General features: G+C 32.0%; 5 protein-coding genes and 1 pseudogene across 5 annotated transcripts; 4 read left to right on the top strand and 2 right to left on the bottom strand.

Annotated features, from left to right (window-relative positions):
- Positions 1-6,894: 6,894 nt before the first annotated feature.
- Positions 6,895-12,733, bottom strand: LOC114717628 (WD-40 repeat-containing protein MSI1). Its single transcript, XM_028902838.1, has 7 exons — positions 12,542-12,733; positions 12,001-12,396; positions 11,543-11,869; positions 10,033-10,185; positions 8,916-9,040; positions 8,734-8,829; positions 6,895-7,396 (listed from the first exon to the last, which is right to left on the bottom strand). The coding sequence occupies exons 2-7, from the start codon at positions 12,343-12,345 to the stop codon at positions 7,171-7,173; spliced, it is 1,272 nt and encodes a 423-aa protein (XP_028758671.1). The 5' UTR covers positions 12,346-12,396; positions 12,542-12,733; the 3' UTR covers positions 6,895-7,170.
- A 4,622-nt stretch (positions 12,734-17,355) lies between these two features.
- LOC114717615 (uncharacterized) lies at positions 17,356-20,241 on the top strand. Its single transcript, XM_028902824.1, has 3 exons — positions 17,356-17,430; positions 17,574-18,015; positions 19,251-20,241. Exons 1-3 carry the CDS (start codon positions 17,356-17,358, stop codon positions 19,931-19,933), a joined length of 1,200 nt encoding a protein of 399 aa, XP_028758657.1. The 3' UTR covers positions 19,934-20,241.
- A 9,389-nt stretch (positions 20,242-29,630) lies between these two features.
- On the top strand, positions 29,631-36,663 carry LOC114717585 (potassium transporter 10-like; annotated as a pseudogene).
- A 1,441-nt stretch (positions 36,664-38,104) lies between these two features.
- On the bottom strand, positions 38,105-38,563 carry LOC114717614 (E3 ubiquitin-protein ligase CIP8-like). The gene has a single exon (XM_028902823.1). The coding sequence runs from the start codon at positions 38,561-38,563 to the stop codon at positions 38,105-38,107; it is 459 nt and encodes a 152-aa protein (XP_028758656.1).
- Positions 38,564-50,310: 11,747 nt separating this feature from the next.
- Positions 50,311-50,871, top strand: LOC114717613 (uncharacterized). Its single transcript, XM_028902822.1, has one exon. It carries the CDS (start codon positions 50,311-50,313, stop codon positions 50,869-50,871), a length of 561 nt encoding a protein of 186 aa, XP_028758655.1.
- Positions 50,872-52,136: 1,265 nt separating this feature from the next.
- Positions 52,137-53,320, top strand: LOC114717611 (uncharacterized). Its single transcript, XM_028902821.1, has 3 exons — positions 52,137-52,391; positions 52,479-52,550; positions 52,985-53,320. Exons 1-3 carry the CDS (start codon positions 52,137-52,139, stop codon positions 53,318-53,320), a joined length of 663 nt encoding a protein of 220 aa, XP_028758654.1.
- The last annotated feature ends 2,187 nt before the right edge of the window (positions 53,321-55,507 follow it).

Genomic DNA, 55,507 nt, shown 5'->3' with positions numbered 1-55,507 from the left:
AATCCACAACACTACTTTTGAGACATTTACAACACTTCAATATATTTTAACACCGTTACACCTCAAAAGGCTAACGTTTTAAAAAGGACTAAATTTTAGGGAGTAAAACCGTGAGTTTGAAATTTAAGAGACCAAAACCAAAATATGTTTAAATTTCAAAAACCAAAATTTATATTAACCCCAAATATTTTGGCGGATTGGAATTGGTTTTCTTTGATTGAATAGTTGAATTAATTATCACCTAAATCTTACATGCCAAATTCTAGAAAAATTAGAGAACAATAAATTTGTAATAAAATAGTTTATAGTTTCCCATTGAATGGCAATTTTATTGGAAAACTCATCTATCCAACATTTACTTATTCATTGATTTATGGATGATTTTAATTTAGTTGACATCAGTGTCAGTTGATTATCCCTAAAAGAATGTGTATGACATTCTTTCTAAAACAATCTCACCGGTAAAAGATTAGCATAAAAATATTTAAATTAAACAAAATATGCTTCCAAACTGCTTTTTTTGTTTTTTGGGAGCAAATATAACATGGTAATACCCTTGAAAAACCAACGTCATACCAATGACAAGGTGCACCATTAATGATGAAACTTCTCTCTCCAATCCAGGAGACCTTAACACTGAAAATTCCACACCTTAGCAAGTGGATCCAATTCTTTTGTTTTTTTGCCATGTTTGAGTAATGTTAAGGTGGTTTGCCCCCTATTTGAAACTGTAAATCAACTTCTTCAATATCAATGTCATTTAGTGCCATCCATGTTGTTTAGTGTATTGTAGCAGCAAAGTCCTACCTTTTCCCGTCTGTTAGTTGTGTGTTGGGGTCTTAGAATATTTGTACAAATATTTTTCATTCTTTAAATGAGTTGCATTCATGTTTGAAAATTTTTTATGTGCATCATAATCATGCTTATTACTCAAAATATTAGGAGTTTATCTTGGAGTCATAGTTTTTATTAGTCTGGGAGTCATAATTATCATCTATCATCATCTTCAGGAATTTCTCTTGTAGTTGATATAATAATGAGTGTTATAAAAAAGAAAAGAGGGCCTTCCATGATATTTGCAATAGTTTTGTGTATGAGCAATATAATTCAGCAATTAATGCATCACTTTTTAAGATGTACATATTGTGAGGGACGCTTCAAATGCCAAACCAGTGAAGTTAGAGCTCTTGGCATGCAATTGCTGGTGTAGTACTCCAGAAGTTTGTAAGGCTTTCACTATTCTATAACTTGATTTTTTGGCAATTTATTCATCACTTTTTTCTTTCTTAAGGTGAACTACTCTAGGATACTCACAAAACAAAACTAACATATATTTGATTTATGCAAATATCAATTATAAACATTCTCTTAAAGTAAATACTCCTCTGGTCCTATTTATAAGCATTTCTAGCATATTTCACACAGATCAAGAAAAACCTAAAACTTTATTAACTCTCATTTAAAATTTAATGATTTTCCAACTTTATCCTTATTTAATATATATTATACCTTATATAAACAAAGTCAACACAATAATAAATGAGGGGTAATATTATACATCCATACAAAAAATTTCTCTCAGTGCCCTATAAATAAGACCAAAAAATACCTTCTCTATCTGTCCTAAAAGTATATCTTTATCTCTTTTGACACATTCATATGTAGTATTTTATGTATATCATGTTAGTAATAGAGAGACCACATTCCAAAAAAAAAAGAAGTTCATTCACAGGACAGAAGCAGGGTGCTAGTCATGTATGGGAATGTGATATATTCATCGAATACTAAAAAATATTGCTATATTAGTAATCAATGCTAGTTAAAATATGCTTAGGTATACCCTCGTATCTGGACAGCAGGACTTATAAGTAAAACAATTTTCTTGTCATTTAGATTTAAGAAATTCAATTACAAGTCTCTAATAGTCAAACTACCGTAAAGCAATAACGAATTGTAACAAAATAGGCATAAAGTTATGTGATATTCTACTGGTTTTTATATGCTCTTATACTTTTTAGTTCATCATTATTATTATCTTGTTTCATCTTCTTTATTCATATATCATCCTCCTTTAATTTTTCTTTAAATATATTATGATGTAGATTTTGCTTCGATATCTTTTATCAACTTTAATTTCTAAATCAAATAAGGAATGGTACTTACAAAGAGTTCTAAAAAATTAAAACTTCCAACCTTTACAATATTAAATGTTACATGTGGAGTGCTGGTAAAAAAAAATGTTACATGGGGAGATTTCTTGGGTTACCATTATATAAAAATCTTACTATTTTATGTTATTAAGTTTACTTCAGACCTAAAATATAAGTTGAGAACTTTAAAAATAAAATATAAGCTCATTAAATGGTATCAGAAGGCCTAACAAATAGTATTAGAATCAAATTTTGATAGCTCATATCCTATAGGATTGTGTGCACCCAATAAGTTAATTTTGAGTTATGCTTAATATACCCAAAATAAAAGATATTTAATTTTGAGTGTTTGTTGGCATGTATCCTGACATGGTAACACTTTTTGTGTTTAAAATATCAAGAATAAAACTTTATCTTATAAAAACTTCATGTCCATGCTAGTATAGGTATAGGATATAAAACTTAGTGCTATTTTATTAAATTGTTCAGGAATTTGTCACATATAGTCTTTCATTTTTCTTCTTTGTACAACTATTTATATTATGAAAACATTTTAGTTATTAGTCAATATAACTAAATGTGTAAAAAAAAATTACTCTATTAAACTGATTTGATTTATAGTAACTTAACGACTTGTTAAAATCGCATATTTTGATAACAAAAGTTTTACCATCTAATTTCATTATAGTAATATTCTATGAATTATGTTTAAGTTTTGTATTTGGAATACATCAAGAATTATTCTTCTACAAAATGAGAAAGAAAAAAGAAAATATTAATAATTCAAATTAAATAAAAACACGTAAAATAAAACTTTCAAATAATCAAAGAAAAATTTTACATATCTTATCAATTTTTTAAAAAATTTGTATGGTAATCTTTCTTACTCAAAAGTTTACTTTGATTTTTTTAGTTAACAGGAATGCTTGTAATATTTGGATAAATAGTTCAATGACCAAATACTAAGTTAAAGCAATATAGGCATACAGTTATATAATAATTTGTTGGTCTTCACTTGCATTTATACTTTTTAATTCACCATCTTTATTATCTTCTTTCATCTTCTTTATGCATATATTATCCTTCATTAATTTGCCTTTAAATATATTAGAATGTAGATTTTGCTTCGATGTCTTTTATCAACTTCCCATATCAAATATAGATAGTTACTTTTAAGTAGTTTTAGAAGCTTAAAATTTTCAACCTTTATAATATTAAATGTTACATGCAGAGGTTTCATTATATTTTTTGGGTTACCATTGTACAAACATCTTATTATTTTATGTTGCTGAATTTGTTTTAGGCCCAGAAAATATAATTTAAAAACTTGAAAAATAAAGCTTGAGCTCATTAAACGGTATCAGAAGGCCTAAAAAATAGTATCAGAGTCAAGTTTTGATATTCTTGTACCCGAGAGGATTGGATACACCCAATAAGTTAATCTTGAATATGCGTAATATATCCAAAATAAAAAAAATTAATTTAGAGTATTTGTTAGTATGCATCTTCATTTCAAAACATTTGTTATGTTTAAATATATCAAAAGTAAAATTTTATCTTATAAAAACTCCATCTCCATTCAAGTACAGGTACGAAATGTAGAACCTAGCGTTAATTTATTAAATTACTTATAAGCTTGATACGTATAGTTTCCCTTTCCCTTCTTTATACAACTATTTATATCATGAAAACGTTTTAGCTATTAGTTAATATAAATATTTTTTTAAAAAATAAATTATTGTTATTCTACTTACAACTATGTTTCTTGACATCAGCTCTATCAAGCTCATTTAGTTCAGAGTGTCTTTAACGACTTGCTAAAATCACAGATTTTGACAACATATGTCGCATCTAATTTCTTTATAAGAATATTCAATAGACCTAAATTTTCATGAATTATTTTTGTATTTTGCATTTAGAATACACCAAGAATTATTCCTCTACACAATAATAAGAAAAAAAAAATGAATATAAAAAATTCAAAACAATTCAAATACATAAAATAAAATTTTCAAATGATTAAAGAAAAATTTTACATATCTCATTGGGTGCCCTCTTGTTCAAAAGTTTATTTTGATTTTATATGTTAGATAAGAATGTTTGCTTGGGTAAATGGTTCAATAACCAAATATCAAGTTGCAGCAAAATAGGTATATAGTTGTATCATATTTTGTGGCCTTTACATGCTTGCGTACTTTTTAATTTATCTTCATCATTATCTTCTTTCATCTTTTGTATGCATATATCATCCTTCCTAAATTTGTCTTTAAATATTTTGAGTTATGAATTTTGCTTCTTATTAAATGAGCCTAATATATCACTATAATTTTACTCACTGGAAAACTATAGAGCATGCTAATATTCTTGCTAGCTTAGTTCAAGCCTAATGCTTATGGCTACCCTCTTCTTCTAAGGTGGTCGATGATAATAAGATGATTCATGTGGAAAATCATTCGAATTAATTTCTAATGGCTTTCTGAGTTGTTGATTTTTTTCAACAAAAAAAAAAAACATTTGAGGTTCAAGCTGTAAGAGTCTAGAGCAGCCCATGTGCTTCATGCTCAAGATGCTCCTCTAAAACATTTTATGGTGAAATGCTTTCTTTTCTTCTGGCATTTTTCTTTGCTACATGTTATATTTTTGTTTGCGGTATTTGAAGCATACTCAAATTGTTATAGACCATGTTTGGTAGGCAGCACTAGATTTTAATGAATTGAGATTGAGATTGAAAATGATATTGAGAATGAGAGTGAGAATGGGGATGGGGCTTCAAAATTACTTTTGATATAAGGTAATATATGAAGAAAATGATTACTAGCTCTAGTCCTAATTATAAGATCTTGTTTGTAGACTACAAACCAAGTCTTATAATTAGGACCAGAGGTAATATATTAATTTTATTTTATAATCAGTCATAAGTTACACAAAAACTCATATACCCCTATGATAAATAAAAATAAGAGTTTCTGAAATATTATGGGAATAATTTGCTAAAAATAATGTTCAATCTCATAAATGATTTTCCAATACCATGAAAGAGATGACATTGTTTCATCCCATCTTGGTGATATGACTCAATCCCAAACATTGCTTGGTGTCGCAAATGAAACATGTTAAAATGAGTTATGCCAATAGTCCAATGACAATGCAGATCCCAACCCTCCTAATGCTAGAGAGATGGGTTGGAGTTTGTTTCCTCGGACATACGCAAAATCTGACATGGGCTGAACAATTTTATAAAGCCGAATAAAAGTTGGATTAATTAATTAAAATTAAATTAATTAATATTAATTGTGATTGTCTAGAGTCTGTTTCAAAGGTAAAACCAGGTAACTGCACACTTATCAGATTTTTTTTTTTTTTTTTTGCCATGACAAGAATTGAGGTGGATTTGAGTTCTGTCTACTTTCCTTCCACTCTCTCCCCTTTCCATTTCAATTGTTAAATTAAAATTTAAACAGTTTAGATTTAATATTTTAAAAATTATTAATAAAATATTAAATTATTAAAATAATTAAATTCAAACTATTAACCATGAGGCTTAATACAATTGACATTTAGCTGGGTTATATAAAGAGAGTCTATTGGCCAACACTAAAGTCCATTTGGAAAGTTTATGATATGAGGAAATTAGTTATTGCTACTGGCAGTGAATACTCTAAGCTCAAACAAAAAAATGAATAAATTCAAACTATTAAATTTTAGCTAGGACAATTTAAAATTGCAATGAAAAACATTTTAAAAAAATTATTTAATATAATATGAAATTTGGATCACACAAATTTCATTCTAATGATTAATAATTATTGAGAAGGAAATTATTGTTTTCTGGTAAAAAAAAAAAAGAAGGAAATTATTGTTAAAGTGGAAGGAAAAGAAAACCGGGAGAATCCAAATTCGATTAAAACTGAATGGACGCGCCCGTATGGGCTGCAATAAAGCAGGTGGAGAATTTCTTACTGTTTTTCAAAGTAATATAATATTTAAGGTGAAGCTTGTCTCCTTCTAAACATATATCATTTTCCAATTCCAAGCAAAGTTGCCGGAAGCTAGAACATGCAGTAAGAGTAATGGTTAATTTAAAAAAAAAAAAAAAACATTTTTTAGTAGTAATGAGCATAGTTCCAAACTTGAAATATTAATAAAGCTCGAAAATCCTGTGTTCCTTATCTAAGGTTTATCCCATATCAATTCATTTTGTAAGGCTTCAGTGAACAGTTTTTACCAAACTTCAATAATGTATAAATGAATTCAGACAAACCAAAACAATTGTACTAAACAATGGCAAATCAATTCATTTTGTAAGGCTTCAGTGAACAGTTTTTACCAAACTTCAATAATGTATAAATGAATTCAGACAAACCAAAACAATAGTACTAAACAATGGCAAATCCCACAAATGAGATGTTTAATAAACTGAATGAAGCTATGCAGAAGCCAGAAACAGGAAATTATGTAGAGGGATGATTATGATCGTCGTCGTCGTCATCAAACTTCACGTCCCCAGATAAAAAAAGGGTCCCATATCATCAGAGAGATCGAAAGAATTTTGTGGAGTATTACTTCCCCAGGTTTGTGTCATTCGGTCCAATTCATTATGGTGAACCACAATTACAGCCAGGAGAACAGTTCAAGCACATGTGAACATCAGTGTATATTCAAGGAAAGGACAAAGATGCGAAACACCATAAGATTCTTGAAAAAATTAAAGATATGAAAGATCTCGACACAGAAGATGCGCTTGGAGATTTACTGCAAATTTCATAACTTTCGGAAGATCTAAGCCTTGTATTAATTACATTCACATCGCAAAATGTTCAACAGAGCTTTTGGATGGCATTTTACACGTCTGCACTAAAAACTAATATTTAACCAGTTATTACGTATTTCCAGCATAGACAAATTTGGAAACCGGAATCACACCACAAGAGACCAACTTCAGCTGCCTAGGTGAATTGGAGAGAAGTGCAGAATACTATCACCCAAGCTTTTAATATGTTAGAGAACAATGGAAATAATACTAAGGAGCCTTCGTTGATTCTTCAGGCAGATCATCTTCATCATGATATATGTTCTCTGCCATTTGCCATATTTGAAGTATATTGTCTTCGGCAACACTGGCAATAACCCAATCCTCACATGGGTTCCATGAGAAGTCAGATATTTTACTTGTATGCCCACCATGAATAAAAAGCAATTCTGGTGGACCATCCTCAGCATCTTCTGGTGTCTGCTCTTCGTCAATCCTACAGATTCAATGAGAATACTCAGATACAGAGAGAGAGAAAAAATTCTAGCTCCAGCAATCAGCAAATTGCAACATTATTTTTGGATAATCCATTTTGGTCAGAAAATCAATCCACAAAAATGCTACAAAGCTTGTCTAATCACTGCATCTACAAGCATTAGACTGGAAAAGAAGCCCTAAACAAACTACCAGAGTCCCATAACATATCTAAAGTCAAAAAGATGCCATATCAGACGTGGTCATTCCAGATTAACCAACTGCATCATAGAAATGCGTGCACAGCACCCTTCCACGGAGTTCCAGTCTCATTATATGATGATATATTATCTCACTTTTAAAGTTTCGTGTTTTAGTTGGAATAAGAGGCCATTTTTCTCTTGTATTGTCTATAACTGTAACATTCCTTTCATTAAATAAAATAAGTTTGAGAATTATTGAATCTTGAATTTCTACAAATGCAATAGATTATCTTTGTACAAAATTTAGAGTTAACCCAGCCTGGGTTCTCTGAAAAATCAATTACACTTCTTAGGGATGAAGGTCCACTGCGATAGTTGATGCATCACATTGATGTATTGAAATATGTCACTGCTTTGTTCTCACTTTACCTTCCAGGCTTCCACCATCCAAGTGATCTTCCAACCAAAGATATTCTTATTGGATTTGATGCTTATTATCATACAAAATGGCTCCAAATATTGCTTATACAGCTCTAGAACTTCGTTAATCCAACAGAGGAAAATTTAACAGTTGACACGCAATTGAGGAGCCACACCCTAGGTGATCCGCATACTGCATTCCCCCAGCGTAAGCGCGCCAATGGATTAGAGTTCAAAATTTGAACCAGAGTCTCACCAAAGCTCTAGAACTTCGTTTGGTGAGTTGGGTCAGATCCCCATTTTGTAACGTGTTTGAAATTAAAATAGTTACACCTATTCATGTCGATCCTTAGAATAATTATTGACAAGGACAAGTCAAAAGTGTCAAACGTTAACTGCAGGTCCTCTAAAAAATGGGGACAGCTAAAATTTACTGTTGTTTCACTCCTTAGACTTGGAAATTTTGTGAGTGATAAAAAGATTTGTAAGATCACAGAAGACTCCTTTATGTTCACTAAAAATTTAGGACTTCCAGCTAGTTCCCTTTTTCCTCCTTAGTTGATATCTTCCCCACTTGTCATACTGTTAAACTATAAATGCACACATGAACGCAATACAATGCATTAAGAAATGATAAATCAGTAAAATAATATGTAAACAAGTAGACACACGCAATCCACTAAGGTCACATTACTTAATGACAAACACTTCAGACGGTGATTCCATTAGACAATACCTGCTAAGATCCCACACCATGAGTCTCCTGCCAAGACAACAAGAAGCTAAGATAGTTTCATTCTTTGGATTCCAGCCCACCTGGAAAACCTCCTCCCTGTTGTAAACAAGAATAAGTTTTCAGGTAAAAGTAGCATAAAAACACTAGAAGAAAATTAAAACTTCGCCATGGAGGATTGTTACTTGTGACAATCAAAGGTGTGAAGAGCAGTATTAATCTTGCGTAGATCAAACAACTTCACAGTTTTATCAGTAGAACCAGTAGCAACAACCCATTGGTTGAATGGATTAAAAGCCAAGCAGTTGACCTAGTAAGAAATTCCACATAAAAAGTTATATCAGCAAGTCTCACATATAAAAGATGTTAGAAAGTTGCCCAGTTGTATAAAAAATGAAACTTAGAGGAAATTTTCATCACCCTAATCATGAAAAGGCCATCAAAGTGAAAAAACACAATGTATGCCTGAAGAATGGCCAGGTCATCTTTCAATGGTTATTGGCTAGAAAATCATGCATACGAGAACCAATTATTTGGCTCATCATGTCAACAATGTCATAATACTGACTTCAATTCCAGCAAGCCAACTATCAGATAAGAGACAGAGTAATGGTAAACTATTCAGGAGTTTTGTTACACAATGCAGTTAAGTTCATGAATCACATGCAAATCGTCAATAATGGTAATTTAAAAACAAAAACAAAAAAAAACAAAAAACCATATTGCACTTTTAGGTATAATACTGTAATTTCTCTCAGGTTTTCTGTGGGACAAAAAAGGCTCAATTTTAACAAAAACTGTTGGTAAGATATTAAGAAATGCACAAGCTAAGAGAAATTAAAATGAGATGTTCTTAACTGGTAAGATGAATGATATACTGGATGATACTCTCTTAAGCATACATGAATGTAAGAACTATATATGCCATAAGTAAATCTTGACCAAATTATGCAACATAAACTGAATTATCTTTTGGGTTTGATAAGTTGTTTTCCTATTCCTCTCCCACATTTGGTCATACTAAACAATTGTACACTACCAAAGGATCAGTTATTTCAACAGCCACTGCCAAGTATCAATCCATCTAAATAGTCATATAAACACAGACTATGCTGATTTCAAAAACATTTCTTGATTTTTCACATTGATTTTCACTTAAGTAACTTCATTCCCAGGAAGCCATAAAATTATCCTAACATAAAAAGAGTGCATATGAAAAGTGAACACAAATATCTTGGTCTGAAATACTTATAAAAAACCACAAATCTGACAAAGCATTTAAAAAAAGTCCTTAACATGCACCTCACTTTGATGAGCAACTACAGATTGGACAGGCTTGCTGATTGATGGAGTCCTAAGATCCCATATAAGCAAGTATTGATCATCACCAACAGAACCAAATAAGTATTCATGCCTCAAATGCCATGCGACATCCTCCACAACACCTTCATGAACCTGTTACAAATCAATAAGCCACTGAGTTTATAAGATAGATTGTGCAGTACAATTAGAGAGTAAGGGAAATGATTTACTTATGATTTATGTTCACAGAAGGTTTAAGTACAGTACAAGGAAAATCTCTAGTACGATATTAATATGCCCCTGACTCTTTTCTGTGACAAATGAAGGCATATAAATGGAAGTAGCATAAACTAATCTATTCAGTTAGCAACTATTTTTAGACATTTAGGTTCAAGTTAGCTCTTCCATAAGCCCTGTCAAAGAACACATCAAATGCGTCTTCCATGATTGAGTGGCTTAGAACCCCCGCTACATATATATAATTATATATCCTGTATATATACACAATATAAAATCAGATACCCCAGTCCCAGTCAAAATTGTATTTTTCATCCCCCATCAAGATGGCAAAGTCGTATCTTGTTGGTGAGGAATAAAAACACTCACATGTCAACATTTGAATTGGTTGGGAAAAGATAGTAACAAAGGCACACCCCTTCACGGAGGGTTGGGTAGCTCCTTGGGACCAGAAGTGCTAAAAGGTCACTTGCATGAGTGAAGTAAAGAGCATTTAAGTTAAGGAAAAAAGGGAGACCATGATACATAATGCATTAAGCAAATCCAACCATATAGCGTATTTTGCATTTTGGCATGTACAAACGTCCAGAGTCTGATAAATAGGGTCTGGGTTACACCAAGTACAAGACATATATTTAATCCGCCCGCCCGGGGGGGGGGGGAGGGGAACTCATAATTTTTAGACCAGGTTACAAGTCTAGTTAAGACAACTAAAGACCCTGTTGACCCGTCCTATACTACAAATAAAACCATCAACTTCCGAAACGTTAGTAGCATATCATCTGTAACACCCAAGCCTGATACCCATTCCAACTCCTCCTTACTCAAAGAAAGTTTTTTGACATTTTGACAGTTGACTCTCCCTCCAAATATCCCATGCTCCAAAAGTCCCAAACCAGTATTTCAAAACCGATCTCTTTTAGCAACATATAAGATGTCCACTGTTGTTAGTTGCAAGTTGGAGTGACGATAGCTTTAAGCTGCTAAAGATTATTTTAACGACAAATTTTAAGCTATTAGGTAAAGATCTATAATAAAATCACTTTTAGCACTAACATATCCTCTCAGGCCCTCACATGAAATCCCATCAAGGAATGAGGGTTTTTTGTAGTACACCTGAAACTACTAGCACAACCATCACGCAGAAAAACGCATCCAAAAAGAAAAATGATTCCACTTGACGGAAAAAGTAAAAAACCACAGACAACTATGAAAGTAAAGCTTAAATATAATGAGTAAACACTTTAATCCAGGATCAAAAAGAAAAACAAACCTTAAAAATCTGCATAGCCTCCAGGGTTTTATTTTTAGGAGTCGCATTAATATCCCACAAGCATATCTGAGCATCATCAGAACCACTAAGCAAGTGACCCTGCTTGAATTTACTCCATGATAAACCATATCCTTCAGTATTGTGACCTCTTAGCCTTAAATCAGGATTACAGGCACCATCCAAAGGGGGCTTAGATAGATGCTTGCTATAGTCAAATACATAAACCTCAGCACTAACTGTCTTGGTGGCAATGATAAAGGGGTTTTGAGGCATATAACGAGCCCTGTTAACCTCTCCGTCATGATTTATTTGCTGGATTATTTGTACCTATGAAAAAGTAACATCTCTTTAGACAAAACATTAATAGAACATGCACGTTATCACGAGTTAACATGATCACCATCTTAATGGAGATCGACCAATAAAGTACAAGTATCGCAAATAGATTGGCTCCTTACTTTGCCATTAGCACACCCGAATCCGCCTACGTCAGCGCGATCGTCATCATAATGGCGCGCATCATTCTCGGCATCCTCCAAAGGAAGCTGCACTTGGGCAAGCATTAAGTAATTGGGTTCGTTCTCCGAAGTATGTGTGCCCAGAATCATCTTCTGGACCGAGTAATCCCTCCCCGGAGGTTCATCTCGATCAGGAAGCCACTCCACAGTAAGGGAAGGCCATTCTAGGGCATGGGTTATCACCAAATCGTACAAAAAAGGCGTATTCTTCTTCCAGATTTTGTACTCCTCATTTATCAGTCTCTCCTCTATCTCTCCCCTCATCTCCTCCTCGTCTTTCCCCATCGCCTGATTTTCTCTGTTTCTCTCACTTCCTTGCAAGTTTCCCGCCAAAAACTGGAAGGGAGTTGGAGAGGCAGAAAACCAAGCCGAATTTGATTCAAGTCACAAACCCGTGCAGAAACGAATTAGTGTTCAAACCCACAACAACTTCAAGAAAGTGAATAAGAAAAAGAAAATAACGTTTATTTCCAGCTTCTACCTGGAGTTCAAGAATTGCTCAGCACTGTGCAAGAGTTTTGGCGCTCTAATAGCTTAATGCTGTGCTGGATAGTAAAAGAAAATACTTGATGGGAGAGACAAAACATCTTAAACCCTAAGCTGCGGAAGCCAAAAATGGGATTGGATTCCCATGAGCGAAAGCACAGACAACATCTGCAAATCTGCAGATGATTTTAAACTTCCCATATCACTTACGCCGCACAATACAATGCAAGGGCATGCCCTGAAACAGTACCAGCAGAGGAATTTTCTTTTTGGTCAAAACAGGAATATTATTATTAGTGAGAGCTATTTCAGAAATAAATATTCGTAACAAAAGTTAAATTTTAGAGATATATATATAAACTAGAGATTTTTTTCTCGTGATGTACGGTTAAAATATTTAATTAAATTTTAAATAATAATAAATTGTATTATCTAAGGTATGTAATTTTTTTTATTCATTCAAATAAGATTTGAATTAGAGATTTAAAAATTAAGAAGACCATATAAAAATTTAAAATTATTTATTTCTCTATTTAAGCCCCCAATTGATGTATTATTTAATTATGATGTTTTTTATTTAATTTAATATATTCAAATCCCAATTAAAATATTATTTAAACTCAAAATTAGTTATTAATTCCTTCATTTGACTCTCAAATTGAAATCCCATTTAATAATGATACTCTTCATTTAATTCAATATATATAAATCCCAATCAATATATTATTTAAATCTTATCAATTAAATATATTCAGATGTCTTCATATTATACCCGACCCATTTTTAAAACGAACCGAGTATTACAAATTTTCAAGAATATAATTGATTGATTGATTGATAGGAAGAATCCCTTAAGAAAATTAAATAATTTAAATTCTTATGTAGATTATTAGATTTGTCAAATTCCTAATCAAATCATATGATCTAAAGAGAAATTTTAAAATTTTCTAAAATGACTCTAATGTCTGTTTTATTAGAAATGGAAAGAGAATTCCAAATTAGCATGTTTCATTTGACAATTTTATATCTCTGTAATACGCTTATATTGAATCCTTGAATAAAACTTAATTATAATACAACCTTATAAATTAACAAATTCAATTACACCGTTAACGAGTTTTAGTTCTAAATTAACAGTTTTATATCTCCATAATTAACACGTTTTAATTCTGAATTAATAACTTTATGTCCTTATAACATACTTGCATTAAGTCTTTAAATAAAATTTGATCACAATGCAAAACCTTAAAAATTAATAACTTCAATAACATAGTTAACACAAACAACTTGCAATTCATGATTGTTTTCTAATTCCATATAAAACCAAAAAAAATCACCATTCAAAATATTCATCTTCTTGTACAAATAATTCCAATACCAGTTTGGATTTTTGCATATATTTATTGTGTGACCAACTTTATTGCATGTCTCACAATAATAAGTCTTCTTGATTTAGAATAGTGATTCTGTCTCTTATTACTACCTCTGGTCATTAATATAAAAACTAGTTAACTAATTTAAATTGATTAAAAAATTAGTTAAATTAGTTATTTATAATAAATAAGTATTATTTTCTCTAAAGTACTCTTGCTAATCAAGTGTTATTCGATGAAACATTTAATATGTATAACTACTACAAGAACTACTTTAGAAAAAATAAATAAATATGATAGATAAAATAGATTGGGGTCTTATATTTAAAATCAAATTAAAAATCAAACTAGCTCTTATATTAAGAACTGGAGTTAAATTAAGAAAAATGAAGAAATCAAGATAGCATATGAAACTATTAAGATCAAGAAAGGAAGATTTGATAGAAAAATTAACTCTTTGTTGCCTCCTTGATTGATATTACAATTTTGTGCTAGTAAATGCCAAGTTTTCTTTGTTAAAAGCTCTTACACAACGCAAAATTGATAGAAAATCAACATCTCTCTGTATTTATAATGGGATTAATATAATCTTTGGTCCTTTAAATTTACCTTCATTTTGATTTTGGTCCCTCAAATTTCAAATCATAGGTTTTGGTCACTCTAAAGGCAAAATGGTCTAATTTCTTATTGGATTATAGGGATCACTATTTTAGTATTTTAAATAAAAAGAAACTTGAGTGACCAAAACTTATGGTTTAAAATTTGAGAGGCTAAAACCAAAATACAGGCAACCTTGAGAGACTAAAATTTATATTTACCCTTGATAATAAAAAGGGCGTTATAGTCATTTATAAAATTTAAAAAAAAATTTGGGTTATGTACCTAATTGGGGTTTTGACAAATTTAATGACCCAAATAAAAATTTAGATTATTTAAATATCTTTTTTTAAAAAAAATTTAGCAAAATATACAAATAATTGTTATACACATGCCAAAATAATTATAAACCGAAGTTATGAGCATCTCATAATTTACCAAATATATCCTCGTATTACTATACATGACCATATCAAATATGAACCCAAAAAAATCATGATTATTCCATGAGCTACTATTACCTGCTTTTTCATTCACTACTTTCCTAAAAAATTTAGCCAAACACTTTAGTAAATTAATTATGTTTATAAATAAATTTTATAAAGTCTATGTTACTCAACACTAATCTAAATGCACTCAAAGAATATGGAGAAAATATGGTTGATGGTCTAATAATTGATTTTAGGATTAATATCATTACTTACGCTTACAATTTGATTGAATTTTAATTTTGATTATGTAGTTTCAAATCATAGTTTTTATCCTTTTGGTTTTCTAAGGATTTTGTTTGAATTAATGTCATTAAATGTAAAGACCAAAACTAAAACTCGTTAAAAGCATATGGACTACAACCAGACTACAAGTTACCCACAATTTCTTTCCCTTTTTTCCCCCAAATATTTTAGACATACTTTGGGAAAAATTGAAAAATAATTTTCAGCTTGATGTCCCTAATAGTTTTTTTGGGAAACTTTCAGTCAATCTCCTCTAAAGCAACTTAGTTTCTAACAGCTCCCAAAAGATTTTAAAACTTCATTCTATCCCTTTGACAGACCAAAATAAATTAAATGTTATGAGTAAAAATATAATTATGCCCTTGCATTTTTTTTTTTAAAAAAAAGATCAACCTTCTTGGAGCTCTGATGGTCCTGCTGCCGCAGAATTTTTTTTTTCAAAAAAAAAAGGTGGATAACCTCTTAATACATCAAAAAAAAGTTATAATCATCAAGCTATCCAATCTATTTAATAATATAATGCAAATATATATATACACAACAAAACAAATGCAAGTGCTTAAGTCTGAACACACAACTAAAATAAAGTGATTTGCAAGAGATATACAAGAATTTACAACTCCATTTAAAGTTCTATAAAGACAAAAACTAAATGTTGTGAACAATTGAAATAAAATGGTTTACAACACAAATTAAGCAATTTGCAAGAGGTATATAGGAATTTACAATTTCATTTGAGATTCTGTAGAGAGAAAAATTAAATATCATGAACAATTGAAATAAGGATATTTATAACATAAATTAAACGATTAGCAAGTATATGAGAATTTACAACTTCACCTGAAATTCAATGAAGAGAAAAAAAAAATTGTCAAATGATATGAAATAAGTTCCAGAGTCTTATGGTGGCTGTTGGAAATTAAGTTGCCCAGGGGGTTGGCTAAAATTTTTTAACTCAATTTTTTTTTTGGTAAAAGACCCGCACAGTATTGGTCTTACAACGTCCTTCTTTTAAAATGATTGCTTTAAGCCCACAAGGAATTCGGCAACCTGGAGGAGGATATTATAATAAGGCTTGGTGGGTCTACCTCAACGAAGAAAAGCCCAAAGGGTCCAAAACAATTTATCATTAATATTTCTTAGTGAATGTCAAGTTTGCTATGCATAAGTAAAAGAAAATGATTAGTACCACTTCCTATTCTTAATTAATATAAGATTTAGTGTGTAATTCAAACTAGATTTTAAAATACAAATTAAATCTCATATTAAGAATCAGAGGTGATATTACAATTTCATGCATGTAGACCTTTTTACTTTAGTAGAGGGAGGGGGATGAAACATTAATTGTAAAAATATGTGATATTTAAAGAATTAAAGTGACAAAATTGAAGTGGATTTGAGTTCTCTCCCATTTATTTTTTTCCCTCTATTTTCCGTCTGAACCGCATTAGATTGAAATTTGACCTGTTTAGATTCAATATTTTAAAAATTATTAATAATGTGTTAAATTATAAAAATAAAGAACTTAAATTACTAAATTTTAACCAGGACAATTTAAAACTGCAATGAAGAATATTTTAAAAGTCATTTAATATAATATTAAATTTGGATCACACAAATTTCATTCTAATGATTAATAGTGGTTGAGAAGGAAAGTGGAGTTGAAGTGGAAGGGAAAGAAAACGGCCGGAGAGAATCCAAATTCGATTAAAATTGAATGGAAGCGCTAGCACACGAGTATAGGTGGCAATAAAGCAGGTCGAATATGTGAATTTCTTATGGTTGTTCAAAGTAATATAATATTTAATTTCAAGCTTGTCTCCTACATATATACCATTTTCCAATTCCAAGCAAAGGTGCAGGAAGATAGAATATGGAGTAAGAGTAATGGTTAATTGTAAAAAAGAAAATATCACTTTTTCTAGTAAAAGTGAGCATAGTTCCAAACTTGAAATATTAACAAAGCTGGAAAATCCTGTGTTCCTTATCTAAGGTTTATTCCATATCAATCCATTTTGTAAAGCTTCTTCATTGAACAGATTTTACCAAACTTCAATATTATATAAATGAAGAAATCAGGCTAACCAAAACAACATTAATGAACGATGGCAAATCCCACAAACGATATGTTCAACAAACTGAATGAAGAAATGCGGAAACTGGAAAATATGGAGAGGGAGGTTATGATCATCATCATCAAACTCCACGGCCCAAGATACAAAGGGTCCTACATCATCAGAGAAATCGAAAGAACTTTGGAAAGTATTACTTTCCCAGGTTTGTGTCATTTGGTCCAATTCATTATGGTAAACCACATTTGCAGCTAGGAGAAGAGTTCAAGTTCATGTGGGCATCAATGTATCTTCAAGGGAAGGACAAAGATGCGAAGCACCAGAAGGTTCTTGAGAACATTAAGGATCTGAAAGATCTCTACACAGAAGATGCTCTTGGAGATTTCGAGGACGACGAGAAACTGTCGGCGATATTGTTCGTGGATGGGTGTTCACTGCTTCAAATCTTGCTCAAATTTGATTTCCATAAACCTGAAGATCTGAAGATTCAGGTTGACCTGCTGGCTCTTCTTCGCCAGGACGTGCTCTTGCTGGAGAACCAGCTTCCTTTTCAACTTCTCAGCCTTTTAACAAATGATGACGACCTCGTCATTAGAGCCATAGACATGTTTGTTGGTCGCTTTCAACGTTTCTCGGTGCATAAACCAGAGAGACTGTCGTCGATGCAAAAAGCTATGCAGGACGAGGAGACTGGTGAGAACATATGGTTCTATTTCTATGTCATACTATTATTTTCTTCTATTTCTATTTCAATGTGTATGTGTGCATATTCAGTTAGGCATATGAATGCATATGAAGTCTACACCTTATTCTATAATTGGATGGCATAAATTTAACTTCACTTTTGACTAAAGTAAAGACAGACAGAGACAAATGGTAGGTCCCGTTTCTGATTATGTAGGTTTAACAAAAGGACGACCCACTTCTTTTATATTATTCTCTCTTCTTGCGAATGAAGTGCATATCCATCTAAATATGTTATATACTCTCTTTCCATGCTAAACAAAAGAAAGGGGTTAATCATGGGGGTTATTTTGTTCCTATATGAATATAGGATTTTAATTCACATTTTTTTTCTTATGTTTATAATTTCTTTTAAATTATCCTTATTAATTATACATATATTAAATGCATTTTTTTAATCAATGACAGTTCCATTACAAATTATTAAAAATGTATTTTTAGCAGAAATATTTTTTTTTTGCAAATAATTATGTAAATATGTATGCATGGTACACTGCTTACTCTCACCAAGTTTACATTCCATTGTTATATAATATTTTTCTATCATCATTTAGACCTTCTGAATTACACTTTGTCTAGTGTAATTAAACAGTGGTGATAGAGTTAAAGTATTAGAATTTTTTATTCACCTATCCCTAGCCCTTCCCAAGGAATCTACTCACGCAACCAACACAATATACATTCCTTTTAACAGAATGAGTGAGGGGTGCCCATCACTTCCAAACTCATCAAATCTATATCTCTAGACAATCCAAATTTAGTTTTTTATTTTTATTTTTGTAAAATAATTATTTTACTAATTATATAATAAAAATAAAGATAATCTTTAAATTCTTATTTTCCAAAATAAATAATTTTCTTATTTAAAAATAATTAATTTAAATTATTAAATCATAAAGTGATAAGCAACTTGATGAACACCCAAAATGATTCCCATTTTTAATGAGTAGATCATCCCAGGCTGTTTTGTAGAGAGAGAACTATATGATGCCAGGTAAGATGAAAGTAAAATTTAATGGTTAAAGTCTCATAATATATTTGAAAAAAGTTGGACCCCTCTGTGGATCATTCCATGAATAGCTCTTTTTTTTTTTTTTTTGGGAATCTCTTCCACTTTTCAACTGAAAAGTGATGGGGATGCATTGGACTATACATGTTCATCCCTTCTACAAATGTAAATGCAGCCGCAGGTAAAGAAATTGAGGTGCGACTCGTACATCCTGCTCCTCCTCCTCATCTTCTTCATCATCTTCGCAGCGAAATGTTGAGAGGCTTTCATCCGGAAGATACCAAATCAAAACACAAACACAGATCAAGAACATACAGAAACGTAAAGGAGCTAAGAGAAGCAGGGATTCGAGTGAAGCGAAGCAAACCAGTAAGCCCCATCGACATCTCATTCCAGTCCACTTGGTTCGGTGGAAGACTCAAACTTCCCAAAATAGTGGTCGACAATATTACAGCACCAACCTACCTCAATCTCATAGCCTACGAGACATTGCCGGATTTCGAGAACAAGCACGAGATCAGCTCGTACGTTGAGTTCCTCGACACAATCATCGACCACTCCGACGACGTGAAGATGCTGCGAGCCGCCGGAGTTCTGCTGAACAGACTTGGGAGCGATGAGGAAGTGGCGAATCTGTTTAACACCATAGCCACAGACTTGAGGACTGATGCTTCAACGTATGCGAGTGTGGCGGATGAGATAGAGATGCATTATAAGAAGAGGTACAAGACATGGTTGTCTCAAGCTTTTCATATGTATTTCAAATCGCCATGGACGATAATTGCTTTTCTTGCTGGTTTTTTCGCTCTTTTTCTCACTGCTGCTCAGACCTGGATCTCCTTCTTTCCCCCTAAATAATAATATTATTCATCGGTGAGAGAGATCAGTCTGATCAGTCTCACAGTTTAAGCCATGGCTTAGCTCCTTCTTCTTGTTTGTTCTAAACCCTCACCATACATTATAGTGATGAGCATATGGTGGTCATTACTATGGTGAGCTTCTTTTCATTTTTGTCTTCAGTCATTTTCTTCACAGGAAGAGATGTATCTATACTTTCTTTAAGGATGCTGCAAACTTGTAACAAGGGCATGTATATGCTCATTTATGAACTTTGTGGCTCAATAATATGTACTCTCTCCGCTCTCAAATTGTAAGAGCTTGCTAAACGGGTTTGTTGGCAAAAAAAATTAAAGGGGACGGGTTTATTTTTCTAAATATAAAATCTTAACTTATTTTGTCTTTCAAATTCATAATTCTTTTAAATTCTCTCTATTAATTAAACATATTAAGAGGGTTTTAATAAAGGAAGTAATTCTAATACAAATTATTAAAGAGGATATTTTAAGAAAATCAGTAATTTTTTTTAACTAATAATTAGTTTATCTAATTTTTTTGCTTTCAAAAATTAGTTATTGAGTTTTTATATTTAAGACCGATATAAATATATAGGTTAAAATATATATTTGGTCATTTAACTTTGTACAAGATTTCAATTTGATCCTTTAACTTTAAAAAATATACATTTAGTTCTTTAACCCTAAAATCATTAGGCTTAAATTGTGATCTTTTGTAACAATGATGGTTTTTTTGAAAATTAAACACAATATGTTAGTGTTTAAGAATGTTTTATCAATATTATATTTAAGATCTCAATGTTGTCAATTTTCGTTAATAATTTTAGAGTTAAAAAACTAAAATTATACTTTTTAAAGTTAAGAGATCAAATTGAAACTCTTTATAAAATTAAAGCACCAAATGTACAGTTTAGCCAAATATATATGATGGCCCACGCCACCTTCTCTATCTGAGCAACGAATGAGGGGGACATATATACATACACATATACACACACGCATATATATATACACACACTATATATATTTGTATGATGGCTCCCAGTTGAACAAGGCCCACCAACTTGTCTGTATATATGATGGCTCACAGTACCTGCTCCGTCTAGTCATTATATTTCTTATCGTTAGCCACAAATTAAATAACACCACAGACACAAGTAGAAAAAGAAAATAGCAGCCCTCAAATTCTTTCCTTTGGGCTCTATGCTTTTGCATGAGAGAATAAGGATACAATGAAGAGGTGTACATTTATGAGGGTAAGACCGATCTAGCCTCTTTCTCTTTCCCATAAGCCTAACACGAGATATAAATATTCATAATTTTAGTTATATCTAATTGTTTTAGATGAAATTAAACTTGTTCGTGGAGGTTTGTAAGTTATAAAAATGGAGGAAGTGAATTGAGGAGGCCGGATTCAGATCCTCTCAGAATTATCTTTCTCATTTTTCCTTCTGTGAATCCCTTCTGTACCCTCAGATAAACAAATGGATGGTTTAGATGTACTCCTCCGGTTCTTAATTTGGACCCATTTAACTAATTTGATTAGATTAAGGAAGTTAGGTAAGTTAGTTAATTATAAAAAATGTGACATGTTTTTCCTAAAATACCATAATCATCTTTTTTAATACTCTATCTTCCTCTTTTACTTGATTATGGTTGAAGGAGTATCCATAGTGGTAGTTTAGAGAAATTTGATAAATATGAGAAATAGGTCTTATATTTATGACCAAAATCAACTCAACAATTAGGTCTTATATTCAGGGCCAGAAGAGTAATATTTTATAAAATATTATAATATTATTAAATAAATGAATTTAAATTGCAAAAAAATTAATTTGAACAGTTTGCAAGTGTAATATAAAACAAATTAATTTATAAAAATATTTTAATAATAGTTTTTATAATATTATCTGAACCATCCAATTTTTTTTCCCTACGCTAGGGTAGGGTGGAGAAGGAATTCGGGCAAAAAATGAGAGAGAGGATTCTGACAAGAGAATCCTGATCTCCAATGCATTTCCTTCTTTGATACTAGCCTTATCCAATGATTTGAAAAGCATGCTACCGCTCTCATCACTAGGACATGCAGTTTCATAAATATCCAGTCCTAAATGTGGCATCTATTTATTTGTTATTATTATGCTATATCCAATTTTAAATATAAGAGTTAGTTTGTAATACACTTTGCACTGCAAATTAGTTTTTATATTTATGACAGTAAGTCATATATACGCTAGAGATGTGTGAGTGAATCTTGACCTTTCGGGGGTGGAATTTATTCGTATGTGTGTGGAAGACAGTTTCAAATAACTCATACAAAAGCTTAAGCTTAACGTTTTGAATTCAAGAATCCATACTTCTTTTACATGGCGAAGGGATATTTATTTTTTTTAAAAAAAGAATGGCATGGAATAATATTGTTGGGTGAGAAACAACCAAAGTAATGTTAATTAAACTGTTAAAACCAATGCCAATAACAACATATAGCCAAATAGTTATCCCCTTCTTCATCCTTGAAAAAGAAGAACCTGTTCAAGTTGATTCAGGTTCATTAAGGCTGCATTTTAATCAAGGTAAATGTAAATAAATTTTTATCTAAAGTGCACCTAGGTCACCACTGTAAGTGTTTCCCAAGTATAAAAATACATATGAAGTTGCAAATTAGAGCAATTTGCCTAATGATACTTTTCGTGGTGAGGCTCATGCTAACATTATAGAAGTAACAAAATACATTTAACTTAAAAAAATAAAAAGAATAAAGATGTAAAAATACCAATAAACATTTACTCAAAGTGCACCAAACACCTTTTTTTTTTGGGAGGCACAAAAATACCCATAACCATGCAAATAAGTTCATTCTTTTAGTTGTAGCGAAAAAATCTATTAAATTTTCTCATGCTATTTTAATACTGATAATTTTATAGTTAATATATACATTTGATCCTCTAAATTTATATCAAGTTTTAATTTAGTTTTTTAAATATATAAAGTATATTTTCAGTAAGAAATATTAACACCGTTAGTCTTATTAACCAAAAATACTGACTCACTGAATTTAAATGCTAACAAAGCACGCTTAGTGTTTAATCATTTAATAAAATATTCTTTATATATTGAAAGATAGATTGTTGGTCTTAAGAATAAAAATCAGAACACATCTTCATTAGGTTTCATTTTAAATACTTTTCAATTTACAAATGTTAAATGAAGCATCAATATTTCAAGATTTAATTGCAGAGTTACCATTTAAATTTGCTAAATCAACATTTTTTGTTAATGAGACAAACAGTGCTACTATTAAGGGGATTAAAAATACATTTTATAAATTTAAAGGACTAAATTAAAACTTGATATAAATTTTGAAGACAAAACATACATATTAACCATAACATTATTAGTATTATAATATTATAATAAAATTTAATAATTTTTTTTGCTAAAATTGAAAGAATTAATTTATTGCATGGTTATGGGTACTTTTGCACTTGAAAAAAAATGGTGTTTGCGCACTTTAACTAAAAAATTAGAAAATTTTTTATACCTTTACTCCTTTTTTCGTTTCTTGATTAGGGGCATTTTGTTATTTTCATAACATTAGCGTGGTCTTGCCACAAAAATAACGATCGTTCGACAAATTTAACAACCGTGTGATTTTTCTCTGTTTTATAAATTTATGATCACTTTTGTAACTCAAAAAAATGTATAATGGTGGATGTGCTTTTGGTAAGAGTTTATAATTATTTTTGCACCTTTATCTTTTTAATTATTTTTAATTAAAAAATGATTAGTAATTTTAAAAAAATTCCCGCCGTAAATTGATATGCCATTTATATTTAAGTATTAAAATATAATCTTGAGCCTTTTATTGAAGACAAAAAAAAAATTACTAATTCACATTTCTGGTCATTTTGGCGTGAAAAGGATGTACGGAAGTCTCGCCTTTTTCCTGGTTTAATGGAAGCAATTAATTTGATAAGAAATGTGCCGTTGATCATCCATTCAACCAGGATGAAGTTGGGCTTCCTGTTCATAGAAATTAGTAGGTCACCATTACTCATACACAACAGGAGCAATTCCCCTGCAGATCTTTTGGCTAAATTTACTTACTTCCTCTGATCTTTAATATAAAATCTTATTGATTTGTATTTTGATCATAAATATAAAACTTCAATCTGCTTTTTCTCTCATATTTATATATATATTTTTAAAGTAATCCTTCTAATAATGGTAGTTCTAGCCAATACACTTGATTAGTAAGGATATTTTAGAAAAGACAACACCTATTTAGAACAAATAACTAACTCAACTTACTTTTTTAATATCTTCAAATCAGTCAACTAATTCTTATAACTAATACCAGAGATAATATATGATAGATAAAATTTTTGTACCTTTGATCAATTTTTATCTTTTGAATAAGAGGTGAGCGTTAACGAAAGAAGATGGCAGTAGTTGCCAATGATTTTTCGTTTGATCAGTTTTTATTTTAAAAAAGGTTAATTAATCCGTAAGTCTTTATAGTTTTAACGAATTTTGAATCAGGTCCCTATAGTTTTTTTTCTTTTTATTAGGTTCTTATACTTTTACTTTTTTTAATTAGGTCTTTATATTTATTTTTCTTTTAATTAAGTCCTTATAATTTCACTAAATTTTTAAGGGAATTACATTCAAGTTCCACATAAGAGAATAATCACTAAAAAGTCCCAAATAACAACCTGAGCAGCCTATAATAACAAGTCTTACAGTGAGAATGACAACCTCTGGGACTTGTTTTTTAATTACTTGGGATCTCATTGTAATTCTCCCAATTTTAATCAGGTCCATATAGTTTTAATTTTTATTTATTAATTAAATATGAGCTTAATTAAATAGATTAATATTGAATATAAAATATTAATAATTAAATTAAATTAATAATTATGTAATAAAAAAGTAATGGAATTAATTAATTCAGGAAATTTTTTTAGAACAATTAATTTTTTTGCTGAAAAAATTAAAATCATTATAATAATTCAATATCTTTAGAATATTATTGTTTATAAACTAATATTAATAATATATACTATTTTATGTTTATATAATAGTACTATTAGAATTTATAAAATAAAGAATAAAAAATTCAGGGACTTAATTAAAAATAAGGTGAATTTATAAGGACTTGATAAAAAGAAAAATAAATACAAGGATCTAATTAAAAACATGTGAAAGTATAAGGACCTGATAAAAAGAAAAAAACTAACTAATAAGGACCTGATTCAAAATTAGTTGAAACTATAAGAGCTGTGGATTAATTATCTCTTTTTTTAAAAAAAAAAAGAAGGAGAAGGTGTAGCTTTTGCACCAAAAAAATAAAAAATAAGAATGTGTATCTTTTAGCTTTGGATTAATTATCTCTTTTAATTATCTCTTTTAAGGATACAACTTATATTTATCTAATACATTCTTTTTTAAATAGAATAATCGATTCAAACAATACATGTCAGCCAACCGATGAAAAGCTATTATATTTAAATGATTACAATTTTTTATCCAAAATAATAACAAAAATAATGATAAACTATGTAGTCATCAATTGCAAGAGAGAAAACAAATCCATACGCTTCCTGTTGTGCCTATCGTTTTTTCTTATTTTAATCATTCCATGTCCAAAAAACAATAATAGTATCAATTAATAATTTGTATAGCACCTAATGCTCATAAGGGTTGTTCAAATTTTATTTTATTTTTTTTAAATATTATTTTAATAAGTATAGGATAAAAAATAAAAATAATCTTTAACTATTATTCTTTAAAATATAATTTTTTTATTTTTAAATAATTATTTAAAATATTAAATCTGGACCGTCCAGATTAGATCTGGATGGCCCAGATTACTCCTCATGTGATGAGCCCTGGTGCTCATCACCATCACCTGGTGAGCACTTGATGCGGACTCTTAATTAATATAGTGCTTAAGGATGGAATATTGACATTATAAGTAGTGCAGATAGTTAAAATAATAGGGGAACCCAGTACCCAACCTAGCCCGTTGAGGTCAACCTCAAATGGACAGTGGTAATCCCGTACTACATTGTCACCTTTAAAATTTAAAACACATGAAGAACTGACCACATGAATATGGACAAAAAGCAATCAGACAACTCCTGGGTCCCACACTCTCTCTCTCTTCCACGTCCTCTCGCCATCTCTGTGAATATATAAGTTGGAGATACATCATACGGTAGACTTTATGTTCTATTAAAAGACAAACATGATTAAATTATTTTGCGGCCCAATTTTATTCCCTATATGATTGAGCTTTCTTCTTATTTATTTTTTAGTATATTAAATAAATGAAACATAAAAGAGATATTTAAATTATTTGAGTTGGAGTTGCATTATTGTTCACAGAGTGATATAAGCAGTTTGTTTTTCAACTCTTTATAATTTTAATTTAGACATAAAAATTAATTAATTATTTGTTGAATTAATATGTTATTTGATTCCGTGGTCAAAAAATATGTTATTTCATACGTGAGATTCTCACTGTGCTCTTTGTTATATTAGTCAAGTAACAAATTTGTAGAAATTAAAAAAATTAGTTAAGTAAATTTTTTTTGTTAAAACTTATTCTAAAATCTTCATTTTCAATACGTCTTCTAATATAAGAGCTGGTTGACAAATTTAAGTAGATTAAGAAAATTAGTTAAATTAATTATTTGTAATAAATATGTTTTTTTTAAAATATTATTCTAATCTAGTGTATTGGCTAAAACTATCATTATTATAAAAACTACTTTAGGAAAAATAGATAAGTATGAAAAAAATAAATTAAAATCTTATATTTAGAACCAAAATAAAAGTCAAATAATTTTTTATATTGAGAATTAGGAGTAATATATAAAAAAATTGGTTAAAATTAGTTAAAGATAATAAATGTGTAAAAAAATATTTTTAAATATATTCTTATTTATAGAGTGTGATGAAAGAGAGAATAACTGAAAAAGATAAGAGAGAATGAGTGGAAAAAAATAGGGATAAGAGATAAGAGATATTTTTTGGAATAAGTATATTGTATAATTTATAAAATGAATATGCTTTATCCCAAATATTGTACTACATCCTTAATGTAAAAGATAGTTAGAGGGATGGATTTGGTTCCAAATATAATATATACTTCAATCCGAAATTTATAATTTTCTTTCTAAAATATCTCTATAGATTAGGTTCCGACCAAGGAGTAGTTTCAATGTAGATAATTAAAAAGAAATAATTTAGAAAATTTAATGCATATTCATTATAAATAACTACCTTAATTAATTTTCTTAATATCTCTAAAATAGTTACCTACCTCTTATATAGTTTTCGGTTCTTGATATAAAAACCAGTTGACTCATTTGAATAAATTAAAAATTTTTGTTAAGTTAGTTATTTATAATAAATAGATCTTATGTTTTTTAAAATATTCTTACTAATCATGTAGATTAGATAGAACCTTTAACATGTGTAACTAAAGACTATTTTGAAAAAAAAAAGATAAATATGATAGATAAAGTGAATTGAGATCTTATATTTAGAGTAATTGAATATCAAATTAACTTTTCTATTGAATATAGAAGATAGTATTAAAAATTTAGAGTAGTAGTTATACCTAAAACCCGAAAGAGTATAAAAGTATAAATGTGGGATTTTTCACAAAAAAGATAGCACTGAAATTCATCAAGCCTCGTCAAAATAGGGCAACAGTACATATTCCCACATCGTAGTGGGCACATCATCATTTGGAATTGAAAATATTGGTTCAGACGTCACACGCCCCTCGGAGAGGTGGGATTCATTTGGCAATTAATCTAATGGACACTCTCTAACAAAAGTTTGGTTTAATAGAAATGATTAATCTCTCGTAATATGATAAATTTAAATTTAAATTTTTATTAGAAAAGATGTCTATATTTAGTATTTAATAGTATTTTGAATAGGATTACTTTTAATAAAAAATTACTGTACTTATAATACTAATAATGAAAAAATCTAATGGACGCTTCCTTACCCTCTTGGCGGGAAAATATCTAACGGCCGTGCGAAGGTTGTTACTTGTTACTGCTTGTTTGACTTTGTAGTAGTCATTAAATTTTTACACGAAATTTAGATCTGTCTTTTCTCTGCGCTAAGAAAATCTAGATCTGCCTACTTATATTTATTACGGTTAATATAATTTTTAAATCAAATCTTTATAATTGAACGTTATCATAAATATTTGGCTGAACTAGACATCTAGTCTTCTAATTTTATACAAGATTTAATTTTAATTTCTTATTTTTTAAAAAAGTATATTTTTATACTTTTAATATGAAAACTGTTAATAAAAGGTGATAATAATGTGATCTTGAATATGGATGACATATTTTCAAATACTAATATGTTAAATTTAGTTTTCAAAACAACTATAATTATTATAAAAAATATCATTTAAGATTAATAATTTTAAGGTTAAATAACTAAAAACATACATTTTAAAATTAAAGAACCAAACTAAAACTTTGTCTAAAATCAAAATGCTAAATATATACTTTTGTCTAAATATTTTCTTAAAATGTTAAAATTGCCTACAGTATCACTTTCACATGGGCTTTATTTTTCCGTATTAATACTTTCTCACTTCATATTTACTTATTCTTATTAAGGGAAGTAAAGATTCTACGTTGAAATTTGAAACAAAACTTACTCCCTCTAGCATATCAATCAGACGCGTTCAAATTGAGTTTGTTACCTTGTTAGATACTGAGAATGAGAGAATATCTTAGTAGAAAAATACTTACATCAAATTTTTTATATTTTTTATATTAATTTTTTTAATGACAGATGATAATGTATTTTACTTTTTTATGTGAATTTAATGACAATGTTTTAATTCAGACATTGGCAGAATGATACATTAAAGCATTGGGCTCTCACAAGATTATGAAGCCAGTATAAAGCAAAATTTGTTTGAATAAGATTGTCCTTTAATATGACACTTCATCACATATAATTTAAAAAACTGATATAATAAATATAAATAATTCGACCTAAGTATCACTTATCTTAAATATATAATCTAGTTTATAGTAATTTTCTTTGCCATCTGTTGTTCGTGGTACCTAATTATAAATTAGATTTTATATTTATGATATGAGGTAGTATTGTTAATGGAAGTACATGTTCCAAAATTTTTGTATTACAAAAGTTGAGATTTAAATTTGGATTGATATAATTTTTAGTCTTTTAGGTTTATTTTTATTTTTGTTTTTGTCTCTTAAATTTCAAACTATAGGTTTTGATCCTTTAAATTTCTTTTCATTTATAATATTAATCTCTATAATCTGATAAAGAATCTAGGCTATTTTATTTTTTGTGAGATTAAAACTAAAATGACAACAAACTTGAGATATTAAAAACTCTTTAAATTTTTTTACTAAAATAAACACTTTCTATTTTGAATCCTTCTCCAGTGTAGTCATTCTTCTGTTTCCCGCACGGTACATGTTTGTGCCAAAATCTTTGTCCATTGAAATTGAACGCAGTTATTCCTTTCCTTTTGTACCGGCAACAAAACCAATCATTATTAATCGGACCAAAATAACATTTGGTGCTTGTGGTGCTTCCGAATTAATTGTTCTTGTCCGCTTATCATATCATCATTCTGGGATGACGCTACCAAGCTGCGTGGAAACAACCTCTTCTTGCTCTCAGTAGCGTTCATATTTTTTATTTATTTTTCTCTTCCATTTTGCTCTCAGAAATCAACTTGGGTTGGGTGGTTTACTGTTCATCTCTTCGTCTTCATGTTTGAGCATGTGGAATAGAACTGGATTTTTCTATCCTGTGGCTGAGACGAATCCTCTTCTCCATGTGACCCCACATGTGTTTTTTCAGTAAGAGACGATTTTCATTGTTTTGCCTGCTCTTGTTACGGGTCAAACTTGGTTTTACTGCTCTTTGATTGCGATTCTTGCTTATTTATTTGAAATCAGTGCATATCTGGTGCTGAAGCTACTTCTGCCTTCTCTGTTGAATTCACGAGTATCTTCGGTTCTGGTTTTGTTAACATGTATTTATAGTCAAAGGCTGTAAGTCTGTTTGAAGTTTGAACTTCGAAGTCGAAGTTTATCTGGATTCTAGAAATTAGGTTTGTTTCTTTATCCATATTGATTGGATGCAAGTGAGGTAAATCCATCAAATCTCCAATTTTGGCTGCCTGTGCAGGTTTTGTTGTTCAGCTTCGATGGGTGGTTGTACTAAGAATGGATTTCAAATGAGGCTATTGTGAAAGTCTTGCTCCTAATTTTGCCTTCTGAAGAACAGAGGAAGACGGATATAACACAACATAGCCAATTAAGTCTGGTACAAATGGCTTCAAGAGTAGATACCAGTGAAGACAGTGAAACCAAAGGTAGCATGTGGGCTTTGGATCAGAACCTCGACCAACCTATGGATGAAGAAGCAGGAAGGCTCAGAAATATGTACAGAGAAAAAGTAAGATGCGACTTCGTATTTAAGATCCTCCTCAACTTCATTTCCTTTGCTGACATGCGCGGAGTTCGAATAATTTTCTTAAAGAAACCTAAACATATTACTCCATATCAGGTTGCTTGCTACTGCACAAAAAGTAACCACCTAAAGTGGCATAGAACTGTGTTCCTACATCCCTTTTTTTTCCCCCTTTCTTTGAAACCGAGTTCCTACATCTGAAGTTCGTAAAAGTTCCCTGTGAAATTTTAGCTCTGTTACACCTTAAAGGTGAAAGGAAGAAAGATGGCAAAAACTTTGCACATACACTTCCCAGTGGCGCCCCACTTGGGATTCTGTTGGTTACTTTCTATCATAGAAAATAATAAAAAGAGGCCCAGTTTGGTGTAGTGATTGCCTTTAATTCCATTTCCTGCAATAAATTATGCTCTTATAAAGTATCAGGACAATGCTGATATTTTAGCCTCAAGATCACCTTCTTATTCTTATTTTCGTTCCGTTTCATTCCATTATGTGTGCCAAATACGTCTTGCTCTAGGTTTGGCAAATCTGAGTGACAACTTTTGAGAAGTTAACGAAAATACACTTGAAGGCAAGTTCCTTGATAAGCATCCCTGTAGAAGTCCCCCTTGAGGGCCTGTAAGCTATCCTTCCTCAACAAGGGTCAAGGGGAGTGCTAGTTGCCTGACTCATAATGGTTGTGTTGTATCCTCTTGATATGTTTCCTGAAGTAACTTCATCCTTAGGCTCATGCAACCTTGAGGGCTAGATACCTTCACTATACCTCATTTAGGGGCCTGTGGGCAAGCCTCTTCTAGCAAAAAGATGGGAAGATAGAGTGCTTATGGCCCCGCAACTTGGGGCCTATGAGTAAGAATCTTTGAGATCTCACCTCCATTCCACTTGCTTAAAAGAAAATCATGTCCCTCCTCAATGTGTATTCAGCAAAGAAATTCAGTTTTTGATTTGTCACTTGTCACAAATGATCTGTTGTCAAATTTTAGTTAGATCTCCCCTTATTCTTGTACGGATCCAGAAGTAATTTATTATATCTACTTGTATTTGAAATTATATTTTCTTATTGAATCTTGTTGATCTAATTTCGATTTCTTCAGAAATTTTCTGCCCTATTGCTTCTGCGGCTTGCATATCAGAGCCTTGGGGTGGTGTATGGGGATTTGGGAACTTCGCCTTTGTATGTGTTCTACAATACTTTTCCCCGTAAAGTGAAAGATCAGGAGGATGTGATTGGAGCTCTTTCTTTGATCATATACTCTCTTACTCTGGTGCCACTCCTCAAATATGTTTTCATCGTATTAAGAGCAAATGACAACGGACAAGGTATGTATTGTTTTGTAATTTTGGTCTTTAAGATAATCGAGATTGGATAAATCAAACGTTTGCTATTATTTTTGCAAGTAGTTGCCATAACGACCAGTTCTGTTTTGTACTTTTCAAGGTTATCAATGAACTTTATTTCTCCCTTACAAGTCACAAGATTTCTTATTTACATCAGCTCTTGTTTTTGCTGCAGCAAAAGGTAGTTTTGCTTGCCTAAAAATAATTTTGCTCTCACTTTTTGCTTTTGGGAAAATGAAAAACATCGTTATGCTTGTACCATGAATGGTGCAAACTTTGGGACCCTTTTCATTCTTGTAAAAACGAACTTCTAAATGTGATTCCCTGATATTCCCACCAATAGACATGTCTGGGTTAGTGAAGATACTTTGTCTTTGATAACATAATGGATATCTCCGACTGTGTAATTTCCTCTGTTATATCATATTAGAAGTGTCTTGGACAGATAAGTCAATTGGACACTGATAAACCCCTTTAGTTTTCTGAACTTGCATATTTGTGGAGCAGGTGGAACATTTGCACTTTATTCATTGCTTTGCCGACATGCAAATATAAAAACAATTCCTAATCAACATCGTACTGACGAGGAGCTAACAACTTATAGTCGGTCTACCATCCATGAAAGGTCATTTGCTGCAAAACGCAGAGATGGTTAGAGGAAAAAGCTTCCAGGAAAAATGCTATCCTTATTCTTGTCCTTGTTGGCACCTGCATGGTTATTGGAGATGGGATTCTTACCCCAGCAATATCTGGTATAACTTTATGTGCAACTGATCTGGTTTACATTATTATTAATTTTTCTCATTTTGTAACTGTCAACTGGCTATGCGTAAGTTCTTTATCTACCACTAACTATGCTTTTGCACGTTGAACGTGCACATTTGGGCAAATTCACTGGACCGTAAATATACAAAACATTGATGGGGGTGAGAAAAATGAAACAGTGATATAACCTATAATTAGTTGGCAAAGATGTGGATGTAGGAATGAAGCTTAGGAGCGGCCAAAAAAACATGATTTATTAAACTTGTTCCCTTATACGTGCCACTCAGAATTACAGCTATTCTTATATGCTCCTTCTACCTTTGTGCTTTGTCTTGTGTTAGTTATTAAATTTTTTGGAAAGCCTTATGCTTAGGAAAAGAAGTTCCCTGTTAAGAGGTGTATAGAATTTGAGAGAAACTGAACATGGGGCTTACAAGGATACTAGAGTTGAAATTTTCCTATCAATCATGTATAAAGCAGTATTGCTAAGGACTCCAGGAAAAATGAATTTGCTGCAATTAATCTCTTGTTTATCATCTCTACCTTTATCAAGTCTCTGATTTATTTTAAAAGACACATAACTAGATCTTCTGCTACAGTTTTATCAGCTGCTGGTGGAATCAAGGTAAATCACCCTGACATCAGTAATGGTACGGATCCTTACAAGGGGAACGATTTCTTCTATTCCCCCACCTAGTTCCTTAAAGTTCTTGTAGGTTTCCATATGTCGTAAATTCTGAGTCTTAAACTTTGTTCCATCTGGCCTGCAGGTGTAGTTGTGGTGGTTGCTGTTGTAATCTTGGTCGGGTTATTTAGCATGCAACATTATGGTACAGATAGAGTTAGTTGGCTCTTTGCTCCAATTGTTCTTCTTTGGTTTCTCCTTATCGGAAGCATAGGTATTTTCAACATCTGGAAACACGACAGCAATGTTCTAAAAGCTTTTAATCCTGTTTATATATATCGGTATTTTAGAAGAGGAGGAATAGATGGTTGGACTTCCCTAGGGGGTGTATTGCTGAGCATAACAGGTACATCTAGCACAACAGCCGTTTATTTACTTCTTGTACTTCAGAACAGTTAGTTAATAACGAAAATAGTTCTCTTGGCTTTGACAACTTCTTATGATTTATTACAGGGACAGAGGCTCTATTTGCAGACCTATCTCATTTTCCAGTTTCAGCTGTACAGATAGCATTTACTCTACTTGTTTTTCCTTGCCTTCTGCTAGCCTATTCCGGACAAGCTGCCTACCTTATGAGTCACTTGGATCATTCCCGGGATGCTTTCTATAAATCTATTCCAGGTTCGTCATATTCTTCAGTCCATTGAAACTTACTTATTTTGTGTTGTAACATTTAAAATATTGTTAACTACTGAGCGAGTAATTTATACTTTGTTTTTATTACAAAACAGAGTAGTGAAATTTTTAGAGACCGAAGTACTGAGCTAGCGTTGTCAATTGAATAATCTGAGTTTTAAGACATGGCCTAAAGCGCATGAACATAAGTTCCGTGCGAGTCATTAAATGTGTTGTGAGCACTTTCTTACCCAACCATTTCTGTCCGGAGTTGGGGGCATGAATTTGACATTTATTTATTTGATTTCTGTTAAAACATGTGGTTGGAAAAATAATTAGGAAAGAGTTAATAAAGGGAGGCTTTGCATTACATCCATTTATGGTAGAGTACAGATTGTTTAATCTGAGATATAAGTTATGTGGGACTCGTAACAAAGATAAACCGATAACCATACCAAATATTAGGAAGTATGTAATCTGATGATTATTTAATGAAACCTCTTTTTCTTTGATGTTGACTGTCCTTAGTTTTGCAGAGAGAATATATTGGCCTGTGTTTATTGTTGCAACAGCAGCAGCTATAGTTGCAAGCCAAGCCACAATATCTGCAACTTATTCAATTATTAAGCAAGCCTTTGCACATGGCTGTTTCCCAAGAGTCAAAGTCATACATACATCAAAGAAATTCCTTGGCCAGATATATGTTCCGGATATTAACTGGATCCTAATGATTCTTTGCATTGCCGTTACTGCTGGGTTTGAAAATCAAAGCCAGATTGGAAATGCTTATGGTAAACTTTCTGTTGTTATTAGTAACTTGTGATAGGGGTTTCAGCTTCTGATCATGTGCTCCCTAGCCCCATATACAATGTTTTGAGGAAGGCAGCTCACAAAATGCAGGAATATCATATTGTATTGGATAGTCAAATGACATATATGTTATTACAGAGAGATGTAGGAAATAAAAATAAATTGGAGAAGTTCATAAAAATGAGGGATTGATTGATTTCCTAAACGCACGCCTAATTCCGAGTTAACAAGTTACAATGATTCCTTACAGCATTCCAAAGTCCCAGCTTAATAAGAAACTTGTATAACTTTGAGAAAATAAATTATTGCGGTCTAGACTACAACCATATAACATCTTATGCTGCTCTGCACTCCCTATAAACTCGACGTTTTCTAAGATTTGCAACAGTTTATTTATAATTGTTTGCATGTTTAAATTCAATGCCGGCAACTTTTTCTCTGGTGAATGTGTGAAATCAATCCATTCGGATGAATGCCTCAAGTAACACTGTGTTGCATTAGGGGTCTATAAAGAATTGCATCTGCATTTCATTTATTTAAACACTTGGCAATTTAGCAAACATTATAAAACTTAGCTCTTTGTTTTAGTGTTTTCAGTCTTTTTCCAGCATGGTTTCAAGTGAAGAATTGTCATTGTCCCAACAGGTACTGCAGTTGTGATAGTTATGCTGGTCACAACATTGCTTATGACGCTAATCATGATTTTGGTGTGGCGCTGCCATTGGATTCTTGTTGTCGTCTTCACTGTCTTATCACTGATTGTGGAGTGCACTTACTTCTCTGCTGTACTTTTCAAAGTGAACCAAGGTGGTTGGGCTCCCCTTGTAATTGCTGGAGCATTCCTTACAGTTATGTATGTTTGGCACTATGGCACAGTCAAGAGGTACGAGTTTGAAATGCATAGTAGGGTATCTATGGCATGGATTCTCGGGCTTGGCCCAAGTTTAGGACTTGTTCGTGTCCCAGGGATTGGACTAGTCTACACAGAGCTCGCACGTGGAGTACCTCACATCTTTTCTCACTTCATCACCAACCTACCAGCCATCCATTCTGTTGTTGTATTTGTATGTGTGAAATACCTACCTGTCTATACCGTCCCAGAAGAAGAACGGTTCCTTGTCAGGAGAATAGGGCCGAAGAACTTCCACATGTTTCGATGTGTAGCACGATATGGCTATAGAGATCTGCACAAAAAAGATGACAATTTTGAGAAAAAACTGTTTGATAATCTTTTCATGTTTGTTCGGCTGGAGTCAATGATGGAAGGATTTTCAGACTCAGATGAGGAATACAGTTTATGTGAGCAGCAGCAGCAAGGGAGGCAGACAACAAGAGATAATAGACTTGTGAATAACAATAGCAGCGGCAACACAGCCTCATCTGATATGGATCCAACAATGTCATCAGTGGATTCAATTGTGCCAGCTAGATCTCCATCACACGTGAATATTACCGTTAGGTCCTCCGGTCTACGAAGCAGCCAGACTGACGGTGATGAACTTGAGTTCCTGAACAATTGCAGGGATGCTGGGGTGGTTCACATACTAGGGAACACCGTTGTGAGAGCAAGCAGGGATTCAAGATTGTACAAGAAAGTAGCTGTGGATTACATATATGCATTCCTGAGGAAGATGTGCAGGGAAAACAGTGTGATCTTCAATGTCCCCCATGAGAGTCTTCTAAATGTTGGTCAAGTTTTCTATGTATAGATAGATTTTAGTCCTTACATAATGTAATCTATATGCTCGGTTCCTTGTCAACATCATAAGAAGAAGTGTGTATCTCATGCACGGTTGAGCATCGTGTAGTGTATGAATAAAATTCTTAGGTATTGTTATCATCTGTTGCCAACCCTTCCCTCCCTTTTGTTTCGTTTTTGTTTTTGTTTTTTTGGGGGCCCACAAGATGTTTACATAAGGCTCTAAGAATCTCTCACAAAAGCCAATGGCATTGTAACCTAGTCATGTGAAAGCTCTTATATAAATGAAAGGTTGTGGGTTCGATCTCTGTTATTGTCTCAGAGTATTAGTGCCTGTGAAAAGGATTTTTCACCAGCCTCTAAATGATGGATTGTTGTTTAATTCAAATGTTATACCGTCATCAAAGATGACTGCACAATATGGAAGAGAGATAGATTTTATAAATATGCTTTTACTTTTCTGTGTTATGTTCACTAAACACCGCGCATCCACACACATATTGTAGTGTTACAGAATAGAAACTACTCAGTGGGTTTAGCACATTTGGTTAAAATTTAATTTAATAAAAATATATTAAATTGTATATATTCACAATTTATTTTTAAATTTAATGACATTGAAAAGAGATTCCTAAATATAATTTATATTAAACAATTAAAAAGTTAAATAATTTATTTAACCAATGCCTTCAACATCAGTATATCACGATTGAGGATCCGTTTGGATCAGTGATTAGAAAAGTAGGTTATTGTCAATTTGGCTTATGAAAAAGTGAAGTTGGATAAAAACTAAATTGGATAAACTGAATTATATTTGGATTGGAGTTCGGAAAAATTAGTTTGTAAAAGTGAGATTGATAAAGGGTTGTTTGGATTATGGTTAGGTAAAAGTAAGTTTAGTTGTAAAATGACCAAAATAGGTATGAGTTTTAATAAATAATGAAATATGACTAAAAAAAAATTTCACATAATACATGAAATTAAAATAATTTAATATGAAGAAGTCAAATTTAATTAGTGAATTAAATTTTAAAACTTTAGAGAAATCATAAAAAGTTATTGCAAATATAAAGTGAAACATGCATAATCCACATTCATAAATAAATCTGACAAATAAAAATTAAAAAAATTATGATAAAAGCCAATTAAATTAAAATTAACTCAAGTCTTAAATTGGAAATAAAAATACCACTGGCGTTTCAAACTAAAACTCAAGATTTTAGTCCAAAAAAAAAAAGATTCAAGATTAGATAATGGAAGATATGAGGAAGATGACAAGAACAGCAGAAACGTGGGTATTGACAGCCTTTTCCTGACATGGTCCATAAGCTACTTCTTCTAAAAACAACTCCATAAGCTACTTCCAAAAAAAAAAAAAAATCCCTCCCGGTGCGCAAGCTCTGCCAAACAAGGACAAATTTTTGAATCGGGCTTATTTTTAAAATAAGCTACTTGTAGCCCATCAAAAGCTCTCCCGGAGACAATTGCGTTATTCAAATATTAATTTTTTTTTTTGGGAATATGATTACTACAAATAAGACTTAGTCGTTACACATATAAATTATAACTAAATAATTTAGAACTACAATATCTACAGAAGTCTCAATATAAGCAAGGACAAATTGAATATTACATGCATAATTTGAATCTTTGATTGAATCCAGAAATAAGTAAAAATCTTGATACTGAAATAAGAAATATAAGAAGAACTGTTATTTGATTTCTGTATCATGAATTAATGAATTTAAACACCATTAGCTTGTAATCTTGTAGCGACACAAAGGGCAAGTTTGCTGCTTGAGGAGCCACTTGAAGATACACTTGTGGTGGTACACATGACCACAGGGAATTCCAGCTGCTCCTTTGTCTTCTTCTTCGTCTGTTTCACTCGACGGAGTAATCCCATCCAGACATATCGAGCACATTGTAGACTCTTGAATCTCGACCTTCTCTAAATTTTCTACTGACCTTCGATGATTTTCGCCGCCGCCATTCTCTTCGTCTGCTATTTCTTCATCGTCGTCCTCGTCTTCCCCTTCTCCTCCTTCTACTTCTCCAAACATGTATTCAAATCGGCTTCTTGAGACATAGATCGTAAGTTCATCACCTTGACCTTCCAAAAGCAGAGCTCGAATTACTTCACGTCCAAGATTTGTACGTTGATCAATTTCAAATATTGATGGCCCTCCTTGAAGAGTAGTTTGATTAGACATCTTTATCTTTATTATTTGTGAAAGAAGAGAAATAAAATGAAATTGAAGCAAATTTTCAAACTAGTCGTATATTTATAAGTTCAGTTTCCTTTTAGTTTTAGGAGGATCTTTGAATGTTTAATGTGGTTGGATTTGTTTAGATATTTAATTGAAAGATATATCTAAATTCTTTTAAGGTAACCATTTCTTTTTCTTTTTTTAACTTTATTTTTTTTGTAATAATGTGGGATCTTTCCAAAAATAAATATATTATATTCCACGATGGACACTTTGTCAAATTTAAATTTGAATTAAAAAACCTGAAAAATAACCATAAACACTTTCCAAGACTGAAGTTATCGAGTAATTTCAAAAGAGATACTACTATTTCATCCAAATCTTCCTAATCAATTGATTTTGAAATTAGTAATAAGTAGAACTAATGTGTATAATAAATTTTACCCAAAAAATAAATCTTTTTTATATAACATGGAATGTTTTAATAATAATATACTACTAATTATAAGAGCCAGTTGACTAATTTGAGGAGATTAAGGAAGTAAGATGAGTTAGTTATTTGTTCTAAATATTGTTGTCTTTCCTAAAATATTCTTACTAATTAAGTGTATAGACTAGAACTCTTATTATTACAAAGGCTACTTTGAAAAAAAATGTATAAATATGAAGACAAAGTGGATTGGGATCTTATTTTAGGACCAAATAAAATCAAATAGGTCTTATATTAGACCAGAGGTAGTATTATATTCAGATGCATAGTTTTAACTTTGAATTTAACTTTAATTAAGAGATCAAAAAAATCATAAACATTTTTGAAGACCGAAGTTGTTGATTAACTTGCAAATAGAGCCGGGCTCAGCCGTTTAAGTTGAGGGCCGGGTTGTAATTTAGAGTTTTAAAAGAAACTTTGACTTAAAAGGACCAGTCCTGTAGGGCCAAAAATAAAAAGGCAGGCCCATTTAAACCCACTAACAATAATTTTTTTTCTTAATTTATATTTTTTTTCTTAACCCTAACCTAAGTTCCTAACATTTTACACACACACACTCTCTCTAAGTTTCTTTTTCAGTCTTTCACTCACTCTCAATTCACACATCAGTCTCTAATGATATTAAAATAATAAAAAATATATTCTTCATATTCCTAAATCAAATTTCAAATTTGTATTTATTTGAACCAACATTTATATATTAAATAAACAAAATATATTTCCTGTATTAAAACAAAATTTTAATGAATGAACCAACAAATACGTATCAATTTGTATATATGTTATAAAATTTTAATAAATAAGTTAACACCTTTCTATAGTGGCTATATCAAAATTTTTACTCTATATTTAAATAGGGTTAGACAAACGAACTAGATAAAACTAAAGAAGACGATCATAAATAAAAGCAAAAAGAGGATGACACCATTAACTTATTAAAAGCATACTATGGATCAATCCAAAGTGCTAAGATATTTCATACTTCCTATAAGACTGTGCAGCAAAGTGGTTTGCACAATTAATCCTAAGAAAAAAAATACTACTCCGGTCCAAATTATAAGACCTTATTTGTAGACTAGAAATGAGATCTTATAATTAAGACCAAAGGTAGTAAGTAGACAACACAGAATCAATCCCCAATAGTTGCTAAGTTGAAACCTCTAAAACAAACTTAATATTGATAATTTTAAACAAACTTACTAGTGGGTAAAAAATTCAATTTAAAAAGATAGAAGAAGACATATTAGATTCTAGAATAGCTAAATAGTATTGGGAATAAATCATTGATATTTTTAGAAGTTAAGAAGAGCCTATTACTACTGAAGTGTCCAATCAAATATCATTATAATTGATGATAGTGACGATAGTGTTTGTCCTTTTTTTTTTAGTGAAAGTGTTTGTCTACTTTTAATGAAACTTTTGGATGTTAATGTTATTGACTTGTTATGTCTAATAGATGTTTTAGATTTTTTCTATGTTGTTGGACATTTAGATATGATGATCTTTCTTATTTGTGACTTAATTTTATTCATATTTATGTCTTTTACTAGTAATTTCATTGATTTATTTTCATTTTTTGATAAAACAGGTAAGAAATATGAAAAATGTAAAAAAAATTTAAACAGACCGGAAGTCTGCGGGCCAGCTCTGAGTCCATTGCTTAAGGACCAAGCTTGGCAAATTAGGGTATTTTTGAAATTTCAGCCTTGTAAGGCCGGTCCTTTTAAACCCGCCGTCCCTGCAAGGTCGTTTCTGTAAGATCGGGCTGACCTGTTTTTTTAGCTCTAACTGCAAAGACGTTAAAGAAGAGAAGATATTAATTAATATCTAATTACTTAGTAGTAATCGAATCTGTCTAATCTAATCAATTTGATTTTCAAGCAATAAAATTAATGTGAAAAAAAACAATTATTTATTATAATAATTAATAACTTGAAATTAAAATTAATTAGTTTGAATTTTTTCATCATTATTAGTCAACGATTCCTCAAATTTATTTGAAAACCCAGGCCTTTAAACATACATATAAATAAGGATAAAATGACCAAAATGCTTTTCTGTGAAACTTTAAAAACAAATATTGAAAAGCTTTATTTCTTATTTCTTTTTTTAATGTAAATAGATGTTTTACTTTTTTAGAATTTTTTTCACCCTAATCTATCTATATTGTTCATATTTCTTTCTGTTTGCGTAATAGTTTTACGGTTTTTACCAGGTATTAATGGGTTTATTAGCTTTGGGCTGATTGAGTCTTGGCTTGTTTTATTTATTTAGCATCGGATTTGGATAATTATTAGATAATGTAGATATTAAAAACGATCTGGTTCAATTTGTTTCGGCTTTTTGTTTTTTTTAAATGTTTGAAACCATAACCTGAACCAAGCCGCCCAGTTCAAGATCAAACACACCTGCATTTTAATCATTTTATAGTTTGGTTCCATTTGAATATCCAATTTAATTTAATATGTGACTCATTCCTCAAATTTTGAGAATTTGTAAAAAAAAATGTCTAGGTTATAGTAAATTTTGCCAAAAAAATGTATATAAGATCTTTTTTTTTCCCATTATATTCACATTTAAAATTCATAAAAAAAAATTAAGAATCGGAGTGCTGATTGACTGCATTATTAAAAATATTAAAGGAATATATATATATGTATATAACATATTTAGTTAACGGCAAAACGTATTTAAAGTCTTAAAATATATCAATGGAAGGAAATCTTGAAGAAAAACATATATGGTTAATCTGGATGTGCAGCATATTAAACAAAACTAGTTTTTAGAAAATAAATTATTTGAAGAATCTCTTTGTGGTTCAGTTTATATAAATTATTTAAATTGCTTTTTCACACAAAAGATGAAAACAATCATCTTTTGAGCCATAGATCTTGTAAATTAGTGTGATGATTAACTTTTGATCCCTGAGGTCTAAGACTTTTAGGTTTCCTAATAATTAAACGTAATCCATCTTATAATTTATAAGAATCGTTATTAAGTTAATAAACAGAGATTCCTAAATATATTTAGAAATCTAGTGATGAGATTCCGCCCTTAATCAATTAATGACAGTTTTTTTATGAAATTTGTAAATTGCGTCAATAATTCATGATTTTTATAGTGATATAATTCATATTATATAATTTAAAAGTTAGATAATTTATTTAATAAAAAAGCCTCCAACAGCACGGGACAACTGCAATATTCAAATATCAATTTTTTAAATATGACTGCTACAAAAAATTAATACTCAGTTGTTATAGATGCGGAAATAGAGATTATAATTACATAATTGATACCACTTTGTGTCATTAATATAAGACTTCGTTAGACTCTTATTTTCGTCCTTTTAGTAATAGTAGTTCTAGCAAATAAATTTGATTAGCAATGATATTTTAGGAAAGACAACACATATTTATTACAAAGAACTAACTTAATTTATTTCCTTAACCTCTTTAAATTAGTCAACTAACTTTTATATTTAGGATCGGAAGTAATATTTGAGAATCATGCTCAGTTACTGTAATATCCTAATATTTTAATTTTTTTCAAAAAAAGAAAGATAAAATAATAATATTTTAATACCAAAAAAAAAGAAGGGAGCAACTTTCCACACTTCCGTTGAAAAATTGATCCATGAAAAATTGACTTATGGAAAGTTTATGCATGGAAAAATTGAGGTGTGGAAAAAAATAGAGGCATTTGGATCAGAAAGAAGACTTTAGGAGGAGGAATGAAGACTTTGGGGGAAGGAGAATTAAATGTAGAAAGAAAATTTGCATTGGGTGGTTGAAAGATGGGAGATAAAAAGGGAGAGGAGACGTAGAAGACGAAGTGTATGCAAGAGAGAGAAGAGAGAGAGCAAGAATCAGAGAAAGAGAGAACGAGAGGAGCAAAGAAGGTTTAACATTTTGAAGGGTAATACAAGCTTTGGGGATCATCTAGGTACACAATATATTCTTTTTATCAAACTTTTTTCATGAATATTTTCTATATATTTTAGGTTTCCTAATGACAGTATTACTAAAGTGCTTAGAGAAAATTTTGAGACTTATATATGATATCAATATGGAGTTTTGGTAAAAGATGATCATAAAAATTTATAGGTAAATGAGTTGTTAATTTTAATCGGTTAGATTTGTCCATTTGTTGGTTTTTAGTGCTTAAATTGATTTTTCTAGTTGAAAAATATGTTATATATGATTTATATCATATTTTACCGATTAAAATTAAGTTGAATAATTTATTTGAGATGTTTAACATATTATTAAGATTTTAATCGGTTTAGTTTTATTTATTGGGTGACTGGAAGTTTTTAAAATAATTATTTTAGCTAAAAAGTTTATTATTGATGAAAATATATATATGATAGTTATATCATTAAATTTTTGATTAGATTATTTATTTATAAATATTTGAAATATTATTGAATTTTTTATAGTTTGATTTTGAGGTTTAAACGTAAAATGAGATTTTGAGAATTTAGAACATAATAATCTTATATTTGAAAATTTTGGAAAATTCTTTTTAGTAAGGTAATTAATTCGGAGGTTGTAAATAAATAATTTGGCTTTTAGAAAATTTTAAGTTATTTTTAAAATACTTAACTTTGGGTTATGAGAGTTGTGGGAATTTAGAATAAAGATTAAATTAAATTAGAAATTTAACTAATATAAAGAAGTTTAATTAATTAATTAATTAATTAGTTTATATTAATATGTGGTTATACTAATAGTGTAGATTAATTATTGATTGAGCAAAAGATTGATCTTGTGGTAATCCTTTTTATTGCTTTGGCGATAGATAACCACTTTCCACATGTTATATTTGCTAATATGTTGTTTGTGAGTATTTTGCTATTTTTGAATAATATTTGTTATTTGGAATTCGAGTAGATAAGTTACATCTTTTGAGCTATGAAAATTGTCTTGTGGGATTTTTAGAATTGTGATTGAGAAGTTTGGAAAAATATATGATTTATATCCTATGTATTATATTGAGAAAAGATTGAAACATTTGTATTATATTGTGAATGATGGGTTATTATTTGAATTTTGGATTGAGTCTGATCCTACCACGTGGTAAGACCGCTATTGGTGCACATTGGTTGGGTTCTTCCTTTGTCCCCCATAGTGAGGGATATGCCTTTGTAGCTTCTTATTCGTCCCCCAGAGTGAGGGATAGGTCTATATGTCTGATTAATCCCCCATAGTGAGGGATAGACTTATGTGGCTTGTGTGTTAGCCCCCATAGTGCGGGTTTGAATGATTGAAATTATATATTTATGTTTTTAAGAATTAATAATTGTCTCACTTAACACCTTACGAGCACGTGTTAGTATGTATGATGAGTTGAAAAGTTAGTTACTGAAACGTTTGTCTCACCCAGTGGTTTTTACTATCTTCAGGTGATAGTTCAAGTGGTGACCCATTAGAGAAGGCTCCAGAGGCATAGTTACTGTTATAGCTTGTATAGCCTCCCGACTTTTTTTATATGCGCTAATTTGTTATATATTACTACATAGGGCTCATCTACTCTAATGTTGTAAACTATTACTTTTAATTACTACTATCCGATATGGGAGTCGTTGGAAGGACAAAGATATTTAAGGCTTTTTGTATTATGCTCTTTTGATAGTGTTGATTTTTGACTAATGGGCTCCATGACTTATATTAAAAGGATTCATCAGTTCGTATGTTTGAAAGTATAAGTTTGGTTTGGACTAATGGTTGAATGATATTTCTGGACTTTGGAAGTCCAAGGCCCAAGTTAATGATCGATGTTGCTCATAATATAAGTTTATTTCTTTTAACCATGATAGCAATTTTAAAATTTTAAGTTTTCTTCTTTTCTATCATGGTTAATCATTTAAATAAATTGTTAGATTTAACCTAAAAATGGCTTTGAAAGAACGGTTGTCACAATTTGGTATCAGAGCTAAAGATTCTGTGAATTGGGTTGCATTACGTTGCATTTAGTAGCAATATATAATAATCTCACATAACCTTCCTTGTTACTTTGTGCCTGTGCTTGACCTTGCTTTATGTTTCTTTTGGTGGGTTCCATCCTTAGGTGGGGAGGATGGTACGGACGCGATCCCGACAAACTGATCAGGGTGGAGATGAATCCACAAACCTGCCTAATCAACCAACGAATCCTCTACAATTTAACCAAGATACCTTACTGCAACAGCTAAGGGAAGTGGTAGTTAAGGTGATAGATGAGAGAGTAAGGAAGATGGAGGAACATTTGAGAGTCAAGAAAGCTGTGGAAGAGTTTGAAGAGGGTGGGCTTCCTAAGCCGTCTGTGGGAAATTTTATCACCCACAGGGATTCTATTGAAGGAACTAGAGAAGAGAGTAGTTCACGAAGGCGACAAGGAAAAGAGGAGGCTGTGAATCTTAAGAGTATATGGAAGGACATAGAGCGGCATCACCCAAAGACTTTTGATGGGGATATGGATCCTGACAAAGCTGAGGCTTGGATCAATGATATGGAGACAATATTCAAAGCTTGTGGCTGTAATACCTACCAAAAGGTACAAGCAGTTGTAGTCTTTCTTATTGAGGGACTGAGCTAAAAGGTGGTGGAGGAGCATAAGCGACAAAGATGACTCGGGGATTATTTGGAACGAATTTAAGCAGATGTTCTTTGACCATTACTTTCCCCCAGCCATGAGACAAGAAAAAGAAACAGCTTTTTATGCTTTTAGACAAGAGAATATGCATGAGGATAAGTTCATTACCAAGTATATTGACCTTTCCAAGCATGTTACCTACCTACAGCATAAAGATAATCTAGAGTGGATAGCCCAGCAATTGATAGAACGGGTGAGGCCAGAGTTGAAGCAGCAAATGGCCTTATATGAGTTTAAGAGTTTTGAGGATGCCTGCACGAAACTTAGGATGACAGCCCGCAGAACCCGAGAGGTAGAGGAGAGCTGACGTCGGGATAACCAGGGTAGATTCTCTGGTTTTATGAGGCCAATGGGAGGAATCAATGAAAGAATAACTACAGTTATGGGAGCTCGGGTAACTTAAGCAGAGGCAAGAGCCAGAATCAGAAGAATTCAGCCCGTGGAGGCGTTATGCAAAGGAGACAAGCTCAGGGGAGCCGTATAGGGGGAGATCGGAGTCTCTACCATGAGCCTGCCAGATCCACACCAAGTGTTAGTGGTCCTTGCATGAGATGTGGGAGAAATCACCCAGGAAGTGTTGGGAATGCTACAGATGCCATAAGTTTGGACATCTAGCTTGTAATTGTCCAGAGACGCAGCAGCAAACTCCTAGTTTCAGATCCACGGTGCCTGGGAGAGTTTTTGCGTTGACTAGAGAGAAGGCTGGAATGTCTCCTAATCTAATTAGAGGTACTGTCTCTCTTTAAGGACATGATATACCTGTGTTGTTTGATTCCGGTGCCACTCATTCTTTTATTGCTACGGAATGTGCTCAAAAGTTTAAATTTCCAATGCATGATTTGTCTTACATGTTGAAAGTGTGCTGTTATAGCTTGTATAGCCTCTCGACTTTTGTTATATGTGCTAATTTGTTATATATTGCCATATAGGGCTCATCTACTCTAATGTTGTAAACTATTACTTTTAATTACTACTATCTGATATGGGGGTCGTTGGAAGGCCAGAGATATTTAAGACTTTGCATATTACGCTCTTGATACCAAATTGTGACAACCGTTCTTTCAAAGCCATGTTTTAGGTTAAATCCAACAATTTATTTGAATGATTAATCATGATAGAAAAGAAGAAACCTTAAATTTTAAAATCGCTATCATGGTTAAAAGAAATAAACTTATATTACGAGCAACATCGACCATTAACTTGGGCCTTGGACTTCCAAAGTCCAGAAATATCATTCAACCATTAGCCCAAACCAAACTTATACTTTCAAACATACTAACTGATGAATCCTTTTAATATAAGTCATAGAGCCCATTAGTCAAAAGTCCACACTATCAAAAGAGCATAATACGCAAAGCCTTAAATATCTCTGGCCTTCCAACGACCCCCATATCAGATAGTAGTAATTAAAAGTAATACTTTATAACATTAGAGTAGATGAGCCCTATGTGGCAATATATAACAAATCAGCACATATAACAAAAGTCAGGAGGCTATACAAGCTATAACAGCACACTATGCTTCCAGAGCCTTCCCTAATGGGTCACCACTTGAACTATCACCTGAAGATAGTAAAAACCACAGGGTGAGACAAACGTCTCAGTAACCAACTTTCCAACTCATCATACATACTAACACGTGCTTGTGATGTGTCAAGTGGGACAATTATTAATTCTAAAAAACATAGATATATAATTTCAATCATCCAAACCCTCACTATGGGAGCTAACACACAAGCCATATAAGTCTATCCCTCACTATGGGGGATTAATCAGACATATAGACATATCCCTCACTCTGGGGATGAATAAGAAGCCATAAAGGTCTATCCCTCACTATGGGGAACAAAGGAAGAAGCCAACCAATGTGCACCAATAGCGGCCTTACCACGTGGTAGGATCGGACTCAATCCAAAATTCAAATAATAACCCATCATTCACAATATAATAAAAATGTCTCAATCTTTTTTCAATATAATACATAGGATATAAATCATATATTTTTTCAAACTTCTCAATCACAATTTTAAAAATCCCACAAGACAATTTTCATAGCTCAAAAGATGTAACTTATCTACTCGAATTCCAAATAACAAATATTATTCAAAAATAGCAAAATACTCACAAACAACATATTAGCAAATACAACATGTGGAAAGTAGTTACCTCTTACCAAAGCAATAAAAAGGATTACCACAAGGTCAATCCTTTGCTCAACCAATAATTAATCTACATAATTAGTATAATCACATATTAATATAAACTAATTAATTAATTAATTAATTAAACTTCTTTATATTAGTTAAATTTCTAATTTAATTTAATCTTTATTCTAAATTCCCGCAACTCTCATAACCCAAAGTTAAGTATTTTAAAAATAACTTAAAATTTTCTAAAAGCCAAATTGTTTATTTATAACCTCCGAATCAATTACCTTACTAAAAAGAATTTTCCAAATTTTCAAATATAAGATTATTATGTTCTAAATTCTCAAAATCAAACTATAAAAAATTCAATAATATTTCAAATATCTATAAATAAATAATCTAATCAAAACTTTAATGATATAACCATTATATATATATTTTCATCAATAATAAACTTTTTAGCTAAAATAATTATTTTAAAAACTTCCAATCACCCAATAAATAAAACTAAACCCGATTAAAATCTTAATAATATGTTAAACACCTCAAATAAATTATTAAACTTAATTTTAATTGGTACAATATGATGTAAATCATAGATAACATATTTTTCAACTAGAAAAATCAATTTAAGCACTAAAAACCAACAAATGGACAAATCTAACTGATTAAAATTAACAACTCATTTACCTATGAATTTCTATGATCATCTTTTACCAAAACTCCATATTGATATCATACATAAGCCTCAAAATTTTCTCTAAGTACTTTAGTAATACTATCATTAGGAAACCTAAAATATATAGGAAATATTCAAGAAGAAAGTTTGATAAAAAGAACTATATTTATGTATCTAGATGATCCCCAAAGCTTGTATTATCCTTCAAAATGTTAAACCTTCTCTGCTCTTCTCTCGTTCTCTCTTTCTCTGATTCTTGTTCTCTCTTTCTCGTTCTCTCTCTTTCTCCTTGCATACATTTTGTCTTCTGCGTCTCCTCTCCCTTTTTATCTCCCATCTTTCAACCACCCAGCGCAAATTTTCTTTCTGCATTTAATTCTCCTTCCCCCAAAGTCTTCCTTCCTCCTTCTAAAGTCTTCTTTCTGATCCAAATGCCTCCATTTTTTTTGCCACGCCTCAATTTTTTCATGCATCAACTTTCCACAAGTCAATTTTCCATGGATCAATTTTTCAACGGAAGTGTGGAAAGTTGCTCCCTTCTTCTTTTTGGTATTAAAATATTATTATTTTATCTTTCTTTTTTTTAAAAAAATTAAAATATTAGGATATTACAACTCTTTCCACCTAATTAGAATTTTGTCCCCAAAATTCAAACAACCACATACACAAATTAAAAACAGAAGCAACTCAAAGTGCTTACTAAGAAAACAAGTAAGGGTACTCATAACGCATCCGTTCCTCAGTCTCCCAAGTAGTATCACCAGGACTCATGCCCTTCCAAAAGACCTTAACAAGACGGATAGTCTTGTTTCTCAATTGTTTATCCTTAACATCCAAAATCCGCTCTGGTTCTGTTGGATAGGTCAAATTATCTCGCAACTCGACTTCTTCGGGTTCAATAACATGAGACGAATCGGGATGATACTTTTTCAACTATGACACATGGAACACGTCGTGTAAACAAGAAAGATGTGGCGGTAGCACAATTTGATATGCAACAGGTCCAATCCGCTCCAAAATCTCATAAGACTAGAATATGCATGAGGATGAGTTCATTGCCAAGTATATTGACCTTTCCAAGCATGTTACCTACCTGCAGCATAAAGATAATCTAGAGTGGATGGCCCGGCAATTGATAGAACGGGTGAGCCAGAGTTGAAGTAGCAAATGGTCTTATATGAGTTTAAGAGTTTTGAGGATGCCTGCACGAAACTTATGATGACAGCCCGCAGAACTCGAGAGGTAGAGGTGAGCTGACGTGGGGATAACCAGGGCAGATTCTCTAGTTTTATGAGGCCAATGGGAGGAATCAATAAAAAGAATAACTACAGTTATGGGAGCTCGGGTAACTTAAGCAGAGGCAAGAGCCAGAATCAGAAGAATTCAGCCCGTGGAGGCGTTATGTAAAGGAGACAGGCTCAGGGGAGCCGTATAGGGGGAGATCGGAGTGTCCACCATGAGCCTGTCAGATCCACACCAAGTGTTAGTGGCCCTTGCATGAGATGTGGGAGAAATCATCCAGGACAGTGTTGGGAATGCTATAGATGCCATAAGTTTGGACATCTAGCTCGTAATTGTCCAGAGACGCAGCAGCAAACTCCTAGTTTCATATCCACGGTGCCTGGGAGAGTTTTTGCTTTGACTAGAGAGGAAGCTGGTATGTCTCCTAATCTAATTAGAGGTACTGTCTCTCTTTAAGGACATGATATACCTGTTAGTTTGATTCCGGTGCCACTCATTCGTTTATTGCTACGGAATGTGCTCAAAAGTTTAAATTTCCAATGCATGATTTGTCTTACATGTTGAAAGTGTCAACTAAAGCGGGAGCCACTGTGTTAACCACACAGGTATGTTTAAGTCTTGTGCTTAAATTTGAGAATTATGAGTCAGTGATTGATTTGATTTGTCTACCCCTCAAGGGTATTGACGTGATTATTGGCATGGATTGGCTATCAGCAAATAATGCCATTTTGGATTGCAAAAGGAAGATGGTAACTCTTCCTTTGTGCACTACGATAGTTGAGGCTATTAATGGTCTTTTGTGGTTGTCTGCTACTCAAACAACTAAGTGTATTCAGAAGGGTTGTCAGGCCTATGCTGTTTTCTTTTTTGTTAGTACAGATAAAGAAGTTGGTATAGACCAAATCGACGTAGTAAAGGAGTTTCCTGAAGTATTTCCTAAGAAAATATCGGATTTATCCCCTGAAAGGGAAGTTGAGTTTTCCATTGAGTTAGTGCCAGGGACAACTCCAATTTCCAAAGCACCATATAGAATGTCACCTTCTAAGTTGGCAGAACTGAAAAAGCAAATCAAAAAGTTACTTGAAAAAGGATCTATTAGACTAAGTGTCTCACCGTAGGGATCACCAGTACTGTTTGTGAGAAAGAAGGATGGGAGCTTGAGATTGTGTATAGATTACAGGCAGTTGAACAAAGTGACTATTAAGAACAAATATCCTCTGCCTGGGATTGATGACTTGCTAGATCAACTAATGGGGTCAATGGTGTTTTCCAAGATTGACTTAAGGTCTGGATATCATCAATTAAGAGTCAAAGCAGAGCACATGCTGAAGACGGCCTTTCGCACCAGATACAGACATTACAAGTTTCTAGTAATGCCTTTTGGTTTGACGAATGCTCCAACAGTGTTTATGGACTATATGAACCAGATCTTTAGGCCGTATTTGGACAAGTTTGTGGTGTTTATAGATAACATCCTGATATACTCTAAAAATGAGGAAGAACACCAAGAGCATCTTTACATTGCATTACAAATATTGAGGGATCATCAGTTGTATGCTAAGTTAAGCAAGTGCTAGTTCTGGCTTAGAGAAGTGAAGTTCTTAGGCCATGTAATATCTACTGAGGGAGTAGCTGTTGATCCTAGCAAGGTCGATGCCGTGTTGAACTGGGAAACACCAAAATCTATGACGAAGATAAGAAGTTTTGTGGGCTTAGCTAGGTATTACTGAAGATTCATCAAGGGATTTTCTCAAATCGCCATACCTCTAACTAAGTTAACCAAGAAAGACCAACCGTTTATCTGGAACAAAAAGTGTGAGGTAGCTTTTTAAGAACTAAAGGCTAAGTTGACCACGGCACTAGTGTTGACTATTCCAGATCTTAGTAAACCGTACACCCTTTACACTGATGCTTCACTTAAGGGTTGAGGGTATGTCCTGATGCAGGAAGATAAGGTGGTTGTCTATGCATCTAGACAATTAAGGCCACATGAGAAGAATTATCCTACACATGACCTGGAATTAGCGGCGGTGGTTTTTGCATTAAAAATCTGGAGACACTAGTCATATGGATCATAGTTTGAAGTCTTCAACGATCACAAGAGCCTGAAGTATTTAGTAGATCAGAAAGAACTGAATAATAGACAATGCTGGTGGATGGAATTCATCAAGGACTATGACTTTGAGTTTAAGTATCATCCAGGTAAAGCCAACGTGGTTGCAGACACTTTGAGTAGGAAATCGGTGCATGTGTTTCACATGAGTTTAGAGGAACACTACTATTTAGAGATATTGAGAGATCTCCAAATAGTGCATGAGGCTCCAGCCACTCTACAATCAATTTTGGTGATTATGAGTTCTTTCAAGACTTGAAGGCCGCACAAATGGGGGATGACCGGTTATTGAGCATTCGAGAGGAAGTGGAGACCCGTGGTGTGCCTGATTATGAAATTAGTGAAGAAGGAATCCTGAGGTACAAGAAGAGAATTTGTGCCCCTAATAATGAGAAAATCAAAAAGACTATTCTAGAAGAGGCATATCAGAGTAATTACACGATACACCCAAGGATAACCAAGATGTACCAGGACTTGAAAAAGAATTACTGGTGGTCAAAAATGAAGAAGGATGTCACAGATTTTGTATTAAAGTGCCTGACATGTCAAAAGGTCAAGATAGAACATCAGAGACCTCCAGGACTATTAAAGAATCTCGATATTCCCTAATAGAAATGGGACAATATTTCTATAGACTTCATTACTGGCATGCCAAGAACCCTAGCTGGCTATGATGTAATATGGGTAATTGTGGACAGATTGACTAAGTCAGCACATTTCTTGCCTATCAAGAGTACTTACTCTTTAGAAAGATTGACAAAGCTGTATATAGATGAGATTGTTCGACTTCACGGAGTGTATCATTTCAGATAGGGACCTGAGGTTTACATTGAACTTCTAGCAGTCATTACATGAAGCCATGGGCACTAAGCTCAAGTTTAGTACTACTTATCATCCTCAGACTGATGGACAGACCGAGATGACTATTTAAACTCTCGAGCACATGTTGAGGGCTTGCGCTATAGAGCTAAAGGGCAGTTGGGACACTCACTTGTCATTAGCAAAGTTTGCCTATAACAACAGTTATCACGATAGTATTCAAATGGCACCATATGAAGCTTTGTACGGGAGGAAGTGTAGATCTCCACTTTGTCGGATTTAGTGAACGTCACAACCAGAAAGATTCAGCTGATCAAGCAGAAGTTGTTGATGGCCCAAAGTCGACGAAGAGTTATGCAAATCATCAGAGGAGATCTTTAGAATTTGAAGTGGATGATCATGTATTTCTGAAGGTTTCACCTGTCACTGGTGTTGGTAGATCCATTAAAGCCAAGAAGCTTACACCCCGATTTATGGGTCCTTATGAGATTTTGGAGCGGATTGGACCTGTTACATATCAAATTGCGCTACAGCCACATCTTTCTTATTTACACGATGTGTTCCATGTGTCACAGTTGAAAAAGTATCATCCCGATCCGTCTCATGTTATTGAACCCGAAGAAGTCGAGTTGTGAGATAATTTCACCTATTCAACAGAACCAGAGTGGATTTTGAATGTTAAGAATAAACAATTGAGGAACAAGACTATCCGTCTTGTTAAGGTCTTTTGGAAGGGCATGAGTCCTGGTGATGCTACTTGGGAGACTGAGGAACGGATGCGTTATGAGTACCCTTACTTGTTTTCTTAGTAAGCACTTTGAGTTGCTTCTGTTTTTAATTTGTGTATGTGGTTGTTTGAATTTTGGGGACAAAATTCTAATTAGGTGGGAAGAGCTGTAATATCCTAATTTTTTAATTTTTTAAAAAAAAAGATAAAATAATAATATTTTAATACAAAAAAAAAAAAAAGAAGGGAGCAACTTTCCACACTTACGTTGAAAAATTGATCCATGGAAAATTCACTTGTGGAAAGTTGATGCATGGAAAAATTGAGGCGTGGAAAAAATGGAGACATGTGGATCAGAAAGAAGACTTTAGGAGGAGGAATGAAGACTTTGGGGGAAGGAGAATTAAATGCAGAAAGAAAATTTGCGCTAGGTGGTTGAAAGATGAGAGATAAAAAAGGAGAGGAGACGCAGAAAACGAAGTGTATGCAAGGAGAAAGAGAGAGAACAAGAATCAGAGAAAGAGAGAACAAGAGAAGAGCAAAGAAGGTTTAAACTTAAAATGAGATTTTGAGAATTTAGAACATAATAATCTTATATTTGAAAATTTTGGAAAATTCTTTTTAGTAAGGTAATTAATTCGGAGGTTGTAAATAAATAATTTGGCTTTTAAAAAATTTTAAGTTATTTCTAAAATACTTAATTTTGGGTTATGAGAGTTACGGGAATTTAGAATAAAGATTAAATTAAATTAGAAATTTGAGTAATTAATTAATTAGTTCATATTAATATGTGGTTATACTAATTGTGTAGATTAATTATTGGTTGAGCAAATGATTGACCTTGTGGTAATCCTTTTTATTGCTTTGGCGAGAGGTAACCACTTTCCACTTGTTATATGTGCTAATATGTTGTTTGTGAGTATTTTGCTATTTTTGAATAATATTTATTATTTGGAATTTGAGTAGATAAGTTATATCTTTTGAGCTATGAAAATTGTCTTGTGGGATTTTTGGAATTGTGATTGAGAAGTTTGGAAAAATATATGATTTATATCATATGGATTATATTGAGAAAAGATTGAGACATTTTTATTATATTGTGAATGATTGGTTGTTTTTTGAATTTTGGATTGAGTTCGATGCTACCACGTGGTAAGGCTGCCATTGGTGCACATTGGTTGGCTTCTTCCTTTGTCCCCCATAGTGAGGGATAGGCCTTTGTGGCTTCTTATTCGTCTCCCAGAGTGAGGGGTAGGCCTATATTCCCCATAGTGAGGGATAGACTTATGTGGCTTGTGTGCTAGCCCCCATAATGAGGGTTTGGATGATTGAAATTATATATCTATGTTTTCAAGAATTAATAATTATCCCACTTAACACCTCACGAGCACGCGTTAGTATGTATGATGAGTTGGAAAGTTGGTTACTGAGGCGTTTGTCTCACACCGTAGTTTTTACTATCTTCAAGTGATAGTTCAAGTGGTGACCCATTAGGAAAGGCTCTAGAGGCATAGTGTGCTGTTATAACTTGTATAGCCTCACGACTTTTGTTATATGTGCTGATTTGTTATATATTGCCACATATAGCTCATCTATTCTAATGTTGTAAACTATTATTTTTTTATTACTACTATATGATATGGGGGTCATTGAAAGGCCAGAGATATTTAAGTGTTTGCGTATTACGCTTTTTGATAGTGTTGACTTTGACTAATGGGCTCCATGACTTATATTAAAAGGATTCATTAGTTCATATGTTTGAAAGTATAGGTTTGGTTTGGGCTAATGGTTGAATGATATTTCTGGACTTTGGAAGTTCAAGGCCCAAATTAATTATCGATGTTGCTCGTAATATAAGTTTATTTCTTTTAACCATGATAGCGATTTTAAAATTTTAAGGTTTCTTCTTTTCTATCATGGTTAATTATTCAAATAAATTGTTAGATTTAACTTAAAAATGACTTTGAAAGAACGGTTGTCACAGTTACAAAGTCTGAATTTTCCAACCAAAGCAAGACAAAAAAAAAAAAACACAAATTAGAAAAAGTTTGGTTTATCGTGGAACCACGTTAAAAAGTTATTTTCCCATGCAAAC

The sequence above is a fragment of the Neltuma alba genome, unplaced genomic scaffold (assembly GCF_004799145.2).
Source record: "Neltuma alba isolate B1F8T4 unplaced genomic scaffold, ASM479914v2 tig00011756_pilon, whole genome shotgun sequence".
Lineage (NCBI taxonomy): Eukaryota > Viridiplantae > Streptophyta > Magnoliopsida > Fabales > Fabaceae > Neltuma > Neltuma alba.
Note: the sequence above shows the minus strand (reverse complement) of the source record. Positions and strands in the feature narration are given on the sequence as shown.

Excerpts from the sequence above, each read along its gene's own strand:
- LOC114717628 (XM_028902838.1), bottom strand. The coding sequence starts at position 12,345 with ATGGGGAAAGACGAGGAGGAGATGAGGGGAGAGATAGAGGAGAGACTG. Across the intron at positions 10,186-11,542 it reads AGGCTATGCAGATTTTTAAG|GTTCATGAAGGTGTTGTGGA; the intron begins GTTTGTTTTTCT and ends GATTTGTAACAG. Across the intron at positions 7,397-8,733 it reads ATGGTGTGGGATCTTAGCAG|GATTGACGAAGAGCAGACAC; the intron begins GTATTGTCTAAT and ends TTGAATCTGTAG.
- LOC114717614 (XM_028902823.1), bottom strand. The coding sequence starts at position 38,563 with ATGTCTAATCAAACTACTCTTCAAGGAGGGCCATCAATATTTGAAATT.
- LOC114717611 (XM_028902821.1), top strand. The coding sequence starts at position 52,137 with ATGGGGGATGACCGGTTATTGAGCATTCGAGAGGAAGTGGAGACCCGT. Across the intron at positions 52,392-52,478 it reads AGAAGGATGTCACAGATTTT|AAATGGGACAATATTTCTAT; the intron begins GTATTAAAGTGC and ends ATTCCCTAATAG. Across the intron at positions 52,551-52,984 it reads CTGGCTATGATGTAATATGG|AAAGATTCAGCTGATCAAGC; the intron begins GTAATTGTGGAC and ends CGTCACAACCAG.
- LOC114717615 (XM_028902824.1), top strand. The coding sequence starts at position 17,356 with ATGGCAAATCCCACAAACGATATGTTCAACAAACTGAATGAAGAAATG. Across the intron at positions 17,431-17,573 it reads TGGAAAATATGGAGAGGGAG|CTAGGAGAAGAGTTCAAGTT; the intron begins GTTATGATCATC and ends CCACATTTGCAG. Across the intron at positions 18,016-19,250 it reads TATGCAGGACGAGGAGACTG|CCGCAGGTAAAGAAATTGAG; the intron begins GTGAGAACATAT and ends ATGTAAATGCAG.
- LOC114717613 (XM_028902822.1), top strand. The coding sequence starts at position 50,311 with ATGTTGAAAGTGTCAACTAAAGCGGGAGCCACTGTGTTAACCACACAG.